The sequence below is a fragment of the Erigeron canadensis genome, chromosome 8 (genome assembly GCF_010389155.1).
Source record: "Erigeron canadensis isolate Cc75 chromosome 8, C_canadensis_v1, whole genome shotgun sequence".
In the NCBI taxonomy this organism is placed as follows: Eukaryota; Viridiplantae; Streptophyta; class Magnoliopsida; order Asterales; family Asteraceae; genus Erigeron; species Erigeron canadensis.
Window position 1 is genome coordinate 37,521,928 of NC_057768.1, and position 64,513 is coordinate 37,586,440.

The 64,513-nt window shown below is 32.6% G+C and overlaps 10 protein-coding genes and 1 non-coding gene across 11 annotated transcripts in view; 7 read left to right on the top strand and 4 right to left on the bottom strand.

Moving 5' to 3' along the window:
* The window catches only part of LOC122580196 (calcium-binding protein CML38-like), a 704-nt gene extending 15 nt beyond the window's left edge, over positions 1 to 689 (top strand). The window contains exon 1 of the mRNA XM_043752472.1: positions 1 to 689. This exon is cut by the window's left edge and continues 15 nt beyond it. Coding sequence (XP_043608407.1) covers positions 73 to 498 — 426 coding nt within the window. The 5' untranslated portion in view covers positions 1 to 72 and the 3' untranslated portion in view covers positions 499 to 689.
* Positions 690 to 2,543: 1,854 nt separating this feature from the next.
* Positions 2,544 to 3,881, bottom strand: LOC122610765 (protein LYK2-like). The gene has a single exon (XM_043783723.1). The coding sequence runs from the start codon at positions 3,879 to 3,881 to the stop codon at positions 2,544 to 2,546; it is 1,338 nt and encodes a 445-aa protein (XP_043639658.1).
* Positions 3,882 to 10,944: 7,063 nt separating this feature from the next.
* On the top strand, positions 10,945 to 13,636 carry LOC122579743. The gene is made up of 3 exons (XM_043751970.1): positions 10,945 to 11,443; positions 12,783 to 12,863; positions 13,085 to 13,636. Exons 1-3 carry the CDS (start codon positions 11,179 to 11,181, stop codon positions 13,477 to 13,479), a joined length of 741 nt encoding a protein of 246 aa, XP_043607905.1. The 5' UTR covers positions 10,945 to 11,178; the 3' UTR covers positions 13,480 to 13,636.
* An 8,617-nt stretch (positions 13,637 to 22,253) lies between these two features.
* On the bottom strand, positions 22,254 to 23,845 carry LOC122580456 (cytochrome P450 94B3-like). Its single transcript, XM_043752727.1, has one exon. The coding sequence runs from the start codon at positions 23,829 to 23,831 to the stop codon at positions 22,383 to 22,385; it is 1,449 nt and encodes a 482-aa protein (XP_043608662.1). The 5' UTR covers positions 23,832 to 23,845; the 3' UTR covers positions 22,254 to 22,382.
* A 928-nt stretch (positions 23,846 to 24,773) lies between these two features.
* On the bottom strand, positions 24,774 to 28,876 carry LOC122578496 (protease HtpX homolog). The gene is made up of 9 exons (XM_043750471.1): positions 28,506 to 28,876; positions 28,291 to 28,348; positions 27,579 to 27,646; positions 27,146 to 27,325; positions 26,924 to 27,020; positions 26,033 to 26,142; positions 25,819 to 25,952; positions 25,277 to 25,460; positions 24,774 to 25,170 (listed from the first exon to the last, which is right to left on the bottom strand). Exons 1-8 carry the CDS (start codon positions 28,764 to 28,766, stop codon positions 25,337 to 25,339), a joined length of 1,032 nt encoding a protein of 343 aa, XP_043606406.1. The 5' UTR covers positions 28,767 to 28,876; the 3' UTR covers positions 24,774 to 25,170; positions 25,277 to 25,336.
* A 3,624-nt stretch (positions 28,877 to 32,500) lies between these two features.
* LOC122580630 (mitochondrial import receptor subunit TOM20-like) lies at positions 32,501 to 38,575 on the top strand. The gene is made up of 6 exons (XM_043752898.1): positions 32,501 to 32,704; positions 32,786 to 32,864; positions 32,956 to 33,125; positions 34,271 to 34,318; positions 37,161 to 37,265; positions 38,193 to 38,575. The coding sequence occupies exons 1-6, from the start codon at positions 32,609 to 32,611 to the stop codon at positions 38,316 to 38,318; spliced, it is 624 nt and encodes a 207-aa protein (XP_043608833.1). The 5' UTR covers positions 32,501 to 32,608; the 3' UTR covers positions 38,319 to 38,575.
* An 895-nt stretch (positions 38,576 to 39,470) lies between these two features.
* On the top strand, positions 39,471 to 40,944 carry LOC122580116 (ribonucleoside-diphosphate reductase small chain-like). Its single transcript, XM_043752388.1, has 2 exons — positions 39,471 to 40,023; positions 40,314 to 40,944. The coding sequence occupies exons 1-2, from the start codon at positions 39,507 to 39,509 to the stop codon at positions 40,799 to 40,801; spliced, it is 1,005 nt and encodes a 334-aa protein (XP_043608323.1). The 5' UTR covers positions 39,471 to 39,506; the 3' UTR covers positions 40,802 to 40,944.
* A 100-nt stretch (positions 40,945 to 41,044) lies between these two features.
* LOC122579087 lies at positions 41,045 to 44,412 on the top strand. The gene is made up of 7 exons (XM_043751185.1): positions 41,045 to 41,204; positions 41,353 to 41,393; positions 42,726 to 42,783; positions 42,955 to 43,048; positions 43,698 to 43,782; positions 43,867 to 43,932; positions 44,157 to 44,412. Exons 1-7 carry the CDS (start codon positions 41,141 to 41,143, stop codon positions 44,247 to 44,249), a joined length of 501 nt encoding a protein of 166 aa, XP_043607120.1. The 5' UTR covers positions 41,045 to 41,140; the 3' UTR covers positions 44,250 to 44,412.
* A 1,677-nt stretch (positions 44,413 to 46,089) lies between these two features.
* Positions 46,090 to 46,170, top strand: TRNAL-AAG. Its single transcript has one exon. It is a non-coding gene; the product is annotated as a tRNA-Leu (tRNA).
* Positions 46,171 to 50,597: 4,427 nt separating this feature from the next.
* LOC122611166 (peroxidase 55-like) lies at positions 50,598 to 52,377 on the top strand. Its single transcript, XM_043784142.1, has 3 exons — positions 50,598 to 50,978; positions 51,052 to 51,243; positions 51,695 to 52,377. Exons 1-3 carry the CDS (start codon positions 50,763 to 50,765, stop codon positions 52,265 to 52,267), a joined length of 981 nt encoding a protein of 326 aa, XP_043640077.1. The 5' UTR covers positions 50,598 to 50,762; the 3' UTR covers positions 52,268 to 52,377.
* On the bottom strand, positions 52,366 to 56,465 carry LOC122611165 (protein NUCLEAR FUSION DEFECTIVE 4). Its single transcript, XM_043784141.1, has 3 exons — positions 56,076 to 56,465; positions 53,657 to 54,585; positions 52,366 to 52,991 (listed from the first exon to the last, which is right to left on the bottom strand). Exons 1-3 carry the CDS (start codon positions 56,409 to 56,411, stop codon positions 52,487 to 52,489), a joined length of 1,770 nt encoding a protein of 589 aa, XP_043640076.1. The 5' UTR covers positions 56,412 to 56,465; the 3' UTR covers positions 52,366 to 52,486.
* Between the last annotated feature and the right edge of the window lie 8,048 nt (positions 56,466 to 64,513).

Genomic DNA, 64,513 nt, shown 5'->3' on the forward strand with positions numbered 1-64,513 from the left:
CACTTCTATCTCAAGTTTTCTCTCCAGAGAACATATAGATACATACATACTATTTCAATTCTCTCTAAATTTATGGACAAAGAACAACAATACAAGAGCGTATTTCGACACATGGACGCGAACGGAGACGGCAAGTTATCGGCACCGGAGCTTCAAATATGCATTGGAAAGATTGGAGGCGAGTTGTCATTGGAAGAGGCAGAGATGGTAGCTGAATTAATTGATTCGGATGGAGACGGGTTATTAAGCATGGAAGATTTGGTTAAAGTGGTTGAAAGCGCAAACGAAGAAGAAAAAAATAACGACTTGAAGAAGGCGTTTAAAATGTATGAAGAAATGGAAGGCAGCGGGTGCATAACCCCGAAAAGCTTGAAAAGGATGCTTAGTAAATTGGGAGAGTCAAGAAGCGTTGATGATTGTAAGATGATGATTGCTAGGTTTGATATTAACGGGGACGGTGTGCTTAATTTCGAAGAATTCAGGCTTATGATGTCCTGATATGATATGATCCATCAGCTACTAGATATATATTCAACCGAGATTCCGGTTCACGTATATATTTTGGTCTCATTCCTTTTTTGGTATCACATATTCTTTTGTATCTGGATATTCTTTCTTTTTTTTTTTTAATTTTATTCATTGTAATTCTATGAGGGTGAATACAGAGTTCGAGATCATATCATTAAACATGTCTCATTGGAGTGATAGTTTTCACGATCGATTTCTCTTTTATGCAGATTCTTTACTGTTTGTTTTTTACTGTTATTTATCATTGTGGCAAATTAATCATATACAGAGTAGTATATATACTATACTTTTTTATGTAACTTTTCTGATATAAACTAGCTTGTTGATGATGTTTAGTTATGAATACATGTACTAGAATTGAAGTTGAGACATCGACTAAAATATTAAATGGCTTTCTATGTGACTGTATAATTTCAATACGATAAGTATGTGTTCCATATTTTACAGTAATTAGAACAAACATGTGTTAAGTAAAACCCGACGGAAAAGCAGAAAAACCTTGTCTTTCTAATAACATTAACACGAAATAAGAAGAGTAGTTAAAGCGTACGGTGAATTACGCTAAAAGACGAAACGAAAGAGTGCCAAGAAAAAGTCTAAAATTGTCCTATTTGGACATTGACCAAATTAAATAGGTCCCTATCAATGTTTTAAATACCGGTATTACCGGTATCGGAGACCACACCGGTATTTTAAGTTCGGTATTTTCACTATTCAATACCGGCCGGTATTTCCGGTATTCCCGGTATTTTCCAGTATTACCATACCGGTATTTCCGGTATTTTCAAAATATAAATTTTGATTTTTAAAAAAAATTATTTTTATGATATTTTAATGTTATTTTTTGTTATTTGTGAACTTTAAAACCTATATTTTGTTATAAAATACATATTTGGTATTATTTTTGAGTAAATTATAATTGCATTTTGACTTTTTTTTGTTAAATTGTAACAAGTTTTGTAGGATTTTTATACAAAAAAATATAATAAATTAAAAATAGTCGTACCGGCCGGTAATTCTGGTATTACCGTTAATACCGAAAAAAATTTTCACACCGATATAACTAAAATACCGCTTTTTAAAATATTGGTCCCAATTAACTGCCCATTCAAACAGGCAAAGAAAGAAAAGGTACAAGTCAAAGTATATAATACGAGTACACGATCATACATGTAACATGTGCTGATGTGCACATCGAAATGAGATCACTATAGAATAATTACTCAATAATTTTAACTTTCATACATATAAAAAAAATTAGTTTGATAAACTCTTGATCACATAATAATACAATTAAGAACGTTACAGTCGTTATAAAAAGGTACAAATTACCAAACATATGTGGATCTAAAGCTACTAAATTACTATATGATTAATGTATTCAAATATAATGAATCTTCTATCAATTATGAGTTGACATGTTTGAAGTTATTTTAGCGATTTATAGGTCTCAAATTCGAATCCCTATTCAGCTACCTTTGAGATATAAATAGTCATTTTATAAAAACTTGGGCTTGATTATACAAGTTCAAGTATGAGGGGACAGAGTTTACACATTTAATCGAAGTGCTTTCGTACGTATTAGTAAGGGTTTCCTCCCATTGGGTATTTGAAATAGGCATTTTTACTTCGAGAGTGCTCTTTATTGCGTACCTGGTTAAGACAATGTATACTAAACTTTTCGCTGTCGAATTGTGACACGAAGTTTCAAGCGAAATTCACCTTTCAAATATATATATATATATATATATATAATGAATCTTCTCTTTAATTAATTATCGTATTTGAAAAAAATATGTAAATAACTAAATATCATGTCAAGTATGTATTCATTTTATTAGCACTCTTAAAGGAATATATTCTAACCAATGCACGAACTGAATCATCAAAATGTTTAATAAGATATAAAAATTGGCCAAAAAGTATTGGTAACTATACGTACTAGAGTACATGAATTAAGTTTTTGCGACAAGCATATATAGATGACACAAATGTTATGTATGTCATTCACATTTTTAAACTGTCAACGGCTGTGCCACAAGAGGCCTGCAAGAGCTTTCCCGGACAATCACTTGCTCCTCCCTTTCCACCATTAATTCAGACAACGTAAGCACAAGTTCTCCGGCACTCGGTCTTATTGATGGATCGTCATTCACACATGCTCTTGCAAGATTCGCTAACACCATCGCTCTATCAAACGGGTAATTATCACCAAGTGCATTGTCCATCCATTCCCTCTTATCAGCAACACTACCTGAATCAAGTAAACCCTTGATTTGTTTCGATAAATGGGAACCTTCATCAATATTATATGATTTATCCCACTTAATTGGCGGTTTTCCAGATAAAATTTCAAGTAAAACAACCCCAAAAGCATAAATATCCATATTTGGAGTAACGACATCTGAAGTTAAGAATTCAGGTGCCATGTACCCTTTATCCCAAGTTGTGGGATAATTGGAATATATATATCCCGAAGAAGGTACTTCATCGGGATAAATTACATCTTTGACACATTCTTCCATGGCAAAGTTACCAACTTTGGCATGGAATTCTTCATCTAGGAATATATTCCGACTCTTAATGTTCTTATGGACATAGCCCGACTTAACTATTTGATGCATGTATTGTAAGGCGGTGGCTACATCCAAACAAATCTTGAGCCTTTGGTTCCATGTCAAGAAACATGAACATGATGCAATGAAATGGCTCTTCATTGCTAAACCACCATGAATCCAATCTTTCAAAGATCCATTTTTTGCGTATTCAAATACCAAGAATTCATCGCGTATTGTTGTGATCATTGGATCATAGGCTTCTGTACCGGTACAAACACCCAATAGTCTAATAATATTAGGGTGAAAACGAGCCGGGCCATTAAAGAGCTCAAAGTTGATCTTGGAGATAGTGTCGTGATCTGTGCATTTGATCGCCACATTTTTACCCTTGAGGCGACCATGATACACAGATCCTTCAATGAGGTTGGTGGAGGAGAATTCAGTTGTAGCTGAACTAAGTTCCTCCACCGTGTAACTCTCCACCACCATGGTCGAAAGCTTACCAGGGGTGGTGGGGAGTAGTATATGATCATCTAAAGATTCCATTTGGGAAGATGATTCAAACGAAACTTTCTTTTCACTTGCGGTTCTCACACTTAAATTCAGTTTTTGGAAGTCCAAGTCAGCATTTTTGATGCATGATGATGAACCATGATTTATCTTCTTCTTTTTCTTCCTACAAAGGATCACATAAATTGCAGAAGCTGCAACTGCAATGCATATACCAAAAGCAACTACACTGACAGTGATATAAACTCTAACTTCCTTCATTCTAGATTCGGAAAACTTCGTCATTTAGTGAATTGAATTAAGTTTATGATGAGAAATAATTAAGGGTGAAAATTTGAAACTACTTAAAGACTTAAAGATGAGCTGAGTACGTTAGATATTGAGGACAAGATTCGATCTTGAGGGTCACACTTTGCACTTTTTTGTAGTAGTATAGTGTGGCAAATTCTCCCAGGTTTTACAAGGCCAATAACCATGGGTGTCTTTTTCTATAATCATTTACGAAAGATTGAAAAAAAAGGGGGAAATAATCAAGTACATGATGAGACCAAGTGATAAAAGTAAAGAAAATTAGTAACCCCCAAGGTCGTATTTTATAGGTTTTGGGTCTTAAATATCGTTTTTAACGGGGTTGAGCTATATGTAGACAGTCTTACTCTTACCAAAGGTAGAAAAGCCGTATTTAGGTTCTACCAAAGATAAAAGAAGACCTCCAGCCTTGCTGGCCATGAGGATTGAACCCATAATCTCTGTCTCCTGAGGCAAAGACTCCAACCGTTGAACCAACCAAGTTGTTTTTTTATGAGACCAAATGATCACTTTGATAATTAAAAGGGATGAACATTCACATGCATTGTATTTCGATCAGTTGAGATTGTGGTTAAAAGTGGAATCTAGATAAAAAGTTGGAATTAAGTTAACGGTTCTTAATATGTTGTTTTGTCTTTAGGCGGACTATTGGGGGTTTTCTTTTTATTAGGTATTAAGTGAAGGGGTTCTCTAGCGTAGACTCCATTAAGATAATATAGTCTATAACTTTTGTTGTGATATTCGATTCACACATTTCAAAAATAAATAAAATAAAATAAAAAATTTATTTTGGAATTTTGGACCAAATAAGAGATACGAGTACTAGCTAGTCCTTTCAACTCAATCATTTGAAGATATAACTGATGCTAAAATTGTATTCGTATAATCTATACCCTTATAATCCAAATTAAAAATCTATTTTAAAAAATTTAAGTAATTTTTTCAATATTACCCCTAATTCACACATTACTTCTAATTCTATATCTTTAAAAAAACCAAACAAACATCATACTAAGATTTAACACACAGTCACTTTTTTCTCTCCTTCCTATTTACACACACGCATATCAATTCCTCCCTCACTGTTTTGTATTATTATCATCGTTTAACCACCGCAACGCGTGGGCACCAACCCTCGTACCTTATAAAACAAACTCAACCTCTCTTCTTACTTAATTAAGATTTTGAAATACCTGAATTACCCCCACAAATTCAACATTCTTCTCATTAACATATTGAATGTACCCAAAATACCCATAACAATTTCACCAACACAAATCTACGGTCAAACCCTAATCTAATTATTTATCTACATCATATTATATTATACTATATTATAAAGCAAATTCCAATGTCTAAATTTTAAGTTTCAACATTTACTTTTTCCAAAATGCCCCCTATCAATTCTATATTTACCTAAAATAATTATATTACTCTTTCTCTCTCCTCAAATCTCAACCAATTATTTTTTCCCTCTCCTCAATAAATCATTTATCACTCCAATTCGTTCAAAATCTTTTATCTCAAAAACCGTACATCGATAAGTTATAAAAATTATATGGGTGTTCTTAAAATTTCATGCTCTTTCATTAAAGATGTCATTAGATATACTTTCAACGAATTTTTAAATCCGAGGGCGGGCGGACGGCTAAGGCATTTGACTATCACACTCTATGACCTATCACCTCCTATGACCAATCACATTCTATGGTCTATCACCCCACTATCTCACCGCCACTAACTCGACGGCTGTCACAACGTGCATGTACCGTTCTTGTTATGTTATACTTCAAATCTCATTTTGTTGACTTTTAAGTTTTAATATTCCACAATTCATCAAAATTACATTAAATCAACAATTTACACTACTTGACGTCGCCACCATCACCACCAATCACCGCCGCCATCATCGTCGCCACCACCACACACCATTATTCGTTACTGTCACCATCGCCGCCATTACATAGTCATCACCACTGTCACCTCCACCGCCGCTACTATCGCACGCCATTACCACCCGTCACCGCCATCTCCGCTGTAAACGATAGACAGAGATGACTTTTAAAAAATTTAAATTTTGGTGTAAATTTTATTTAAAAGGTATAATTTGTAAACTTAGTTACCACTTGTAGAAAGTTGGCGCCTGGTTTTATGATTTTATCGACTGCCAACTTTAAATTATTTAACACGCGACTATATATAGTTGCATTTATAATTTATTAATTTAGTATATTGTTGTTGTAAATTAGCTATACTATTACATAAAAATTATAGTCTCATGTTAAAACTTAAAAGTTAAAAAAAAATAAAAAAAAATAATACATACGAATTGACCAAACTATCTCTGTCATTCTATGAGTCTCTTCCCTTTTGCGTATGGCATCGTCATTCCCTTTGGCAGCATCCACTAATTCAGGACTTAATTTGAAAGCCATATTTTGACCCGGACGTTTTCGGGATGCCACTAAAGAAAAGAATACGATGAAAAAATACAAAAACTTAAATTGAACTACCCTTAATGAATTAAGTCATTATTAACCCTTGATATTAAATTACATCATCAGTTTCTTATATTATATAATATCTCTAATACCATGTAAATCAAACACATTTACATCAATTACATACAATTTGACGTCGCCATCACCATCATCAGTCATCATCGCTATCACACCACCACATTGTACAGGTAACATGCTAGTATATTCTAAACTAAAAACGGCTTCATCATTGGTGGCTAATTAAAAGGCTAGCCGTCTTCATTTTCTCACAAGATTAGAATATATTCGTACATATATAAGAAAACATGTACAATTAAAAGATCAAAATATAAAACCAGTCAAAAGATACTGCGTTTAGCTGTGGAAAGTGTTTTCTGGTTTTTTATTTCCAATTTTTTAGAAAATGAAAGGAGTTTTTCATCTCCCGATAACAAATGAAAATTTTGAAAATACGTTCAAAACTAGAAAATGGAAAACAATATGAGATTCTCAAAATTTAGAAAATGAAAAATGAAAAGTGAAAAATAATAAAAAAGTGTTTTCTAATTTTCCATAGAAATGTGAAAAATAATGTTTTCTAGTTTTCATATATGAAAAACATTTTTGGAAAACTAGAGGGGAACCCGCGCGTTGCAGCGCAACACACTGCTGTAATATATCAAGGGGGGGGGGGGGGGGGGGGGGCTGTAGAAGTATGTAAATTGAAAGAGGGTATACTTGAGTGTAAAAAGTTGGGGGTTAATTTTGATAGGTTCAAGGATAGTTTAGACTATTCAAAGACAGAAATAAAAAAGAGTGGATTCTCTTTATTTATAGATTATGATTTGAATCCATATTTTTTTGAAAAACAAAAATGAAAAACAAGGTGTGTATTTCCCCACTTAAACGCAATCAAGTTCTATGTTACGATACGTAATTAATTGGTCAATAATATACGATATAGTATAGTAGTAGTGGTATTTAGTAAAGAAATTTTACCCAGTTAGCAAGTTGTGATAGATACAAGTAAGTTCAATGTCACAAGTTGCTAGTGAATGGACAAACATCCGAGGTACAGGTGAATGAATCTACACGTAATATACATTGAATCAGATTAAAGCTAACAGATCCCAAAAACTAAGTACATGGGAGAATCATAAAGCAAATTGGAATAACAATAAATAAGAATCTTGGAAGAAAGTGGTAAAATTTTTGGGGATGAATACTCATACATTTTCCAATGAAAACAACAATTTCAATTATATGATAAAATAAAATACTCGTATATTTTATATAAGAAAAGAAAAGGACATCATGAAATTGTTTGTATAGTTTTGTATGACGACATGTTGTTGAGTTATTTGATTTTAAACTGAAATTAAATTAAACCAAATTGATTACAAATTAAAAGCAAACTGAACTGGAATCAGCTTTGATCAATGATGAATCTATGATTCAATTCATTAGAGTCCAACTTTTTTAAATGAAAAATTAAAAAGCCAATGTGGATATACAAAAAGTCAAAACATGTATCTAGTTTTTACAAACACTATTTAGCACGAATGCATTTATCAATACTAAAACATTAAATATTCAATTTCAAAGGGTTTTATCAAATGATCGATGCTCTAAGACATAACTTATGGTGCATTTAAATAATCAACAAATGCATATAATATAGTTATAAATAAGGGATTTGCTAACTAATACCCCTAATGCATTAGTTAAGAAGCATTTAATGAATTTGTTATTTCCTTATTAATCAAAAAATATATTTAATGTGTATTAATTCAACCTAATAATTTCTATTTTTAAATGAATAATTAATACATATTTTCATATTTTAGGAAAGTTAGACTTTAATAAAGATTTCATTAAATATTTTTTAACTAGTGCACTAAGGGCACTAGTTATCAAATCTCTATAAATAATTCAAAGTTTCAAATGAGAAATTTTGGTCAATCCTTCAATTCATTCAAAAGTTGGTTGTTCATTTTTTATTACGTGCATATTACTAAAATTCACCATCATGAATGACCTGATTGAGACAAGATCACAAGATTAGTAAATTGGAAAAGTAAAATGCCAAACAGACGAGAGAGCGGAAGAATTATTAGTTGGGCTGGATTTTTAGTTTACCAAATGGGCTTAATCGAATTATTAACTAGGCCCTCTATACTTTAAAATAGTCCAACCTTACTATGAGTTTAGTTGGCGAGGACGCTTGAAGTTGCATATGTTCAATTCCTAAGTTGAGCATACACTTGGGCATGAATTGGACGAATTACAAAAAAAAACAAGTCCCTTATGGTTAAACCGGCTGGACCGGCCTTGTCACAACGATGAAGCCTCGTGCAATTGTTACATACAAAAATCACAAAATACAAGAACGATTTTGATAATTTGCTCATTTATTTATATATACAGATAACCAAACAATATGTAAAACAACATTACGGCCTTACGCTCGATCTTATCCACACCTCGTTTTGGTTGTTACGTACCTAACATGTCTGGTACTTTCATCAAACAAATAAGTAATGCATCAAAAAAAAAAAAAAGAGTAATGCATCAAAAATTCAAAACTAATATCACTTGAGAAAATAGGGACATGATATATTATTAAAATAAATGTTCTTATTCGTTTGGTGTTTATGTATATGATTGTAGAATATCCATCCGCTACATTATTTTTATTCTATTTTCACAAACGTGTCATGTTATAGTATAGTTAATATCAATATCAATATGGTTTTCGTTTTTATTCTGACATAGAAAACGTGTCATGCTGTATTATTATTCTGTAACTACAAAACCATCATATGTTTAAAACAGTTTTACCAACATGATTCAAACTTGAAAATTGTAAAAGAAATTGTTATTATTGAACCAACTCAAGGGCGTAGCTACATAGGGGCCGGGAGGGGCGCCCGACCCCCTGAAAATTTTTTTGCGATGTAGGGGGTATATTGTTTTCGTGTAGAAAAATTTCGATATACTCGGTTTCGACCCCCCATCTTAATTGTGAAATTTTTTTTATATACTAAGCAATAAAATTGATCCATTACATTTTACATAAGCCAACAAAATTACTTGACCCAAACTAAAACTCATTACTTAATTAAAAATTTAGCCCACTGAATTCAAGTTTCTAAAGGTCGAAAGACTGAACTCTAATTTCTTCAGTAAATCGAACCAGGTACCAACCGTTTGTCTCATTTTTAATGTTTACTTGTCTTAGACAAATGTTTATTTTTGCCGTGATTGAAACTTTTTTTTATAATAATAGTATCTAATTTTTTACCAGACCCGAATCGAATCACTGACCCGAACATATTACCTGGAAAATAGAGTTAGGAAAAAAAAATTAGATCCCAACCCCCCACTCACAAATTCCTAGCTTCGCTACTGAACCAACTTGATTTTTTACTACTACAAAAAAAACATCATTTCTTTAAAATACCCTTCCCTGTTCCCAATGCAAAAAATAGAAATTGTTATTGTTAGTTATAAATATTAGTCAATTTACATTGTAAGATGATTAATTTCTATTTAACATAGTATCTACTAATATACTAAAAGTATTGTTATTTGCAAGTCTTCTAGAACACAATCCTTAACTATAGTTTCTGTTACGGGATGGAACTTGGAAGTCATACCGCATAATGCTATGCCGGAACACCGTCCCCCTATGCAATACCGTAGTTGGAAATGAAAATGGAGGATAGTCATGGCGCTCCCCATCTCCCTTTCTTTGTAATCAGATATATTGGGTTTTAAAAGACAAAGCTTTTAGCTTTTATTTGTAATGAACGATCTTTCATTACAAAATGAAATCTATAAGCTAGCTTTGTTTTTCAAAACCCATATGACTCCCTCCATCCTTAAAATGCTCATTGAAGGCCTTTTTATCTGTTGAACATGCATGATAAGTAAAATGGTATGTGTTAGGAGTTAACCATATGCATATATCAACATATTACCCGTGCAATGAGATGACGATGACAACGTGTGATAGTGGTGGCGAGTGATGTAGGTTATTAATCTAAAGAGGATAGTGGAAATATTTTAAACGATAAAGAATTGATTGTGTAAATTAATTCATTAATGAAAATTTGGCATTTAACTCTTTTTAAATGAGTGATTCAATAAGAGTATTTTGGTCAATTCACAATTAACTTTTTATCACTTTTTTTAAAAATGAGGAATTGGATGATAATGTTATATAGTTGTAATGATATAACACACGAATTTTTTTCAATCCATCATACCGAAACTCGTTTCATAACCAATAATTTCAAAATTCAGATTTATTTGTTAATTTTTATTCCTTTTCTCTCTTTATTATTTATATTACTTTTTGCTATTCTTATAATATAGTTTATCAAATTCTTAAATAACAGATTTGTGATGCATTAGCATGCAACTACTTATATAAATTAATTTGGTGGTTCCATTTTGACTAGCTTTTGGGAATTCACAATAACTAAAAATCAAACTCAAATAAAATATCAAAAGTGAACTTTGAAGGTTACAAATATTGATCAAACCGAAAAGAACTTTCCAAATTTGGAGTCTTGATTGATAGCACATTGCGCTACAAATAATTTCCATTTCCCAAATCCTTTCGTTTGCCATCGATCTCTTCATTTTCCCGAACCTACAAGATATTTATTCTTTTATATATCTCTTCATATTTTGCTTTAAAACTGGATCCATTAATTTCAAGCATCCACTAATTAGTTCTCCACTTTTTTTTCTTTCTTTGGGTGGGAAAGAAGAATCGTTGTCGGATGGGTGCTTGTGTTTCACATCACCATCATAATAAGGCTTATAATTCTGAAATGAAGAAGAAGGTGCCATTTAATAATTCTTATTCTAATGACAATATTAAACAACATTATGATCAAAATAAGGCGGTGATCACTGATCATAATTCTAGTACTAGTAATTATAATAATAATACAAAACTAGTACTTACCTTCATGGATGGTCATGTTGCTGTTAAACCTCAACTTCCTCCTTCTCATCAGTCACCTGCTACTTTTTCTGATCATGGTATGGTTTTTCATAAATTTGTTTAATCTAGCTTGAAAGTTCATTATAATAGTATAAATATTTTAACTTGTGGCGACAAAGGTTACGACTCTTCCTGTAATTAAGTTAGTAGAGACCCCTCTCTGTTTTTAATGGTTTATGTTACTAGAGTTACCAATCGATCTTTTTGATTTATATATATATCTCGATCATGCACTTTTTTGATACTCAATCTATTAATTTATTGGGTGTCTAAAATTGATTAAATTCTGGATTCTTGAGTTTAAGTTGTTTTTTTGTATTGTTACTAGCTAAATTACTACTAATGATCTGATGATTATGTGTGTGGTCCTTGCTTGTGTTCCTGATTTGCGATATTCTATAATACTTTATGTATTTCAACAAATTTTGTCTATATTTTAAAGGTGGTTATATAGTACATATTTGCTTTAGAGTCCATCTAGAAAAGTTGGCCATGATTATAACTTTATGACGATTAAGCTTAAAATAAAACAGTTAATTAGATTAACTATATATAATACTCAATATTAGTGCTCAACTCTTGCAAACCGGTCAGTTTTTTTAATCTCAATCTTGCTTTGAAATTTATACTTGGATTTACTGTTTCAGAGACGATCAATAGCTGATCTGTAAAATCTTCTGATATAATTCATTTCGTTTAAATGATATAGATCATGTTTATTATCTACATGACATGATCACCATAAATCTCTTTCACATGGTCTTCATGTGTTTGTGTCAAATTATTTGTTTATATTGTTCATTTTTGTTTCGGTCTAGAACAAAGAATGGGTAGGTGTGTCATATTTGCTTTGCTGGTTCTGTTTGTTGGTATTGAAGTACTTGGATACCAAACAAAAATGAGAATATGATGATTGAAGATTGAAAGATCATTTGCATATTGACCCATTAATCAATTTGCATAATAATGATTATTGCTTCAAAAATAATTGCTACTTTCTATTGACTCTGTCTATGAAGAAAAAATGGCATGCGATTGCACACTTCAAAACTTTAAAAAGGCATGGTCTTGAGTGCATTAGTTTTTTATGGGCTAGTTCAAGTGGTGCATATTAATATTAATGAAAGGTGTATGCAAGCTAATATAATTTTTGATAATGGATGATTCCGTTTGGGGTTTAACTAATAACGGTTTAGTTTTCTATTATTTGTCGATCTTACTAAGTTATTTATCGTTAACTGGGCATGAGTACTACACAGTTGGAGTATAATGTCTCAATCTCTATGTACACTTAGTATGTACAAGGACTCTCAGTTTTATAAAGATCTTGATTTTATAAAAGTGAATCATTTTGTGATGTGTTATGCTACATTGCAGGTAGCAAGGAGGAGACCTTTTTTGATTCCCAAGCATGGTTAGATTCAGATTGTGAAGACGAATTTATGAGCGTTAATGGTGGTAAGCAATATCATCATTTGTGACATACAGTTTCATGATTCCTTTTAGAAAATTAAACACAAATGTAGTAGCCGTTGAAACAAGTAATCAAGGTCACAAAGCTCATGTTTTTCAACTATCATTTGCCATGAGTGTACTTTTTGATTTTCAGTACTAAACAACTAAACCTATCAAAAGATACAAGCTTAATTACGATATTTTTTAAAATTTTATCTATGCAGAGTTTACCCCGTCAAGAGGCAATACACCGGTACACCCTAGCCTGACTCTAGGAAAACCACATCAAGTCATTGGAGGAGTCACTTTTATGGAAAAGAATGACCCTTTTGTTTCCAAACCTCAGCCATCGCCGACTCCAACACAGAAGAAGTTCAGTCTTTTGGAACTTTTCAAACGAAGCATAAGAGACAACCGTGATTTAACTGAGGTGATTGCTGAACCACCCAACAAAGATGGTCATATGGAAACGGATGATGCTAATTTGAAGCAGAGTAGGGAAGCACATTTGGATTCTAGGCAATCAGGCTGTTTTTCGAGTTTGCTTTCTGTGCGTAGCACTGGAAGGCAGAAGAAGAAAAGCCTAAACGTAGCCCAAAGCGCAGTTTTTGATGAATGATTGGTCAGCCTGCAGTATGGAATTTGATCATGCACTGTGGATTGGGATGAAATTTTTATTCTTCTTCAGGCGTATAAAATGATATGTAAAGAATTAACTTCGAAAATTGAGTTTTATGTTATTGAAATGATGAGAAAAGAATTATTCCAGTGACAAATTTTTGAATGTTTAACTTGAAAGTATCGTCTTATCAGCTATTTACTTGCAAAAACTGTTTAACCAAAAGAACTCCTTATAAGTTACAATATACACTACATATTACTTTTAATTGATCATATCTAAGATGAGAGAATAAATCTACATATCACTTTCCCAAACAGATGTGATATCTTTGCTGTAATATTTGGTATCATATAAAAATCCTATCTATTGGTAGTAGAGATGGACAGATTATACATGACAATTTACCCATATATTGGTTTTATCACTTTATGTGGTATTTAGTTTGTACTACGTAATCTTTGTATATGTGTTGTTAGTCAAAGCAGAATCAACCCGAACTTGTGACTGTGCTGATGTAGAACAACCATTTGATTATGCCAAGTTTTTCTACCTCCGTCCGGTGAAGCCTGACCCTGTCCTACCCGCCCAGGCCGGCCTAGCTGATAATTGGGATTCAATAAGCAAATATCTAAACAAAATGAAGTTATACTTCTTTGACCATGGAATACTATCATGTCTTGACCCCTAAACATTGACATAGCGGTATGTCTTGAATATCTATTTTTTATTATAAAAAAAACATCCCATGAATGGTCTAAAATAACCTTTATGATTAAATTACATTCTTTTATCTTTTAAAATATCTCCATTAACCCTTTGCATCAATTACTTTTATATCGACTATCTACAGCTCTCGTAGCCACCCCAACGTACCACCACACCGTCACCACCATAACTACCGTCGTATTGCGCAGGTACCATGCTAATTCTAAACCAAAATAAAACGGGAAATGCAATTGCAATTTAAGAATCTCATGGATTCCACAATTAGACCTAGCTAATATAATCAACCCTTAGACAAATTGAATCATAAAGAGAAACCTTAATTCATAATTAAAAAAGTATGGACACTTAGATGAAGTTCAAATTATAATTAGAGCCATTAAATTAAAACGATGATGTCATATATCTTTTTTAACGTTTTTTTTAGTTTTAATTTAATAAATTAAATGATTATTTTTTTCCTTATTTAAATTTATGGACATTAAATATTTAACAATTCGTTTGATTTTTATTTGGGATTTTCTATCAAGTGCCCTTAAGGCATTGCTTAAACCTCATTAACTATCTTTAATGTTTCTAAATATAAACAATACTTACAATAAATGAATTTAGTTTATTTTTTCATACCAAGTTTACCCTTTCTTTCTTTGAAAACGTTACAGCTAACATGCATTAATATTCATATATTTAACTCTTAGTTTTGTATAATTACTTTTCAAATAAAAGGTTTGTACGATTGATCTATATTTCTCAAAATTTTATAATAATCATTAACTTTTATCACAGTTGGTTTTTTTGGCATCAAAATTGTTTAAATCATGTTTTTTATTTTTTAATTCAAATCAGACTCTATATGGATATCTAATATTTTAAATATGCAAAAAAAAGGTATAGTAGCAAAACACATATTATATAATATTAAAATAAAAATTCAAATATAATTGAGATTATATAAATAAAGTTTCAATTACACGAAATAAAAATTCAATTATTGGTTAATGATATTTAAATTTATTAAAAAATAATAATTTAAAGTAAGCTCTAAAATGTGCGAATAATAATAATTAAAAGTAAATTGTAAAATGTACAATTGAAATTAATGAAGGATTAGAAAGCCCTAAGTTTTGTAACAATTCAATAAAAAAAGGAAGGGTAAGTTTGGAATAAAAAGGATAAACTACATTCATTAAATGCAAGTATTGTTTATATTTAGAAACATTAAGATAATTAATGAGGTTTAAACAATGCCCCAAGAGCACTCAATATAAAATCCCTTTTTATTATTCTTACATATAGCTTTGTTGTGTGTAATTTCATCACTTACATAGTAACTCTACGTGTTATTTTGATTAAATGAGTATTGACTTTGTCGTTTTATATAATGTTGACGTTGTCTTTGGTTAGGAGGTTCAACGAACCTTAATTAAAAGTGGAAATAATAGTGGAAGTATGAGTGGAGATCTTAATACATGGAGTACGTGTTCGAAAGGTCAAAGTCACGTTTTACATGTTATCACATATAATAAACGTAATATCTTCAAGGGCAGTGACATACCTCGTTCCATATATATACTTCAGGTTATAATCCTTGATAAAAATCAAAAATAAAAAAGAAAGCAAAATATATGACCGAATATATACACCCGCATTCATTAATTAGTAAATGGATCGAATTAACCTACCTATTTTGATTCCATTTCAATTAGCAGTAATTATATATGTTGTACGTTGATAACGAAAGCAATTTTGTAGAGGACTAGAGGTCATGACTAAAGTGGTTTAATATATATAAATAGAATAAAACAAGCCTATACATTATCTTGTTGATGATAGCTAAATTGATGAGTACTTTAGGATGGAGTGTCCCAAATTCGAATCCGACACGTTTCAGGTCATGATAGCATGCATAAATGCCTATATTGAATAGTATTGCAAATGCAAGCAGAGAGAGAGAGAGATGGGCTCACATGCAATTAAACACTACTGAAAATGTAAGGGTTAGTTCGATTAAAGGTTGCTAGATGCAGAGTTGAGCAGGCGAGACGGGGTATATGAATATCCATATACATATGTATTTTTTAATATTATCTACCCTAATAAGGGAATAGGATGTGAACAATGGTTTTTTAGGGAATAGGATGTGAACAATGATTTTTTGTCTTTATCTGCACATTGAAGATAAATAAAAGAATTAGCAATTATTAAACATAAAATGGATTTGTTTTAGTGGTTGTTCTCCATGCATTAAGAGGTGGAGGTCATGGTTTCAACCCCTCCCACCTTTCCATTTTTTTTAAAAAGTTTGTATTTAATAGTAAAGTCTTTACAATTTGGTCTCTCCTTTGTTTTCTTTTTACTTTTCCGTCCTTCCTGTTTTTATTTTATTATTTGAACCCCTAACCTTATATAATTTGTTTTTTTTAAAACCTTTTGTAACATCTTTGTTTTTTTATACCTTTATGTTTTACTAATATTTTGTCATTTTTATATTTTTGACATTTTTAGCATTTTATTCTAATATATTTTTTGTAACTTTAAAAAAATTAGCAATTATTATACATAAAATGGATTTGGTTCAGTGGTTGTTCTTCATGCCTTAAGGGATGGAGGTCACGGGTTCAACCCCTTCCACTCTTTTTTTTTTTAAGTTTGTATTTAATAGTAAAGTCTTTACACTTTGGTCCCTTCTTTGTTTTCTTTTTACTTTTCTGTCCTTCATGTTTCTATTTTATTATTTGAACCCCTAACCTTATATAATTTGTTTTTTTTTAAAATCTTTTGTAACATCTTTGTTTTTTTTATACCTTTATGTTTTACAATTTTTTTTTTTTTTTTTTTTGTATTTTGTCATTTTTTATATTTTGACATTTTTAGCATTTTATTCTTTGTAATATATTTTTTGTAACTTTTTAAATTTTTTATAACTATATTATATGTACTTTATAATAATGACATATGTGTTGTAGGTTATGATGTTTTAACATTTAGTTTTTATTTATTTAACTTTTGTTTAATTTATTGTTTTTTTTGTCTTTGTATTATACAATAGTTTTCAACACTTTGTAAACTTTAAACTTTTATAGAATATCTTTTATAAATCTGTATTTTTTTTAATATTCCATTTGTATATTCATCATTTCTTTAAGTTTTTGGTCTTTTATAAAAATTTTTTGTAAAATCTTGTTTTACATGTATGCATGTTATCAATTTTTTTTTTGTTTTCTTTTGATTTATGCGTTTCTTTATAAAATTTTTACGAAAGAATAGTATTTGATAATGCAGACATTTTCAAAAGCCGATGCCGCCCATCGGACGGCTCGAGCTACCTAGTTACATATATAAGAATTATCTCTTCTTCATTTAGTAATTAAGTTTCACGCATTATTTGGAGATATATAGACATGGCCAAACCAGATTTTTTTTAACAACTGGAATCGGTTCTAGTCAACGCGATTAAGTATTGGGTTTGGCCAAACCAAAACCGGTTTGGAACTGGTCATGGTCAACTTTTAACAAGTTTTTTTCGGTTTGTTTGTCCAAAAACCAGTCCGATTTGAAACTGTTAAGGAACCAATTTTTAAGACCGAAAATGAAAACGGTTCCTAACCGATCGGTTCTTCAACAACTGGATTTTTTCGGTTTCAATTCTAGTAGTTATTAATTTGAGATCGGTTTTTAAGGAACCGATTTTTTTGGACATTTCTAGAGATACATACACTTGGCAGGAATTGAAATTAACCCGTTTGAGTACTTTGATTCTGATTTTGATACAAGATCGATATACAGTTACACTTCAGATTATGACGGATCTTAATGTAACAAAATTAATGACTTGCTCACGAATAAAAGACTCCCACTTGGTGTGCAGCGAGCAAACGAGTAGCTAGTCGTCATTCACACGCAATTACGAGACTTCACGACGTACTCATCTTTGATGCATGAAATTAAATGACTACAAAATATATAATTAGCTAGTAAATCGGGTTGAGTTATTATATAAACCTCTTTAATTGCTTCTATTCTATGTAATGCATTTTAGAAATCGTATGTAAATGCGCACCAACTTGAGATTAGATATACAATAATAATATATAATGTATTGTGTACTACGAGTATATATCAAATATCATGGCAGTCATACAATATTACCATGTGGTAATGCACTGATATGCGTGTTTTTCTAGTATTTAGTTTGAATCGGTTACCTAGGTAGCTACTCCCCGAATCTAAATCACTCCATTCCGTCATCTTATGTACGTATGTAGCGTACTATTCACTTAATAAACCTACACTATATATATATATATACTATAATAAAAGCTACGTGTCATCAATAACGTCTAGTTTAACTGGTCGGAGACACTCCGGTTTTACTCATGGTTTTGAATTCGATCTTTAGGCATGACAAGTTTTGGAGGTTTTCTTCTGAATATTTGTAACAGCTCATGGTCAATATCTTGTTGTCTAGGGTACGTGTAAGATTTCACCATTATACAGTGAGGTTTTCCTAATATCGTATAACGAATAAATGTTGGTAAAAAAAACCTACGTGTCTGAAAAACCTTTGTTGACATGCATATATTATATACTCCCACGTTCCTGAACTTCTGGTTTAAAAATTAATATCTAACGGATCGAAATTTGTTGATATTACTAATCATTTTTATAAGGGCTATAAAAAAAATGTAGGGTCAAAAAGAAGCGTCACCTACCTACCATATATACTACAAACATGGTAGGCTATCGTTTAATATCTAATATTTAAGGGTCAGGTATTATAAAACAAGTATTAAAGTAAAATAAATATGATAAGATATTGACCCTTAGATCATGATTAAATTGATGCATGAAGATTCACGAAGCAATTGACGTACAATGATTTTTATGATGCACGGTGATTATCACGGTAGAAAAACCTATTGTTTATTTGTTTTACATTAATACTTGTTTTATTTTACCTAAAACCCTAATATCTAATGCTATCTTATAAAACATTTTGTCCTTTTTTCAAATCTCAATTAAATAAATGAACTACCTAAATTACTCATTTTCTTTATTCACTAATTTACACATATCTACCTAATATACATATAATATCCTTAAATATCAACAATTCATATTTTTCTCTCTCCTCAAATCTCAACCACTCATATTTTCCCTTTCCTCCATAAATCATTTTATTCTCTAATTCATTCAAAATCTTTTATCTCAAAAACTGTATATGATAAATTATAAAAATTATATGGGTGTTCTTAAGATTTCATGCTTTTTTATTAGAGATGTCATTCGATATGTTTTCGACGAATTTTTAAATTTGATGACGGAGCCCATACGGTTAAGGCATTTGGCTATCATACTTTATGACTTGACCTATCACCTCCATCATTTAACCACCGCAACGCGCAATCACTAGATCTCGTATATATAGGTGTATCTCGATCATAAATTAATGGTCCTTCAATTCTTATTTGTCTTGTTACTAAATTTGTAGTTTCTATAATAGATTTATAAACCATAACCAACATAAACTTTGGATATATATGTGTTCGCGAACGTTTAGTACCATTTTTAAAAACAATTCACGCATTGTTACGTACGTATTCACACATTTGTTAAGTTTCTGATGGCTGATGTTATCAATAAACCAGTAATTTAACCACAAATTAACAGTTGTAAAATTACCTGGAATGCCGTTAGGCAATAACTACCTTCAGCAACGACCATTATATTTTTAACTAGAAAAGAAAAGTAAGTAACTGCTTAGTGTCGCTTTTCGCGGGTTTTGAGCACCAATACCTCGACGGTGTATGGGGGAGATTAAGATGTAGGCATACGTTACCTCTACCTAAGTAGAGAGGCTGCTTCCAGTTTCTACCTAAATGGTAGAAAAGACCCTCCAACCTTTGCATGGGATGAGGATCGAACCCATGACCTCTGTCTCCAGAGACAAGGATTTTACCACTGATCTAACCATGCTGACTACTGCATGTGACCATTATATTTTTAACTATTAGAACTAAATGAATTAATGAGATAGATTTTGGATTTAAATTTGGGTATAGATAAAATGCTCTTTGGGCCGGAAACAAGGCATTTTTAGGAAGTAACCGATGATTTCTAATATAATTGTAAATGTTAATTTGATAAATTAACGCTGATGAGCTTAAAGCTTATTCTTGTGATGAGATGACCAATTGACATGCATGTCATTAATATAATATCTTTGTTCTATGAAAATAAATAATCAAATTATAATTGAAATCAACCGACGACTATAACAAATAGATATGATTAGTCATTAACTAATAGAAGTGGGTGTTATGTAACTTCATTCAACCTATATTTTTCTACTCGTCATCTCTACTACTCCTGATTGAGATTAGTCACTAGTCAAGTCCATGCAGATTAACAAATAGATAATCATCTAACTCGAGACCAAACTTCATTCAAAGAAACATAAAATAATAATGTTTGAATCTGTATACATATATTATTAAAAAGAATGAGCTGCAGTTTAGATGAAGTCACTAATGTACCTTAATTATATCATTATAAAACCAAGCAGGTGACCTTCGTAATTTTTAAATGTAATTACTCATGTACTTTTAAATACTATTTTAAAAAACAGGAATATACACACATGTGCACGTTCCCAATTTCTCATCTTGAGCAGCCTCCTATGATCCTAATATCCTATCGACTCCTTTTTATTCTATCCATTTATATCTTCTTTTTTATTTTGAAAAGTTAGTTTCAATTCAAAAGTGTTGGAGACAATTTTAACTATCGATTTATTGAACCTCTAACTTTCTCTTTATGAAGAATATCTTAAGATGAAAAACTCAAGACTCAAACCTAAAACTTTGGAAAAAACTCACCTCTGAGACCCACATATATATCTAATTCGTGCTCCTTTCTTTAACTCATTAAACTCTAAATATTTTTAATTACTATACTACGTAATATTTATTTATTTCTTTATAAATACAATCACCTATCTTTCAAAAAATCATAACTTTCAATTACAATCACTTATATATTAAGTTTAATAATCACAATCACTATTACTTTATCAAATTATTAATATTGAAATATAATATGTATATATGTCTATTAAAAAAATCAACATCAAGACGAATTTCTAGATTAAAGACTGTGTGGCAAGGGGTATCTTCTGAATCCACTATGTGAGCCCCGGAGGTGAGTTTTTCCTCAAGGTCTTGGGTTCGAGTCTTGAGTTTCTCATCTCAAGGTATTTTCCATGAGGAGTAGAAGGTTGGAAGTCCAGCAAATCGCTGGTTAAAATTGCCTCTAGTACGTCTGAATCAAAACTAAAAAAAAAATAAAATTAAAGACTGCAATAGAAAAAAAGAATAAGTATAATCTATATATTAAAAAAAAAATGAATGCACTAAACATGTTAAGCCCTATTAATTTTAGGTCTATATAACAATATTCATTTGTATTTTCAATCTTATCATTTAATTTCGACATCCATTAACTATAAATCAAATAAATCACAAAATTAAACAAAACTAGCACTTAAACGTTTATTTGCTATCGACACCTAGGCGCATGCTATATATATTTTTTTTAAAAATGATAAATCCTTTTAAGTAATCCCCTTAAAAATCCACCTAATATATTCACTTATTAACACATGTAATCCATTAATTATCTTTTTTAATTTTATCTTTGATTTTCACATGTCACAATCCTATTAATTAAAAGGGTTTTTAGTTAAACGGATTGATGATTATCATTTTTTAATCTGATTTCATAAAGTAAGATGCAAGAAAATGAAGATAGGGTTGGCAACGTGTACTCTCCCCATCCATTTATTTATCCTTTTTCTTTTATTTCATAACTTGATTGATTAATGGGAACAACAGGAAAGTAAAATGAAAATTGACAACCACAATGATATTATATAACTTTGAGACATAAAGTTTGATATTAAAAAGAGATGAAAAAAAGGAAAAACACACACATATATATAATATATAATACTATATATATTTGGCATGCATGTGCATCCAAAACCCCAATAAGTATCAGAAAGACAAAATTAATAGAAGTGTTGTAAAGCATTTGACTTTGTCAACATGTTCTTTGAATCTTTTATCTTCCTATCATCAATCTTACCAAGCGGCCGCCACCACTAGTAATTGATTAAATTAACCTCTCTTTCGTAACAACACTTTAAATCCACCCTCCATATGAGCCGTCAACAATGGCAAGTACATTGCCTCCTCATCCGGTCTGACCGGTTTAACCTCAAACCGGGTCAGTATAGAAGCCACAACATAACACATTTGAACATTAGCCAACCCTTTCCCTAGACACACCCTCGGACCAGCATGAAAAACCGGATACTTATAATGCGAGACCTCTTTTAGTATCAACATCGGCTCACCCGATTCGTTATCAAACCACCGGTCCGGTCTAAACTCAAACCGGTCCACACCCCATAAACTCTCCATCCTTCCCATACCGTAAGGAAAATATGTCACCCTATCACCGGCTTTGACAGGTGTCCCATCCGGTAACACATCATCATCTATAGCATGTTTCGAGTCCCATGCAACCGGTGGATATAACCTCATAGTTTCTAAAATGCAAGCTTGCAAATACTTCATTTCTTTAAGGTTTTCAAATTGATCATCATCTTTGAATTTACACCTTATTTCCTTGACAAGCTCTCTTTCCACATGGGAATGTCGGGAGAGTACATAAAACAGCCACGTCATCGCGGCTGAAGTTGTATCTCTCCCGGCCATAATAAAACTTATAACCATATCTCTTATCATATTTTCACTCGCTTCATCTTCTATCAACTTGCTTAATAGATCTTGGTTATTTTCACAAGAATTACTACCTAAATTCACATTTTTCTTTCTTTCACGAATTATATCACCTATATATTCATGAATCCTTTTAACACTATCTTTTAACACCTTCTCTGACCCAACACAAAACACTTTTTTCATCTTCCACGTGGCGGCGAGTACCGTCGCCGCCCGTTTTGCGCTCACCTCCCCCGCGACATCAAAAGCATTCAATATCGGTACGATTTCGTTTAAAGAAACAATATCACTTCCCAGACAACAAGGATGAAACCCTAGAGACAACTTACACACAATATCAAAGCCAAGTCTTCTCAATACCTCTTGTAAGTCAACCGCCACGTCACCATCCGTCAACGAATCTAGTAAAGGTAAAAGCTTAGTTTTAACAGCTTCTTTCACAGTAGATTCCATATGTACTTTCAAAGATCTTGAACTAAACTGATGGCTAGCTAACTTACGTTGTAAATGCCATAAATCACCATCAACGTTAAAAATCCCACACCCTAAAAAATCCTTTAAAATCTCGGTAAAAGGTTTTCCTTTGGGGAAATTAATGAAGTTTGTTTTCAACATATATTCGACATTTTGTGGGTTGGCAGTAATGATGGTGTTTCGAGCACCTAAACGTTGTATAACTACCGTTTGTGTTGATGACACAGCTAGTAGATCAGTGTACCACGAAAGCAAACGGTGTCGGTTTTTGTAGAAGGAAACCAGGCAGCCAATGACCACGTATGTTGGTGGTGCATTATTGTTACCAGATCCGGGGAGTAACATTACTACTACTCCCCGGATTTTATGGTATAGAGATTCATAACAATATGTAATGATGTACATGGTAGTTGTTGTAAGAAAAATGAATAGGAAAAAGAGTTGTGTTTCCATTTTGGTAGCCAAATTTAGCATCTGGCATTGTGATATAGGAGTAGATTAATTACTATATTTAGAGGCTAGGAAAATGGTATAAGTTTGCTTAAAAGTTCTTATATATAGTTAGGTATATTATAGTAGTTTGTTAAGTTATGACTATAGATAAAATTGTTTTTATATATATTTTAAATTTCAAAGTATCTTGTTATACAAATAATTATATATCTATTATACTAATTAATTAATTAATACATTTTATAGTCATGTTATATTATTTATCAAATACTAAAAGGCACATGCTTTTTGGAAATAGTATAACATATCTACAAGACTGCATGCGCTAAGAAATAGTAATACATTTTGTAAGTATTGGAATTTTTAATGTGACATTATTTATTTTGTCATCGATTATTATTGATTAAAAATAAATACGGACCCTAAGGTCATCCCCATTCACAATCCAACCCAACGTTACTATTCATTAAAAATTTATTTTTTCTCTTATATCTATCCAACCCAAACTAAAATACATTTTCACACTCCCATAAACTCTATATTATCTAGATAACCAAAGTGATACATGGAACTAGAGGGTTTCGCTTCTCAGCCACTTCTTTTTTTAGAGAACTAGAAGGGTACTCGCGCAATGCAACGGTTATAACGAAAATGGTTGGCGGTAGCATATGGTTATTAATGTAAATGTTATTGATGTAAAAGGGTAGGATGGTTGTTTTAAAGGTTAAATGATATATGTTGTAAACAATGGTTATAATGATTTTCCAAAAGCATATATTATATCGAGCTAAGATGTGTCTGAAATAAAGTAAGATATAAAAGAAACATCGATCAAATATCAAAGTGGGGCAGTGGGGCATTCTTGGCATGATCTGCTCGTACCACTTTTTATAGGATTTTATCTTCATATACAAATTAATTGTACTATTGACATTGAATACTCGACCAAATATATAGTCATGTAAGAGTCGTACGCCATGGAAAAGCTGATCTTTAGATTACATATTTAGCTAAACCAGACTTCATAAGGAGTATAAGCCACAAGCTACCGTGTTTTGAAATATGATACTGAAACTTGTACAGATCTATATGGTCTTGTATATTTGAGTATGTATAGCCTTATAAGGTGGTGGCATTTGTCTTCAAATGAACCAGTGTAGTCGCTATATTAGTAGCAGATGAACGCTTATCCAATCAATGCCAGCATAGCAAGAGTACATAGCTTATCAAACTGTCATAATAACGAGAGCAGAACCCATACTTCAGAAACTTTAATTTCTTAATCTTGATTCTTGAAGTTAAATTGGAGTAATTGAGACTTGAGAGTGAGATTTTACCTCACACGTAAGTACGTAACTGATAAAATTTGATCTTTCCCCTATCGGCTAAACTTCCTTCTAAGGGGTCGTAATAACTGCCCGTTTCATAAGAGATTTATAATCTGGACTTCTTGACCACTCATCAATCTCACGAGCTCTTAGTACAGGAAGGGGATGTGAAAGTTGTCTAGTCTGTGCATTTCTGGAGAGAAAGAATCAGGGATCAGATATAAAAATTTTGATACATTTAACTAGAATGAATTCTGTTATGTCATATCTCTAAGGGGTTAAATGAAACAAATAACTTACAAAGGGATAAGTCAAACAAATTGAAAGTTGCCAGAGTATATATTTTAAATGTATAGATCTCCTAATTAATCATATTCAGAAAACTATAATAAAGTGTGCTTCAGGTTAACCCAATCAATTTTAACCCGTACCCACAAATTACAAGTTTTGACCAGAACCATTTGCTCAACCAACTCATTTTGCCACCTCTATTAAGTAAATCCATGTTGCAATGAGGAATTGATACTCTCTACAATAGAGATCTGATTTACCTTATGTACCATCCTACTGGGCTTGCAGATGCTTTGTCATAAGATCTGGCTTGCTCCAGAAAAGCATCCACATTCAATTGATCGGCTAAAGATGGGCATCCTCCAGCGAGTTTCATTAAAACAGAGATGACCACCTCTTGTAGGAGCACGAAAATAATTACACAAAAGAAAAGTAAACCAATAAGGTTGCAAGAAAAAACTTGCAATTGTATACCTTGGGATCTTGAACAACAAGAAGGGCAGCCCGATCACAGGTAAGCTCTGCAGCTCGGAGCCAGCGAAATAGTTGTTCTTCTAAATTCTGAGCTATCATACCTCCGATGCCTGAACATATTTTAGTTAATGTGAAGTTAAAGCTGCTACTATCGTATAGAGATTGTTGATGAGGAACATGTACAAAACCTGGGCTATTGATATATGAAAGAGCAGAAAAAAGGAATAGCTTGTGGGAAACATGTTAACTTAAAAAAAACTAAAGTTCAAAAACCAACTAGAGATGCATGGACCACGATCGGTCAATAGAAAGGTTTCAATGGTTTGTTTTTCTTCTATTTTCTGCTATAATCATATCAACATCGTGACAAATGGGTTACACCAATTTGGCTTCCTATCAGACCTAAAACCATCATTTAGGGCTGCATATTCAACGTCTAGCTCTGATTTACTAAGGATTTCCATCAACTGTTCATTATCTAAGATAGACATATCAAATTTATACACATGATTCTTTAAGTTTTTAATTCTTGGCCGGACTAAAATAGCAATAGTCTTTGTGAAGGCCTCAAAATTGTGTGCCTAGAAAGATAATTTTCACCATGCATATTCAGCCGACTTTAAAGAAAGTTCACAATATAATGGAAAATGTGAGTAACTCCTCAATTTGAGTTCTATGCATTATTGTTTCCAGTTGACTGGCCGACAATCAGGACGCCATTAGATTGCACCAAAATCAAATAATATAAACACATGAATTACTAGTTTCTCTTTCCTGCCTCAAATAGGTTGTATTGAAACGGCACTTAACTTATGATACTTATCAGATATTGTGAAATATAGTGCTTCGCAGCAATTATGTTCAGGTTTTTAAAGTATAATAGATACTTACCAGGTATAGTGTAGGCTCCAACGGTAAGAATATTTGCAACCGTCAACCATACACCATGATCACACTTAAGGTGTCCTAGCTCATGAGCCAAAACAGCCTGTGCATATATGTTAACATGTTGTATTAGTAACATTCAATCTATCTCTAACCCCACTAATAATCTATATCTATACTGATGACTATGAAGCAAAACATATGTGACGATAAGATAATAGAAATCACCTGTAATTCCTTTCTTGAAAGAAGCTCAATAAGGCTTGTATGAACAACAACAAATGGCTTTTTACCATTGATGGCTAGAGTATACGCATTAGGTACTGGACTTTGACGCACATACAGGTCAGGAGCTTCAATTTTCAGTACTTCTGCTGACTGAACCATTAACTGATGAAGTTCTGAAAGCTAAATGAAATCCAAATTTAATCCATTTAGAAATTTGTAAATCATGATGTAAGTAATCATGAAACTGAACGCCATTAGTGGGTGTAAAATTGTTTGTTAATCTACAAAAGGAACCAACTAAAATAGATAGGAGTAACATATACTAGTTTTTTTCCTTTTTGAACATATCCTAGTTAAGTAGAAGTCTAAACAAGCGGGATTATCTATACTACTAAGTGGTTGAAAGGAGACCGTTTGTTTGAAGTAAACTCACCTGATTTTCAGATACAAGAACAGAGGTTCCGATATTTTCAAGTACCATGACCTGTTCTGCAATGGTTCCTGCAATTGAATGTGACAATGAGAATGATATAAAGAAACATGTCACATTAGGTACATGTAATAAGATACATAAAGTCCAACATAAATTGCCTAAAGATGGCAAGACATCCTTGCAAGTACATTATTTCTCGGCTAAGTAAGCTGCTTTGGATATAGAGACGACTCCTTGTCCCACCTTAGCGTAACACATGAATTTGTGTTTAAGTAGTTTTTTAAAAAACAAACCGAGTTTAAACGTAATGACATAATTATGAATAAACTATAAGACCCTACAACTAAGGGAAGAAAAATGGTCATAATTTAAATTCACCTCAACCTATAAAAGGCATCTATACACATGACTAGTTCTTTGAGTTTGTTACTTTCACGATTACCAAACATTTGAGTGAAATGCGACGTGAAAGCAATTAACTTTTATAAGTCCAAGGGCATTCACCTTAACTATGCTTGATTAGGATCCATATATCCCAATTTGGCTCTATATAAACAATCCTAATGTATTGCATCAAAATCGATAAAATCACTCTTTTGGACTGAGCAAATCTGACTGATCCGCCCACCCATGTAAATGATGTGTTTTTTTTACTCCAACTCAAGTTTATGATTTGCCATATATTGAACTGTAAATTATTTTATTTATGTACCTAGCAGAGCTTTTCCAATCTCGTTCAAACCCGGAATTGCCCGCAAAAGCAGCGTGTTCTGTATCAATTAAAATAGCAGGAAATAAACTGAAATATGAACTTCGACAACAGCATCAATAAAAAAAACAGCAGTAATATATTTAGAAATAACAAGTATTACATTAAAGTACTAATATTCAAAATAAACTGAAATTTGAAAAGAATATGGTGGCAACCTGTTTGTCAAGAGGATGTCTAAAGTCATCGGCGTCAAGATCACGAAACGTCGACAACGCAAATGTACTTCCTGCTGCTGCCGATGCTTTACAAACAGATATCTGAATTCCTTTTTGCTGCTTCTTCAATGCTCCAAACTTATAACTTGTGGGATTCGTGGCGAAACAGAAGGGTGCAGAAGAATAGGAAGATGATGATGATGATGATGATTTGGTAAGGGCCAAATTCAAGGAAGGTAGGGAATTAGCCATAGCTGCCATTATTATTAATTAACTGTAGAAGATTATTACTCGTAGTCGTACAATACTACTGTATTTAGGTTTGATTGGTGTTGTGTTTGTATGTGTGTCTTGTTCACAACCGTACCTATGATTAGGCATTTGCCGCCACTTGTTTCTTTTCCGTTGACAATTCTTCCTTGTATTTTTGTATTTTGCCTTAATCATTCGATAAATAAAACTACCAACAAATTCTATTTTAGGTTTAATAAATTTTGTTCGCCAGGTGATCGTAAAGTATTGATATAAAATAAATAAAAGAAGGTTTGGACCCTAGCTATGTTTTTGAGTTCTTTAAAGAGGATAAAGGAAAAAAAAATCAATGATCTTAAAACACTTTGTGTTTTTGAGTTTTTCTTTAACGATGAAGAAAAATAAAATAATCTATATAAAAAAAAAGGTAATGCTAATAAGAGCCCCTTTAAGCTCTAAATAACAATCTTAATTATGTAAAGTTTAATTAAGTACAAATAAAAGAAGTCATTCACAATAAATCTATTTGTTTCTAATTTTGAATTCTATTTTTCTGTAGATTTTAAGCTAACCCCCTAAATGGTTTTTTTTTTTTTCCAACTTGTGCTAGTTTACAATCATACATCACAAGGCCGACTGACTTCTTTTACAAACTTGCAAAATCATTTATAAACTAGCATAACTACAAAAGATTAAAAAGACAACCTCTAATAAATGATTAGTAGTATACGTGTACATTACTGCATAAAACCTTGGATATGCTATTGGTGTTATCCTAATCAAGAATAGACAATCGAATGCTTACGAAACCTATAATGATAAACATATTCGAATAAACATCTAGCCAAAAAAATACTAAAGCTTCGTCAAATAAACATCTGGTCAGCAAACAAAAAATGATTCATGGCATACTAGAAATCACTCCAGAGGAATCAAAGTTTTAACACGTAACAAATGTATAAACCAAGGTATAAACCATACTAGCTTGCAATATTGTTAGTAACAATTAATAATTAATATATACAAAAGAAAAAAAAGTATGATCACATACGCAGTCGAATGGAGATAAAACTAATAAGAGCAAAATTAAAACAATTAGTTATAATGTATTATTTACATTCAGTTGTAGAGATAGCAAGTAGCGAAACACAAAAAATAGGTTTTGAATGAAATAAAATGTTAGAAAAAAAATAATGTATATTAGTTGTGTTAGGATTTTTAGTTATTTGACTTGATAATGGAATGAAACGTTGGAGTAAAAATAGGAGTTAATTGTAGACGGATTACTGGCAATTAATCAATGGAATCTTTCATTTGTATGTATAATTAGGATTCTTATCAGATCCCAAAGGGCTTCCATTGGCATTACCTTAAAAAAAAAAAGGAATGAAAGAACTGCTGAGCCATGGGAAATCCTTCTCTATACAAGCTCTCAGACGAGGTTTTTCTAAATGCGCAATGGAAAGGGATGCTAGTCGGCTCGGAGAAGTTGTAGGCCTGCGCCGGGGGAGCATTGGGAAAAAAGGGAGCCCAGACAGTGGAAGGGGACTCCCATGGGCTCGGGTCTGGGGGGAGGCGGTGCCTCGTGAAGAGGAAGAGAGGTCCCCGACGACAACAGAGGAAGCAACCCACCTACTGTGGCGATTAACTGTTGCTGTAATAATAACCATCGGAATCGGGCTTGTGAAGGAGAGGCACAAACCCATTTTTTACCTATTGGCCTAGTATCATAGGCGACCAAACGGCCGCCCCCTAATTACTATTCATTCATAAACTCACTTAAACGTGACACCAGGAGTTCTAGCTTATGGTTAAATAATGCACAAGGCCACAACCATGATTTAAACGTTAACCTATTTACTTTAGTGATAGCAATGGGACGAGTATAATTGAGAATCAATCCATGTTTTCATTTGCAATTTTCATCCTCGTCTCCATCCTCATTGAGGTATTAAGTTACATCCCCTACCCGCGAATTCCCGCCAGATAATCCGAATTTTTTTCAAAACATCAATCATTGAAGTCTAATATACTTGTAACTAGGAGAATGTGTAATTCCACTTTTTTTTTAATATATATAAACTAATATTTATGGTAAGTACTTGATAAATATAGTGTCAATGTGCTGGTGACTTATTGTTAAGGTCTTAAACCTTGTGAAAATCCATCAGGGTTTTAATCCAACTTTCTAAATTTGTATAACCAGATTGTTGGGGTTGGGGTTGGGGTTGGGGGGGGGGGGGGTTCGAGAGTCATGGGTTTTATCCCAGCCATGTGGTTCGAGCTATATATTTTACCCAATTGGATGTCAATGTGATGTCTTAAATACTAACTACTAACTCGCTGTTATATAAATTGATAAACAAAGTATATATACTTGTCATAACGGCCTTATAAAGCAACTGATCTTTTTATTTTCTCAAAAAAGAACTTGTTTCACCCAAACTACCCCTCTTAATTATTCATTAATTTAAATATCTACACCTAATATACCTATAATATTTTTAATAAAATTATTTAAAACATACATCCCTTAAATCCTAAATAACTATAATACTCCGTATCTTTTTGTATATCAATTACTTTTGTATTAATAACCACGTCACACCGCCGCCGCCGCCACCACCACCACCACCACCCGTTGTCGCCGCCATCACCACCGCACCGCCGTATTGTGCGGGCATATGACCAGTATATAATAAATCAAATAGGGTTTTCAACTTTCAACCATCAACAATATACACATGCTAATGCATGACGTACAATAAATCTAAACCACATTAAATCAATAACCTACATTACTCGCCGCCATCAGCACCACCAATTGCCGCCACCACATCCTCGCGCCACCACCACCTGTCACACGCCACCACCACCACCCTTGTCACACGCCACCATCACCCATCACCAGCACCATTACCACCATTATACCAGTGCATCGCGCGGTTACCGTTTTAGTAATATATAATATTTGTAAATAAAAAGTTTTAATCTAGTATACTAAGGCTATCCCCATTTCGTAACCTAATAACACTATTCATAAGAAAAAAAAAACTTTTTCTCTCTTATTTTACTCAGCTCAACTAAAATATATTAATTTTTATACTTTCATTAACGACCAAACCAAGCTATTAATTTAATAAATATTAATGTTTTACAAATTAAAACTTAAAACTAAATAGTTATTTGGATCTATCTTTTTTTTTTTATCATGAAAGTAAGAAAGAAGAGAATTGATTTACTAATTATAAGTTAAATTAAAACAAAGCAAATGTACATTTCTCTTCTAGCATTAATGCTATTCAACTTACATGGATCACATTAATATATTTTATCATCAAACGTTATTTGGTGTATTCAACAAGTCAGTTGGATAGAAATAAATATATTACTGTATTATTTTAAGAAAAATGCTTAATGTACCTTTTAATATATTTGGCGCGTATAAAAAATTATATATTTTTATATTAAAACCACCATTTAAATTTTACAATAAACATTTAATTAATGCATCTTAACGAACGTCAGCCTTTGCTTAATCACACCCTTATTTGAGTATCAAATTATCGCACCCTTATTTCAAGCGGATGGTCCGATAAAAAGTGTTTAGTTCGCAAAAGAACCAATGCGGTTAGGACCTAACATGAACGTGTCAACCGCAGAGATCAACAACGTGTCAAAATACTTTCAATGAAACTCCTACAAAACGAAAACCAGCCGCACACCCCACGCGTATTCTATACTCGCTCATCATTGGCCCACTAGAAAACCGCGCAGGTCCCCCTTTTTTCTATCTCTTGATCAAAACTCAAAGCCCTAAAATTATTATTCCACCAGCAACAAAACAGAAAATGGAAATGCAAAGCGACTTTGATCGTCTTCTTTACTTCGAACACGCTCGCCGTAACGCTGAAACCACCTACGCCAAAAATCCTCTTGATGCCGAGGTCACTTTTACTTATATCTCTATTTCTATATCCATTTATACATACTCACAGTTATTATTGATTCGATTTGATTTGTAACAGAATTTAACTAGATGGGGAGGTGCGTTACTTGAGCTATCCACTTTCCAGAATGTTCAGGATTCTAAAGTTATGATTAAAGGTAAATATATATATATATATATAATGAAGCTAAACTCCTCTATATTCTTTTATTATTAGATAAACAATAATATATGTATGTATGTATGTAGATGCTATATCGAAACTGGATGAAGCGTTAGCGATTGATCCGAAGAAACATGAAGCATTATGGTGTATAGGGAATGCAAAAACATCTTATGCTTTTTTGACTCCTGATAAAGATGAAGCTAAGCCTTACTTTGATTCCGCTTATACTTACTTTCAGCAAGCTGTTAATGAGGTACGGTATCCCGTCTTTCAAATGTTTCGTTACTAATTACTGCAACTTGCCTGTTAGTGTTTTTTATTTTTTGGCAAAATGTGAAAAATATATTTACAGAACTAAATTTTCTTACAATCTAGGACAAATCCCAGTAGTAGTATACACAAATTACATCAGCATTTACCCAAACTAAATTTAAATCAAACTACATTCCTGCAAGAAAATCACATACACCTCACTGTTTTTTATACCAAAAGTCACCAAGGAGCCTCATCTTTCACGGCTCTCTATTCCTAATCGCAAGCACCCACCCCTTATATCCAAACACCCAGACCTTTTGCAGTCCTTTACTCACAATCTTTGGCTTAATTCGCCATTTCTCATATATCTTAATGACATGTTCAGTTCTGCGTACTTTAAGACTTATCATTCTTAATCTTATAGTGTCAGTTATGTTCTTGATAAGAACTTCCCCAGTCCCTAATTCTTGGGTAAAGATTCTCTTATTTCTTTTTCTTTTTTTTGCCAAATGTAATACACGCACCCTGAATTAGCTTTTCTACCACAATACTCACTGAATTGTTAGTGCCAGTAGTTGCCAATGTGCTAAAAATATTCTGTGAATCAAAGCAAACCCTCTGATAGAGCTCTTTTTATGCATTTCTCCCCAAACTGCTTTAGAGTAACTGCAGTTAAAGAAAAAATGATCATGGGAATCATTACATACTCTGCACAGGGAACACTTCAGATTAGGGTCACATCATAACTCTGTCATGAGTTTGCAGTTTCTCTTATCCAAAAAATAAACATCTGACTTGGTATTACTTGTGAGAACCAGACCATCTTGCTCCACTGAACCTCTGCCTGTTAGTGTTTGGGATTGCGCATTTTAAACTACATTTTCATTATAAATTTCAAGTAGGTAATTAGTTTGTCATTGGAAAGGGGTTGTCTTTTGTTATATGCTGTAAAATTGAGTGATAAACGCTTAAATAAGCAAATCCAAAGGCATGTGTCAAGGTTCATATATGTATGCTATGTAATGTTTGGGATGAGTTTAAGCTGGTAGGGGCTTTGACCTGATAAATGTGTAAATATGCTATTTTTCTCTGTGTTAGATGTATATTGGATTTTATATATGTACCTTTATTTGGCTATTTCAGGAACCAGGGAACGAACTTTACCGCAAGTCATATGAAGTGGCTCCAAAGGTACATTTTTATTCTTTACTTTAGCCAAGTTTTGTAGTTTTATTCTAGATCTGAAAGTTGTCATCAAATATGTCACATTTAGGGAAGTTAGCTAAACAATTGTGACTTGTGTATATGCATCTATATGTATGCTAATCACATGTTAATGTGTCTGCACTGATATGGTTGTTAGTAAAATATTTCAATCAATTTAGGGTACAAGCAGCTGATCTGTCTTCATAGCTTTATCAATGTGATAACTATGAAGTTAGAATTTATGGCAGTTAGAAGTTAAAAAGCATGGCAACCCATATAGCCAATGAAATGCACGGTATCCTTGACACTCGTGCTTATTAAGAAATATGCATGTTGTAAGATATAGATAAATATGTATTCGTGATGATTATGCCTGTGCAGTAGAATTTGTTGACGGTGATTACTCATAAGGAAAGGTAGTAATATTACCCAAAGACTAAACTTCTGTTAGGCAAACTCAGTTTTTTTATGGAACGTTACATGATGGATGAAGAGTTAATTATGCACTTATGAAAATTGATATTTGGTAGATGTGGTTATTTTTATCCTCCATGACCCACTATAACACTTCAGGATTAAAAAAAGCGAAAGTCGTGCCAGATGTTCTTACATTCTTTATTCTCTTGAATAATTCTGGCAATGGAAAATTATCGGAAAACATGATTGACAGTTCTTCACGTCTTGCAATTCTGATCTATGCTTCTTGAGCCACTTAATCAGGGAACACAATATTGTGTGGTAGTTTGTAGTAGTAAACAAAGGTATCAAACTCTATGTAGTTTGATCAAGTAAGAAGGACAAACTTTCATTCAAATGTCATCAGGTAACTGGAGCGACCATCACAAGAGCACTGTAATGACATCTTTCAATGGTTTTCTGTTCCAGCTTTGAATGTACTATTGACCGTCGCCTTCTTGAAGAGATTAACAGCATATGGTTTTCCCTTAATCTTTGTATTAGTGTATTGCAAGTAGTTCCAGGTCATTGTAGATCGGCTAAACCTGTTTTAAGGATGTCTTTTTGTTTAATGCTTAATTATGAGACGATTCCTCCGATTTTCATTATAAATTTAGGTTTTGCTATGTATGCACATAACTAGTATTAAATAACCATAAAATTGTTGTTAACCATAGTCCTTGGGGACATGTTTATATATGACCCTCATCATCCGAGAAGTATTGTTGACCTTCAGTTTTCTCTCACTAAGTCAAATCCCTGTACTATAAGTAGTTACTGACAATTTATAACCACAACCCTGTTTTAATGACTTTTTTTTTTCTTTCTAGTGTTCAATATATGAGATTATGCCATTGATTATTGTTTTAATACGAGGGTTTTGCCATGTGTTACGTGCTAGTTGATTATAGCCCTAAAGGCCATGTGTGCTTTTTTATATCAATTACTTACTAACTTACAGAGGTTACCTGTAGCTACTATCATTGATTAGGCCCCATTCCCTGAAGAATTCACATGATGGGAGCCAAACTAAACCGGCTCGCTCTACAATAATGGTGACACAATAATAGCGAAAGATTTTTAGGCCATGAAGTAGATGTGTGCTATCCATTTTAGGATATATCAATCGTGTTTTGGGCATGTGGGAAAACATGTACTGTGTATATATTTGGTCTGAACCGTGGGATCATTATTATACTAGGTGATGCCAGTGAAAGTGAAGGAACTAAAAGAAAGGACTGTTAACGAAGTATATCTTCACTTTAGGAGTACACTTCTAGCATTTTCATGGAATATATTTTTTGTTTTACCAATTTTAACATTTTTTTATGCTTGTAGGTGTGCAGTGCCACCTTTTGTTTCTAATTAGGAATTTCACATCTCTAAATCTTTTAATTTTCGAATTTTATGTATTGGGAAGGACACACAGTCTGGCCCTATTCCCAGTAAGTCGTAGCAGATGCCCCAACAGTATGTGTACAATTATTGTTGCTTCTGATAAGTTATTTTGGTTTCTTTTATCTGGTGAAAGCTAATCTTTTACTGTTAAGATAGGTGTGTGTAGTTAAACTCTTATTGTCTGTCAGTTCCTGAAATCGACGCGATCTGTGTTCCAGGTTGTATAAGATGGTGTATGTGTAATGAAGTTTTGGTTCTTACTATACCTCACTCCTATTGACAAGGGATGATAACCATGAAGAGTCATGAGCTTAATTTTTATGCATACATAAACTAGTTTTAATCATGTTAACCGTTGTTTGGATGCTTGATGGATTAGTGTTGTCTTGTCCACTCCATGACTTGTAGCAACTACGAGTTGTTACGTAAGTTATGTTAATTCTGTTTGGTAGGTACTTATTTAAACTGTTCCTTTCTTTTTAAGAAGTTACAACTGTATGTTGCACTTGATCAAGTACATAGTAGCCACCCTATTTTCAGCAATCTTAGTTAACTGTAGATTTGAAATTATGTAGGGTATGTATTAAGTTTCTGTGACTTTAAAAAAAAAAATATTAAGTTTCCATGTGTCCTTGCAATCAAATACAGTTGCTAATAAGTAAAGGTGTAAAATATCACAGCATTGGTAAAGTAATCCTTACTGTCAGGTTTTCAGCCCGGCGACTTGTAACTTGTTTATGATTTCGTTGTTATGTATCTATTGTTGTTGGGTACATCATGTTTAGTTAGTGTTTAGACCCGTCGATTCATTATTTTCCACTTACGATAGTTGATACAGAAGCTGCACATTTTATTTATTTTTTTACACTTACACCAGAAAGCATTCTTGTGAGCAGGGCATACTTGCATCGCCTTATTCTAAACTAAATTAATCATAGTTTTCGAACTAACTGAGTGATTACTGTAATTACAGGCTCCTGAATTACACTCAGAGCTCCATAAACAGGGGTTTAGTCCAGAAGTTATGGGGCCAGCGCCAGGTATCATAACAGGTCCTTCAACTTCGTCTAGTGTCAAGGTATTTACTTTCTTTTCTTCTTTAGTCTTTTACATGCAAGCAGATCCTTTATTTTTTTTGGTTATTGGTTGTGTACTTGTGGGACAACCTATGTTCATCATCATTATGTTTCCTGGTCTCTGTCTCCTGTCTGTTTCATCCGTTTGAATTTTGAAAATATAGCTCCAACTAAATGGTGGCTTCTGTACATGTGAATTGGTGGATTCAGGTTATATCTGTACTCTAATTGGTCAGTGGGTAACATAAAAGATAAAATAGCTGAAAAGATGGTTTGTCAAATACTCAAATGGTTAAAAAGATGTAGTGTGTTTTAAAAAAGCATAAAACCTTTTAAATAAATCATTTTGTATATCTTAGATTGTTTTTGGAGTAATATAGTTCTGTAACCATGTGTGACAATCTATGTCTGTAAGAAATTAGGACAAACTATTTTCATATTTTGTATATCATTTTGTATATCATGTGTGACAATCTATGTCTGTAAGAAATTAGGACAAACTATTTTCATATTTTGAGACTATCCTATCTGTTTATGACTCGTTACCTGAACATTGTTTGACTTGATAACTAACCTTTCGCGAGGTTACACTTGGGTGAAGGCGAAGGTTATACTCAATGGTTAAGGCCATTCTTTTCATCTTCCTCTTCTTTTTTGTTTATTTTCTTTCTATGATGATGGGCGCCCCCCACATCTTAAAAAGCGCCGTTGCCAAAGCGGCCCTCTCTCTCTCGGGGACGGGATGTCTCTTTCTTTGCTGTTAGATCTGGACATCAACTTTTGCCACATCTGTTACAAACCATTATCCCCACTCCCTGTAGTATGGTTTAAGACCACATTTCTTTCATGTTAAACATTAACTGTCAACAATATGATACCAGTACATGATTTTTCCTTTCAGAAATTATTATTATGCATGTTGGCTGCAGGGTCCCAAGACGCAAAAGAGCAGCGATCTGAAGTATGATATCATGGGATGGGTTATTCTTGCTGCTACTATTGTGGTTTGGGTTGGATTTGCTAAAGCAAATATACCTTCACCACCTCCCCAATAAGCTCGTCTGACGATATCCAATGGCTTTATATGGTAGATATGGTGTACCCGTGGTGGCAAGAATAGGAGCTTGGAAGTTGCTTGTTTTGGTGAATTTTATTAAATTTTGACCTCAATAGTGAGTTTAAATTACATGAAGGTTGATTAAAGATATTTCATGTCTTATAAATAGATATTACTATTACATTTTTGTTGTGTTTTCAATGAAGAACCTGTTTTATCGTTATGATTAATTGAGTTGGAGCATTGATTTTCAAAGGGCTTCCTGTCTGAATCTATCCTGTTGTATGACCAATATACAATGATGGTGGCTAGATCTGCCATTCTAGCATCATTGCACGTCATTCTGAGGGTTCTCCGCTTCTAGATTTCGTCTTGCTCTAAATTTTATCTTGTGAACTGCTTTCAGGTCTATGTTAAGTTTCAAACTTCTAAATACTAGCGTCATTCTGTGGTTTGAGTTTGGGTGTCATTTTGATGTCTCAATGTCTCGAATATTTAACTATTACGGAGTAACTACTAAGTCGTTAAAATAAAAGAAAAATTCAGTTAGATGCTACATTTTATTGGGGGGAAAATGTCAGGGAAAAAATTGCAGCTAAAGAGGTTTTTCTTATCCAAAAGCTTCCAGCTCAAGCTTTATCACGTGTAAGTGTGACCACCTGGTTTTCAAATTCAAACATCAAAACTGCCACCAAAACTTCAACCATAGAGCTGCTTTCAAATTAATGCAAACATTTGACATGTAAACTTGTAACCATAAACTTTTTGATATCCTTCATAGTTTGTTAGCATTTACTGTACTCATACGAACACATGGCCATCATACCACCTTTTCATCTTTATAGATGTTTGGAGTATTTAGTTTTACCGCTTATATGCTGATGATGGATTCATGAAGGACCACTCCAAAGTCCAAATATTTTCGAATAGATAGATAGATAAAAATTAAAAACCATATCTCAAGGAAAAGTCAAAACAAGAAATAAATCGACCAATAAGACAAGTTTATCATAATATCGTGTGAAAAAAAATAAGTAGACGGTGTAAAGATTCTCAAGGAAGCTTTTGCCCTCTCGAATTTCAAATTTGAATCCATCCACCCTTATATAAACCCATCTATCATTCTCATATTTGAATCACCAACAAACAAAACAAACACTCTCTTAATTACTAGAAGTAAAAAAAAATGCCTTCAATACACGAAGAAGAAAAATTAGAGCCACTTTTAACACCAAATCCAGACAGATTCTGCATGTTTCCAATCCAATACCCACAAATTTGGGAAATGTACAAAAAAGCCGAAGCCTCATTTTGGACAGCAGAAGAAGTCGATTTATCGCAAGACCAACGTCATTACGAGTCGTTAACAGACGGCGAACGTCACTTCGTGACTCACGTTCTCGCATTTTTCGCCGCATCAGATGGAATTGTTTTGGAAAATTTGGCTTCAAGGTTTATGAAAGAGATACAGATCGCCGAGGCACGTGCTTTTTACGGGTTTCAGATTGCCATTGAGAATATCCATTCGGAAATGTATAGTTTGCTTTTGGAATCTTATATTAAGGATTCTAGTGAAAAGAGCAGGCTGTTTCGTGCTATTGAAACTATTCCGTGTGTTCAAAAGAAGGCCAATTGGGCGCTTAAGTGGATCGATGGGTCCGAATCCTTTGCAGAACGGATCATCGCTTTTGCCTGTGTTGAAGGTACACATATACACAAAATATTATACTTATATATATTCAATTGATCCAATATGAACACTACTCATAAATATATATAATAATTTTGTTACATTCACTAACTGCATATCGTATATATGCATTTAGTGAATGTAACAATATTAAATTGAAATAGTATTATTTCAATCTATTTGATATTTGTGAAGTTTGTACGTATTTTTTTGTAGATACAAATCATCTATAGTTTGGTCTATATATATAATAAACTGTATGTAAGTAATACGGAGTATAAATGTATATGTTGTATGCAACAGGGATATTTTTTTCAGGAAGCTTTTGCGCGATATTTTGGTTAAAAAAGCGCGGATTGATGCCAGGCCTAACATTCTCAAACGAATTGATCTCACGAGACGAAGGACTACATTGCGACTTTGCGTGTCTGCTATACAAATTACTAAACAGCAAACTAACGGAAGAAGGCGTAAAAGGCATCGTTTCTGATGCAGTTGAGATCGAGAGAGAGTTTGTTTGCGACGCGTTACCTTGCGCGCTTGTTGGAATGAACGGTGGTCTTATGAGTCAATACATTGAGTTTGTAGCGGATAGATTGTTGGGAGAATTGGGATGTGGCAAAATGTATGGTACTCAGAACCCGTTTGATTGGATGGAATTGATTTCGTTACGAGGGAAGACTAATTTTTTCGAGAAGAGAGTCGGGGAGTATCAGAAGGCGTCTGTGATGTCGAGTTTGAATGGGTATGGAAGTGATTCGCATGTTTTTAAAATGGATGAAGATTTTTAATGGGCTCATTTTGTAACGTTTCTTTTTTATCAATGTTATTGTATTATTAGTTGCTAGTAGTGAGTTTATGTTTATGTTTTTGTTACCTTGTGTTTGTCTTTTGACAAATTACATGAATGAAATTTATGTTTGTATTTGATTGATATTTTTTGTTACAAAAAAGTGTGGATGCTTCATGCTTGTGAATTGTGATAAAAAGAAAAGGACAGAAAATAGTTAAGCTGAAATATGAACCAGTAGTCAAGTGAAACGGTGTCGTTTTCTTGTATAGTACCCTCTTCATATGAAAAAGAGGTTTTACTTTAAGGACTAAAAAATAAGTGTCAGAAATAAGAAGAAATGTTATCCAGAGAAGAATTGATTCATCTTTTTGATAGATTCTCTACTCTTACCTCCCAGCCTGGTATCAATTTCTTTCTCTTCTTCAATTCTGTTTCTTTGGATAACATAAACTCCCAGATTATATTATTATTATATTATGAATATTATTTAGGGTAGAAAATTTGGTTGAGATTTGATAGTACGTGAATATTGATTGTTTCATACAACAGATGTCAAGAAACGGATTGCAGATGCTGTCAAAGATAATCAGGTATGTGAATGAATATCTGATAATTTGTTGCTAACTAGTTCAACTTAACTGTCACCCAGATACTGTTTAATTCTGTGACCTTTTCCAATTAGATTAGAATAACGATTTACTCCTAAGATACTACTACTATGTATTAGGCTAATTCAATCATGTGTGTATCCACACCTTTTCCCAGCATTTATCATAGGTGATTAATCTTTGTGCTAACCCTCCTTCCTCTTGCCGGCGTGCGACCTTAGTATAGGGAACACTTCACCTTTCATGAAATGGTAAAAACAAAGGGGAACTAAAACATCATGGTATCAAACATCAAAAAAGCATATGTAAACTAAAGGGTGTCTCGAGGGGGACACTGGGGTTGCGCTTTTTGCCCCGATTTTTCAAGACATCACTTTTGTACTGATATATCTATATAGAAGCCTGTTTTGAACCCCAAAAGAAGTATTGAGTCTCTAAGCTTTAGTATAGTATGTCAAAATTTCTAATCGATACTGCCCCATTTCAGAAGGTGGAGACTATGTAAACTTAGTCACAGTGTTTTTTTGAAAGGCATCCTTTGTGCTAAATTCTTGGCCAACACATCTTAGAGTTTCTTTTTCCAGCAATGCTACCGAATCCAGGTTAACATCGAGACTATAAGTAATAGCAATACAACAATGAAGTATAATAATTATTAATCATGAGTGATAACTAATCTAGGTTAACTATTAGATACAGTTAATCATAGAACATGTTGACTGTAACTGATCACAGTAGAACAAGGTTATAATGGCTAATCCATGTGAAAAATAGGAAATTGGTTCTTTGGCGGCCTCACCAATAGGTCAACTATGTTGGTCCCACGGCCAGCTCGTGCGATACTATGACTGAAGGGACACGTGGACAAAATCTTAACCCATGACCTCCACTTTTATGTTGCAAGTCCCTCGCGAATAGTCTACCATCACGAGTACAACAGCCTATTTATGTAAATACTTAGAAAGGCCAATCATTAATGATGGCTAACTATGTTAACGTGCCTAACGGCCAGATTATAGTAACCAGCCAATCGCCATTGAGCATTTTTTATGTATTGAGTATAAATGTTATAGTCATCCCTACAAGCAGATAATGCATCATCTTTAGGTACATTGCATTGGTATTGCTTTGGTATTAATCTTATGGAGTTTAAGTACACTATTATTAAAAGGGCATGTGAAGTTGGTTATGGAAACATTAATTCTTGGAGATGACATGCAACCTGCCATAGTTTAGTGATATCAGCTCCTGCGTGTCATGCGAATGATGTATGTCTTGAATTGCGAGTTTTAAATGTAATGCTAATAAATACAGGAAGCTGTAGCTGTGACTACTGCTATCCAGGAGGAAATACTTAAGGAGATGGGAGTTGGTAAGGCATATTCTTCGATAATTGTATGAAGACTTTTGCATCTATGTTCATCTTACTTGAGATTTTACTGTTTGACCATATAAGGCTGTCTTGTTACAAAAGTTTTAATACACTGTGAAGTTATAGTAGCATATTCAACATGTTGACATCACATGTGATGAATCATTACAGATCCATCTTACGGTCTTGCTTGCTTGGGGAAAGTTAACGCGGAATATGAAAATGACCAGGATTTAATGGTTCGCTTCTATGGATTTGTAGCAAGGTAATCTCCCTTTCTCGGTCTTTCTCTCTCTCTCTCTCTCTCTATATATATATATATATATATATATATATATTTCACACACACACATGACATTTACACACTTGCCATCCGTTTTAGACAATTTGATTTTATTTCTATCCTGAAATGAAGTAGTAAATAGTAATCTTGGAGAACATAGCTTACGTGCAAGTTTTATTTACATGGGAGGTGATTTGTATTCATTAAGCGCTTGTTTTGTGTTGTACTAATTGTTGTTTGTAGATGTTGTGTACATAGTAAAGTTGTTGCGTAAAAGTCAGCTCTACTTTTGCATATCCAATATACACCACTTAGCAGACTTGTGTTCATAATCTGAGCTCTTGAATAGTCATTGATGAATTTCTTAAATGATCGTAAATGTATTGGTTACATTTTTTCAATCTCGAGAAAATTGCAACAAATTTAAATATTGTCCCCCTTCATAGATTGTTTGGTTCGGCTTTTGAATCTTATCATCTTGGTGTCTTCATACTATATTTTGTATCACTTGTGTTGTGAAAGGTAAACCCACATGGGTTCACATTTAATAATTTGGTGCCTTCTAAATTGTAAAGCAAAAATTTGATATGATTGGTCGATAGAGTAATTGTTTTAGTAAACTGACTTGAAGGGAAGAGATAGCATGTGAAGAAGCAGAGCTTGGACCGGATGAATATTCCGAGAGATTGCAAATGCAACAAAAATTACACGAACAGGTAGAGTGATTTTTTGGTTTTTTCACTTTATGTTAAGCTACCCTGTCATCATTTTAGTTGGAACATGCTGCTCTCTTATTGCAGCAACTGGAAATGTTAAAACACATGCGTAATTATGGCGTAGATGACCAGTCTGCTATCTTAGAGAAGGTACACGTACACCCCTTAAGCTTTCAAAGTATTGGATCCTAGTTGTGTGCATAGTTCACCTTTGTTTTCCATTTGTGTTTTTTAATGTTCCAAATGAATAAGATGTGCAGTCATGTTCAAATTCTTTTGGGACCATGTTGCTAAAGTTAGTGTCTTGGTGAACTGCAGATATCTTTTGTGTGTTTTCATCATTTCATCTATAGCTGGTGTTGTTTTATTTGCAGATACGGCAGCAGATGGAGAAAGAAGATTTTGAAAGCGAATCATCGTTGTTGTCTGTGGCCGAAATCCAGGACATTATTTCGAATAGATCATAGAGGCCTTGTATTAACTCAGTTGTTCGAAAGCAGTAGCCTGAATCCCTAATCAATAACTGGTGCAAGACAACTTCATTTGTATTACGTGTAACCCTATCTTCAAACTTAACAGTTTACATTACTGTATAAACTTTTGATTCTAATTCATTTTTCTTTTATCTCTTGGAATTGGCCATAAGAAAAGCTGTTAATTAACAAGGGATAGTTATCGAGATGTCATGACTGGGATTTGAACCCACGTGGCCAGAACAGTAATCTGGCGCCTTACATCTACAGACTACTGTGCGCTATTGATTAGATAAAAACTGTCTCCAGAAATGTCAAGATTATCCAGGACCCAAGAATAGTTATAATTGTATATGCAGGTGTGCTATAACCTCTGTCTTTTATATCATTTGGTGTTCTCTTAGTTTTGGAAATAAGCAGTAATCCGTAGAGAAATTGCAGCAACAGAAGATGCAGTACATGCAACCCATTCTTTATTTTAAGATTTGATGCTACTTGCATACATCATTCAGTTAAACTTTTGTTTCTCAATGCAATGCAAGATCAAACTTCTGTTTCCTTTCAAAGTACCGATTAAATAAGACATTAATCATATTCTAACTTGTCTTGAGACCATGTTGCTATAAACTTGATGAGCTGCAATAGGACATGCGTACGATATTTGTCTTTTGTCTTTAGTGTCTATAAACTCATAGTTGGGTGTTGCGATATATGAAGCTGCGGTAGAAAACGACGAATGAACATTTTGAAAACCAAGCGTCACTTAAATGTGTCAACTTTTTTTCATATGTTACTATTCAACAGATACTTGTAGCATAATTTTTGGATGTTAAATTATCATTCTCCACTACATTTATTCACGTATCAAATACACGGATTATTGATAACATTTTCAAGATAAGATGATTGTTAATATGTAAATTTAAATGTAAAATATGTAAGTAAAATAATATTAAAAGAATATAATTGTAAATCATTGAATGCATAGTTGTATACTTGTATTTCATCTTTTGTAATACCTTTTTATAGATAATATTTGTTTATATTTTTTGAGTTGACATTTGTTGCTAATAATCACTTTACGCTAATTTTCGATTTAACTCGAGATATTGCCACATACAATTGTTCATGCCTAAAAACAGGATATTTTAACAAAAAGTCAAAAACTAACTTTTGTTAAAAATAATTAATAACAATTAATGAGCACTATACCCTTTATGTTTAATTAAAACACTATCATTTTGCTGAAAACATTAATGAACTCTTATCCAAAATTCTAAAAAATAAATATATTGAGTGAAAAACAACATTTAAAATTCAAGAGGTACAAATAAATGAAAATCGATATCAATTAGTGAATTATAAGTTAATAAAAATTAAAACAAAATTATATATTTTTTTAAAAACTACATAATGTAAAAGGTTGTCGTCGACTTTTGCTAATTATGTTTAATATTGAGTCTAAGATTTGAATTATTTAGTAAAATCAAAATATTTATAAATTAAGTAGCTAGTAAGGTTAAGGAGTTTAAGTTATCAATGAAAAAAAAATTAGAAAGATTTTTTCTACAAATACTAATGTAATTACTAATATACTAATAAATTTGGATAATAATTATTAGAATTTTTAATTTATTAATAAATTACTAATGATATAATTAATATTCAATTTAAAAACTAAAGAGCTGTGATCAGTCAATATGTTGTTGGATAAGTTCTCTTTTAATATATATATAAAAAAAAAAAATTTAACTTGGGTCTATATTGAGATATTTATTTATAGTTTCATATAGTTACTTATTTAAATTCAACCTACGATACATAAAAAACAAAAGTCGAGATGGCCGAGTTGGTCTAAGGCGCCAGATTAAGGTTCTGGTCCGAAAGGGCGTGGGTTCAAATCCCACTCTCGACAACAAGTTTTAATTTCTTTTTTCCAGATTTTCTTTGCATTGTTTAAGACCAGTACTATTGGGCACCAAATCCTATTATCTCTTTTAACAGTTTTTCTTAACGAATAACGGCTTAATCAAATCCTGGTTTTTTCGTGTTATCTTTGTAATTGGGAATCCAGAGGTAGGTTCTGTTTTATGACATCTATCATTTATCAAGTTGACTAGCTTATATCTCATTATAAAACTCCTGATTTGATCGCTGATCGTTAGTACATAAATAATCGACATAACATAACTTCTTCCTGGAAATTTTCTTGTCTTTTGTTTATCGTAAGTCATTGATGGTACACCGTTATTACTAAGTAGCAAATCGCAGCACCTCCCTTAGACCTTAGCAAGATTTACTACATCATTGAACATAATTCTCTCTTTAACCACCATTAGCTTTCTAAATTGTTAACTTAAACTATTAATTTTTAGTAAAGCCAGATTACCTAAAGCTGTCAACTAGTTAATTTCTTACAAGAAACTTTTAAGATCTAACTAAACTTTATATTATAATGTTATATATGTATTTTACGCGACTACACAGTTTTCAAAGATTATGACATGTTAACTTCTTTTTTAAGTGTGCTATTTAATTTCTAAACTTAAATATTCGGCCTGACCCAAATGCGACCTTTGATAAAGAAATTTAAAAGTTTTTTAATGTATTATTTTTATTGAGTTAGTTTCTTGTGTTGATAAATAACAGGATAAACAAAATTGATGCTACATGTGTATTATGTTATCAAAACGGATACTCGGACAAGCTTTCCCTGTTTAGGGTATTTGGGAACGACGAATGTTTGTCCCAAATCTGGTTATCAGAAGAAGACGAATATTTGATTAAAATGTACATCTCTTAACCAAGTTACCTCATGATCGCTTTTAAATTATTTCTCTAGTCACCCCCAAAGATTTAGCTAAAAAGATTCGTACCTAGAAACTTTAGTGAAGACATCAAGACATATGAATGTTATGCCATCTTGATTGCGTCTCTATATATTATGCCATCAAAATTTACCAAATAAAGAAGGGTGGCCAATAACGTGTGTTACCAAAAACGATTTTATGACTAGATATATGAAAGATCATATCTGGGGAGGGGCACTTGGCAATGAAGATTGTTTGGTTGTTTTATTTAATTGACACGTTTAGAACCCTTCCATTTTGGCACGCGTGATAGTGAAGGCGTAACAACCTTCTCTTGAGTACATTTCCTGATTCATTTATTTTGCTAATGTATGTACGACACTCATGGGCCATCTACCATAAAAGATAAAAATAATATGTTCATTTCTTACTTCCCATTTGGTTACGAACATTAGCAAACTATATCATATTAACTCAAATTAAAATAGCTGTCATTAATCCATCTTTTTCTTATATAACCATATACGATATTAAAAAAGTCACTTTAGTTGATGAAATGTCATGGTTTTAATTAAAAAAGTTATGTCGGTTAAGTCGTACGTTTACATGAGATGATACCATATACTATTGCAAAGTCAATAGTCCCTTCAAAACTCCCTCTTCAAAGGATCATAACAACGGCCCTAATCATCCAATTGAGATCTCTCAACAGCATCCATAGCTAGAAACTATATTAATTACTTTATTGTTAACAAACGTTATAAGATTCATATATCTAGCTTCATCGGATACGTACAAAGTGAATCATATATACCAAACGAGAAGTAACGATATATATATAGCAAGAAAAAAAACATGAAAGATCTTATATGATAAGTACACTAGCATGATACACGCATATAGCAGCGGGTGAACATGTCGTGGATAAATATTATTTGTTGCGATATATGAAGGATATATACTTAAGTATTATATATATGTCGTCTTTGACAACTTGAAAAACCATAAATGCTTTACATTCAATCAAAAATAAACTAGTAAAGAAACTATCCAAAAAGAAAAATAGAAATTTAATGGTAACCATTTTAATAGAACTTAGCAACTTTTCTGTCTAAATTTTACATGTTAACGACTTTTTTATTGATACCCATCTCTTTTTCCTCCACACCCAACACACTCATCTGCAAACAAATCATATGTCATATGGGTTTGTATCAAATGACCAAGTTGTCATTTATATAGGATGATAATGAATGCTTTTGATTTATTATACTCGTATTGAGGATGAATGGCTTGGATTACCGTCGCTTGAATGAAGACACCCGATCGACCCGACTTTACCAAATGCCCACCACTGTTATTTTAAAGTCTTAAATTTTTAAATAGGAGTCGTGAAAGTACTTATATCAAAGCAATGTGGTTTGGATAAATGCCCTTACATTTGGAAACAAGGTCAAGGGTTTGATCCTCATTCCATACAAAGACAGGAAGTTTTTTTCTACCATTTAGATAGAACTTAAAAGCAGTATCTCTACTTAGATAGAAGTAAAATTTGTTTACCTAGATAAAGGTATTGAAGCTCAAAGGCCACAAAAAGCAACAGTGAGCAGTACCTTCTTCATCTTCTATATCCTAAACAAATAAGAAGTGATATTTGTATCACCATTTTTTTTATTAATTTACCGCAATATACAAATTGTACAGTTGACTGTACAAGCCAGTTATGCACAGTTGTGGTACATTAATCAAAAGAAATCGTACGAATATCACTTCCCTAAACAAATAGACACATAACTATGATAACCTAATGTAAATGACATAAATACAACTTCAATTATTTTAATAATTTAATCTAAAAAATCTTAATACACGTAGTTATTTAAATAACCTCACCATGAATAAACAAAATGGTGTACATTAACATTTGGATTGCATGTTTATCCAAATATACTAAACTAAAACTTGAAAACGTTTTTTATTTGGATAATCCAAAACCCGACCAAATAACCCGAACTTTATTTGGGTGGTTAATTTGGATTGGGTGCCCACATATATGGATTGGGTAATGGACGGTTTACTAATTAATAAAAAACCGAATAACCCAAACCGAATAACTTTATTCCCCCAAAACCCGACCAAATGAACACCGCTAATCATGCTTTAGTATATAAACAGTCAACTTTTTCGTGTTACATACAACTTTGTACAAATTGACCTATATTTATGTTGAGATTAGTGTATGAAAGTATAATAATTATATATATTTTTTTTGTAGGTATCAAATTTTATAAAGAATTATTATATGGATCAAATACTTGAATTTTTAAGATTGGTGTATCCAACCTGTTAAAACAAGTATAAATATATGAACGGTAAGGGTGAGGCGTCGTTAATTTAGCATATAATGACCTTTGCACATAATACTATTGTATGTATCAAAGTCTTCTCGTTTTGTTAATGTAGATACTAAATATTACCTTGTCTATTTTTGTTATTGTATGTATCAAATTTTGAGTTTTATTTTTCTTTCTTTTTCGGTTATTGTAGTGTGTAACTATGTATCTCTTTGTAGTAGATAATCGGTTACTAACTATCAAAGGTGACCAAGTACGTACCTATGTAGCACCGAAACGGATACGACAAAGAGGTACGGGACGGGGAACGACAAAACTAAAAAGTTTAGGATACGGGTACGGCAAAGATACGGAAATAAAAAAAATAAAATAAAAGTATATTGATTTTATATAGATAGAGACTTAAGACTTGAGAGATTATGTATAATTATTTTATAATATATGGTGACTGGTAATCACGGATTTTTTTACTAATTAATTTTGGAATAGAAAAAGCTTGATGACGATCTCAATTGTATAATGTAGTTGGTTTGTGTTTGGGGCTATGCATAGTCGCAAGATGACATTCGTTTTTAGAATTGAAAAGGTTAATTGAAACCCTGATATTAATTGGATACAGTATGGAAGCTTCACAAACGTTTCGGTATATATGAAAAATTCAAGGAAACGTTTCGTACGCATTTCGTACGAGTTTCTGTTCCCATGGAGTTTCTGAAACGAGTATGTCTAACTGTTTAGAGTTTCGGTGTTTTGCAGGTACGTACATCAATCTTGGAAAAATAACAGTTAAATATATACAATTGACATAATAGAATTGGATATACATTAAAAATGTATCTGAATACAAAATTGTCTATATGGTATAAGCTCAACTATAATCGTGTTTATGATGATATGTATTTAATTTTTGAGTTTTTAACATTACATGTATCTGAGCAATTAAAATTTACAAATTGGCAATGGTACTCAATGTGGCAACTAACCCATTTAAATATGATGCTAATTAAAAGTTTGAAAGTTAATTGCTTAAAATAAATACGATTACAATCAGATACAAAAACTATATATATTCATTTTTAAGTGATTAACCCTATTTAAATTTATGACTACTATATGAAATGCTCATATATTAGCATGTCATGGTTAGGTTTCTCATTGCGTCATTTTGTTATAAACATTTAACAATTAGAAAAACTTGGCTTTATAACTTTGTCAACTCTGTACCCCTTATAACAACGACCCCAAGTATGTTTCAAATGACAAGTAACCAATTGTATACTTTATCTATTACACTTTGTTGATCACTTCAAGTTTGTGGCACGTACATATAGCTAGTGTAAGAGATGGAGGTGGCATCACCGAAAACCTTACTATACTGGTCAATGGTTGTGGTGGTTCTTACCACAAAAGGCAAAGGTCAACTGGTTGAGAATTTTTATGGCTCCACGTGTCCAATGGTTGAAGCAGTCGTAAAACAGGCAGTTGACACGAAGGTCAGCCAGACGTTTACAACGATTCCTGCCACCCTACGTCTGTTTTTTCATGACTGCTTTGTTGAGGTCTGCATCTTTAGAGCTTTTGCGTTTATTGTATTTTTGATTTAACGCCTTTATTAAGTTATTTTCCATGCAGGGATGTGATGCTTCAGTGATGATTGCATCGCCAAATGGAGATGCTGAAAAGGATGCACCAGACAATCTATCACTAGCCGGTGATGGCTTTGATACTGTTATAAAAGCTAAACAAGCGGTTGAGGCTGTTTGCCCTGGTGTCGTCTCATGTGCTGATATTTTAGCCATCGCTGCCCGTGATGTTGTGTTTGCGGTAAGGACCTAATGACACGTAGCTCTGTAATAGGTTTAAAAAAAAATGAGTAGCTCATGATCTATATTATGGCAGTTTCAACAATTATGGGTCAACTTGGGTTATGTTAGTCTCAAACAAAGACTTATGCATATTTAGAGCAGTAGTTGTTCAGTAATGGAGTTGGAAAAAAATATTGGCCCGACCCAGTCCTATTTTTTCTTTTGAATTGTAGTCCTTTTTGTTTTGACAAATTACCCAACTCATGTGACCCGTCCAACTTAAATCGTATGACCTGCTCTAATCTTAGCTAATCTTTTCTTTCTTCACCAGTCTGAGTCGTTGGGCGTAACATATATCAAAAACAGATGTTTTTTTTATTACAAATTGATCAATATTGATAAGTTCAAAATTGCTCTTTTCATAGAAATTTTTTTTTGCAATAGTTAGTAAGTAGCGTCTTTTTGTGCAGGCTGGGGGTCCTTCGTTTAATGTACAGTTAGGCAGGCGAGATGGACTCATTTCACAGGCTTCACGGGTTGCCGGAAATCTGCCCCAACCCACCTTCAATGTCGTTCAACTTAACACCATGTTTGCAAGGCACAACCTCACAGAGCTTGACATGATTGCACTTTCAGGAGCCCACACACTCGGTTTTTCTCATTGCAATCGTTTTGCAAACCGTCTGTACTCATTTTCACCAACCTCCCAAGTTGACCCAGTCCTGAATCCCTCCTACGCTCAGCAATTGATGGCTGCTTGCCCTCAAAATGTGGATCCTAGTATAGCCATAAATATGGATCCCGAAACTCCAAACACCTTTGACAATGTTTATTATCAGAACTTGTTAGCAGGCAAGGGTTTGTTTACATCAGATCAGGTGCTATTCACGGATTCATCAGCTCAGCCAATGGTTAATGATTTTGCCAACAACCCAGGGAACTTCAATGCTGCTTTTATAACCGCAATGAGGAAGCTTGGGAAGACCGGTGTTAAGATTGGCAACCAAGGAGAAATAAGAAAGGATTGTACAGCTTTTAATTAACAACTAAATGATGAATGTATTTATTGTCCATGCAGAGTGTTATAGAACATAGATTCTTGAAATATTACAATAAAACTGAATTGAATAAAGATCAAAACTTCAATCCAAAACATTGTTTTGAATAAAACCGGCAATTAACAATATACAAACAGAATTCATGATTACAAAATCAAACATTTTGAAATATGAGAAACAAGTACGTGGAAGTGATTTAAAGATTTACCGAGATTTACCGTACAAGTGCTGGTAGACAACTTTAGTACGGCGCACAAGTATCAAACTTAGTATAACTGCAACGATACAGAGTCCCGACATTATCATGCAAGTCAAAAAGAAGCATATTGAGCCTGAGCACTTAAGTGTATCATCTGTTTCAAACAGCTTTGTCAAAAATGAAGCTGAATTTGTGATGTGTCGATGGTGTAGCTGAGCTTGTTTTTCAGCTTCAGAGTCATATATATGGCTAGCTAGGATCCCAGATAAGACTAGTGAGCCAGCAGGGTTCGCCAGGGTGAGGAAATTGTATAAAGCTCCAAACTTTTTTAGTCCAAATAACTCGGAGGCTGTAGCTGGTATGATAGCCCAATGAGCCCCATATCCTAGTCCAATCAAAAGGGTACCGATGTACATTTCAGCAGGCCAACCCATGGCAAAGAACAAATGCCCGATTGCCATTAAGCCCTGGGCAACAGCCAGAGCTACTGGCCTTGGGTAGGCGTAGTCCCTGTGAAGCAAAAAAACAATATTATTGAAGAAATCAACATTTCAAAAAATCATGTTCATACACAACATATGGAGAGGTGGCCCTTGAATCCATTTATCTTTATATATTAGTTGATTTTGCAAAAAATTTAGTATCACCAAATCAACTTAAGCTAAAACTGAAACTTGAAATGTGCCAAAACAATAGAAATTTTCCTGAAGTGTATGTGAGTTCTTATAACCTACTATACTTATTTACTTCCAATAACATGTTTTTTGTAATCATATAATGCATTATTTATAAAGAAAAAGTAGTAAACGGGTCAACCTGACCTGACCCATGTAAACTGATAGAAAAGATAGACGTGACGATTTTGACCCATTATTTCTGAATATGTCTTGTCAGGTTAAGTTTTCTGGCAGTTCAAATGAATAACATAATATAGCTAAAGGAAACGGGACAAACATCAAAAGTTGCTTGAAACCTCATGAACATTTTATCAAAATAAACTTTTCATAGGAAAATTCTTGTTGGGAAAAAAGACTGGCCCGCATAAATATTAACTATTTTCGACCCAAACCAGATTTCACCACACCCCACCTGACGCAGCCATTTTCACGCATCTAATTTAAAGTTACCCACGTTATCCAACCCATTTATTTTGCCATCTTCAGTAAAATGTATACCTGACAACAATTTCAGAGACATAGCCTCCGCCAACACGGCCCAAAAAGTTCCAAATGCTGATCATGGAAACAAAAATGTGTGTATTGTCGTATCCCAAAGACTCGCTCATCTGCCCCAAATTGTCGATAATTGTCAAACCTGAACCGGATCCTAATAAAAGGGTCCAAAAAAGGAGCCAAAAATCAGCCTTGATCAATGCTTGTGTGAGGTCAAAATCCTCGCCTCTGTGTGGGCCTCTTCTCCTCTTAATCCTCACAGCCCCTTCTGCAGCTGCTTGTGCCAATTTAGATTGTAGTTGTGCTATTCTTTTTTGCCTTTCTGAAGTTGGAAGCAAGTCTACTTCACTCGACTTCTCATCTTCCAACTCACTGAATATAATCTCGTGTGGATCATGTGACGTTTCAGGTTCTTTATTTTGTGGCTCAGATAGAAGAGCTTCTTCTTCAGGAGATCTTGGGTCAGATGAAAAAGTTAACCATAAAGGGATCCCAATTGGGATCACCAAGAGCACGAACAAAATTGCTGTGAAAATTTGGACTATGGTCTGGTTCAGATCAATCAAGTCTTCCACAAGCATAACCCCCATTAAATAAGCAGCCAAAATGAGACATACACAGTAAATCAACGAGAAACTTGATCCATCAGAGAGTCTAAGTTGTCTGTGTCCTCTGACTGGCCTAACAATGAACATCAGGGAAATGACCACCATCGTAGGCCCAACAGCAACCATGAATATAATTGAGGCTTTATCTGGTGAATTGATTAATGCATATATCTGTGTCAAGATTGCACCACCTAGCCCTGCAAATCCCTTTAGAATGCCTACAACAGGCCCACGGCTTTTGGGAAAGTTTTGAACACATGAAACTAAAGCTGCTGTGTTGAAGTATGTTTCACCATTGGTTCCAACGAATATGAGAACACACATCTGCAAATCAGTATCACCAAATAATTTAGTACATACAAAAGTGCCACATTGCTTTCAATCTAAATCAAAGTAGTTTCAGGATATTAGTTTAGCTCCAACAATTGGTGGTATGTAAAGAGGTTTAACCAATAATATCAACTCTAATAGAACATATCTACAAACTCCATGGGGTTCAAAACAATATTGTTATGATCATTCTACAGTCTAAACGGGTAATTGAATGAGGTTCTCCCGGTTCAGGTTACAGGGATGTTGAGTCTTTTTTACTCAGATGTAAGCGGGTGTGCCTTGACTTTATACACACAAAGATTACTGCCACACCAAAGACATGTTGGTCACAGAACTGCTAAACTTGTTGGTGCTGCCGGTAATCAGCTGAACCACATTAATCATGATCATGACTCTATCCTTTACTCTGGCCCAACATCTATATGAACACACGAAGATAAAACACAATAACAATACTATTTATTTCTGATAGTGAAACGTCTTTACATGAATTGTATATACTAATATACAGTATAGCCACTGAGTTGGTGGTGGTGACTGTTGCGAAGAGTCACAACCCTAGCATAGCACCCGTTCAAGAATCGGTTTATTAACACATATGGAGGTCATCCACTTTAAGGTTTGACACTGTACACTCTTGTATATTTCATAAATACATACTAGACTCTAAACTAAACTTTAACCCTTCACTATTTGCATAAGTGATCCTTAACTTTAACACACATGGATGAGTAAATGAAACTCCAATCTACATTCCTAAAACTGTTTTTTATATGATGTTTGTATGTCAATAACTCAACAATAACTTAACTAATCAAGGTTTAAGGACACCAAGATATATCCAACTTATCATGTTTTACTACCGTGTGTATCCATATCACAAACCATATATTGTTTGTACTAAACTTTTAGTTCTTTGTTATTCTTTGTATCTCTCTTTTTTTTTAACATGCGTCGGTTTTGATGACGTGGCCAAAAAAAAAAAGAAAAAAAAAAAACAATTTAAGATAAAAAGGTGAGCAGACACATACACAACATCAACAATACTCAATACTACTTATGTACAAAGTATGGGTGAAGAGGCTGCTTTCAGACAGACATCAAGCTTAAGCTTAATTGTAACCAGATACATATAATACCAAATTTAATCAAAGTTTAACATACACAAAGTATCAATTTCCAAAACTTATACACACAATAACAGAACATGACAAGTTGGAGACATTTTGGTACAAATGCAACTAACCCTTAATTAGTTTAACTAAACTCATATTCAATAACACACACACACCTTACCTTAGATCAAAAAACTAAAATACTACATCAATCATCATGATAAAGTCAAACTATCAACACGAAACTTGTGGCCATAAAAGATTGATATCTTCCAAAATAATTAAAAAATAATCATCATTCAAAACACGTTTCCGTTGACTATTTAAAAAAAAAAGAAAAAAAAAAGGGGGGAGATGGAGACTTACAACCCACAATGGCAACATAGGAGCTTTACCAGTAACAACAAGCCAAACCCAACCATAACCAACAAGATTCTGAATAGCACCAACAAGTAACAAAGCCCATAATGGTAATAATTCAGACATGCTTCCAGCCAAAAAACCAACACTGTCTCCAAGATCTTTAGCTACACCTAATCTTGCTACTTGTTTTTGATTATATTTTAATGAGCTTTTTATAACTGGTGATATACTTCCAAATAAGTATCCCACTCCTGCACATGATTGTATCCACATTGCTGCTACAAATACTAGCCATCTGTTGTTCAAAAATGTTATGATCACTTCTTTGATCCTCCCCATTTTTATATATATTTTTTTGTACAAAAGGTAATAAAAATGGGGTTGAGTTTTTTGGTGTGTGTTTTTGTTTTGTTATATATATATATATATATATAAGATGAAGATGAAGATCTCTCTGTGTGTGTTTTTGTTTGTATGATGAAAACAAACTTTTTAGTGGTATGGTTTTTCAGGATGTAGAGATTGATTTGCTGTCTATGATGTCTTTTTCTAGTTTTTTTTATTTAAGTCATGCTTATTTGTTTGGATTTGGATGTGTGTATATTTTATATCTATTTTCCTTATTAAAAAAGAGATACGCAAACCTTTTTCCTAAGATAAAAATCAACATTGGGTTCTATTTATATATTCTTCATTTCCAAAATAAGCCTTTGATAAAAATATTTTAAAATCTTAGAAAATGGTTAATTATTGTATTGATCAAACCCGGGTTCATTCGACCCGGGTCATCTAATAAAAGCTTTACAAACAAAAATATATAATACCTTAAATTGATACAAAAAGTAATATCAAATTAATCCTTTGTTTAAAATACTTCAACGATAACACTTTGTTTAGATATTCGAGTTAAAAGAGTAACATGTAAAAACATAAATTTAGTGTAACCTTATTAATAGAAAAATGACATCACATTAACAAAATTAGTATCTATCAAGGATTTATATAAATATATTGTGGAGCCATGTAATCTATTTTTAAAAAAATATGATGTCATAACAATTTTACTTTATTGATATAAGAAATAGTAATTATTCGTACATTTTATACACACTTTTAAGAGTAGAAAAAACCGATGTCACATGTCGGATTTCAACAAGATGTCTCTGTGATGGTATCTATCACTATAAGGTAAGGTTTACAAAAAAGTGCTTGATAGAAGAAAATTTACAAAAAAATGAAAATATAACAAAAAAATGAGAATGCTAAAAAGAAAATGAGTATTAAATAAATGGTAAATAAATTTCATTAGATTATACAAACGAAGATGGATATAAAGAAAATACAAAAATTAACAAAATAAAAAGAAAACAACATAAACAAAACAAGCATAAGTTACTAAGTTAGTAACTTTATTATCTGACAATTAGTTAAACTTAATACAAAAAAAAAAAGTAATATTAAAAAAACTAAATTCAATTCTCATTCATTATCTCCCATATATAAATAATGAAAAGAATGAAAGTCATTTCTATTTTTTTTTTAATTTTCATTATCTAGTCCAACAAAACAAATTAACGGTAGTCAATGTTGGCACACTTACCGATATTATCGGTATTGAAGGGTACTCAATTATTTGTGAACTTTAAATTTTCTGAAACATAATTATGTGTTTATAAATTTTTTATTATTTGTGAACTTTAAAACTTATATTTTGTTATATAATATCAATTTGGTATTATTTTCTAGTGCATTGTAATTATATTTTGACTATTTTCGTTAAATTATAAGATGTTTTATAAGATTTTTGTGAGAAAAATGAATTAAACTAAATATAGTTGTATTGGACGGTATTTTCGATAATACCGATAATAACGGTGATATTGGAAAAATTTTCCAAACGAGTATTACTAAAATATTGGTTTATAAAATGTTGCTCACATGTCAAATATATTTGTAAAAGTTAGTTTGCAAAATGTTTAGTACTCCGTAATATAGTATTGCTAACAAAACAAAATGTTGATAAATTAACCCTGGTCATTAAATGGTTGATTGAGCCTATTTTATACCTACCACAAATTTCATAGAAATATCTAACATTCTAACACATGTTCAATTTACTGCTAACTGATAACACGTTATGGCCAAACTGAGAATTGTACTTATTTTTTATTATTTTTTTAACGACCGAACTAAGAATTCTATTTTGAATGTTCCTATTTACTTTGTAGCTATGGTAGTTAGGCCTCAGTTAGGCCTTAGCCAACCATCTAACTAGTTTGTGCTCTTCCTCACTGCTATATCAGTTTTTTTCTCTCCTAAGACACTTCTTTTTCACTCGCTACCAACCTCACCTCTTCTGCACTCTTCCTCAAATACAAAACAAAATAAAACAAAAAAAGGAGTTGGCCCCACTTTTTTCCCCTTTTCCCCGTCGTCCAAGTTCGTCCCATCGAAGGGGACCTCACGAACTAGCTCACGAACAACCCCCTGCCAATGGAGTCCTCATCGATGAAGCTGAGAAGGAGCCCACGAAGGGGGCGTTGGCAAAGGCCTTAGGAATCAGACTCTAGTTATACAGCATAAATCCAAAGTTCTGCAATTTTTTTGGATCTTGAGAGACCAGAGTTCGAGTCTGAACATGCGAGGGTTTACTTCTAATTAAACGTTGTGCCTTCTGTAGCGGTTAAATTTGTGGGTTTTCCCTCCTATGTGGTCCCTGACTTCGTGGATCGATCGCTAGTTACTGTCTACCCGTATGGATGTAACGGCTAGTCGTCCCATGACACGAACGGTCAAAAAAAAATATCTCTAATATCTATATTTCTTTATAATAATTATTATCATCTCCATATTTGTAGAAAGAGTTAGAAAATAGTTAGATACAAAAATATTAAATTAGCCTTAATAAATACCCACTATGAAAAAAGTTTTCATAAACTACCAAATTTGCTTTTAATGAATTAATTTACATTTTACACCCTTGACACCGCCATCACCAATAATACTGTCACCGACAGAACTAAACCGTCACCTTCACTACCGTCGTCGCATTGCACGGGTATCATGCTAGTATTATATATTGTTTCCTCTTTCTTTCTCAAACAAGTTTTTGGTTTCTATCAAGTTAATTATGTTGTAACAATTTGATTGTTTCAATTACTCAATTTAACAAACTTAATTAAAACCAATTTGAAAGGATCTTCATATCTAAAATACATAGACTAACCTCTTTACATTAATTATTTATATTACTCGTCGTCATCTTCATCACCACCATATAATGATACCAACCGGCTTCCATCTACGTCTTATAACATATTCTAATAAAGCTATAACTCAATTATTTACATCAAAGTTGGCAAAAACAAATTAGATTTTCCATATTAGGCCTAATAACTTGTTTAAATTTCGCTTTTCATAGTATCCATATTAAAATTTCTTGATTTACCATTGTATGCATTGCGCATAAAGAGAAAGTTAAGATTATTATTATGTAAAATTTACATTAATCGAATAAATATTAACACATGTCTAGTTCCTACCCGTTCCTTTTAAAAAAGAAAACGATCCGATCAAAACATAAATGAGATATAACTAAGTCAAATCCATGTTTGGTAAGACGCTTTTGAGTAGAGGTGCAAATACCAGTTAACCGGTTCCGGTTATTTTTTTTAGTAACCGAAACCGGTTTTTTTTTATAAAAAATAACCGGTTTCAGTTAAGCTATACCAATTAATAACCGGTTTCTATATGAAAAAACCCCAACCGATGAAACCGATTTCGGTTAATAAAAACTGCTTAACCGGTAGTGGTTAACCTATTTTCGGTTTTTTTTAACCGGCCACTATAAACTCCTCCGACTCTTCCCTTTATCACTAATCAATCTCATCCCTCATTTATCCAACCACAAAACCTGACTTCCACTTCTTATCCTCTGGCTCATCCAAATAAGTCCTCTACTTCTTATCATACTCAATTGTACATCAAATCTACTATATCTATTATTATACATATTATTTTTTATCATTATTAATATATCTATCTCTATCAGAATCATCATCATCATCAGATGAAATAAGTAAGGCTTCTTTACCTTGCGATATGATCTTCGACGCCGTTTTGATTACGGAGGTTCCGACGTCCGGCAGCAAGTATTGATGACGGCGGTAAGCATTGATCTGAATTCCTTCAAATCACGACGGCAAGTATTGATCTAAAGAAATTCATAAAAATCTTTTATATATACGAGTATTATATATATATATATATATATATATATATATATATATATATATATATATATATATATATTTTTGTTGTTGGGTGCATCATCTGGACTTTTCTAGTTTTCTTTTACTTTTTTATATATTATATATAGGTTAACCGGTCAAAGATCGGTTTTTGTTTTGAAAGTAAGGATCGGTTAGGAACCGACGGTTAATGGTAACCTATAACCGATTTGTACGGATTCGGTCCCTAACCGGTTAGGCTTCGGTTCGGTTAAGTTAACCGGTTTTTTTGTGCATCTCTACTTTTGAGGGCTTTTAGGAGCTTAAAAGCCTAAAGCTTTTAAATAAGCCCTTTTTAAAATCATAATCATGTTTGGATAAGTATTTGAAATCAGAAGCCCCAGACTCAAAAAACTCTTAAACCCCTAAAAAGTCTTTAAAATAAAAGTTTGTATAAGAATGGTTGAAATAGATGTCCCAGATCCTAACCGGCTAGCCCCATTTCTAAACTTCAGCTTCAAGCCTCTAACCACAACCTCAACTTGAAGCTTCTGTACCAAACATACCTAGTCATCTAACATATATACCCGTGTTTATAAAATTATAATGTTAGCAAAATTAATAATCAAATATCTATAACAGTGAATGTTGATTTATATATACATTTTTATCAAAAACAAGATGCGTCGTTCTTTCTTATGCAGTTTAACAATTGGAGTGAATATCTTCCTATTGATCTTAACATTTGAAGGATAACTGCTCCCGAAAAAGAAAGCAATTAATTACACAGTGCTTTAAAGAGGCAAGCAACGAGTTTGAAATATTCGAATGTCGGTTCTTTGCATTTGTGGCATGAGCAACGCGTATTCGGGCTAGTTCATGGATGGTCGTTTTCTTTTCATTAAGATATCCTTTCTTTGCATTTGTATTTTGGTTGAGAACGTGTACTTGTATCGCTAGTTTTTTACTAGTAATTTTTTAAATATATATATATATATATATATATATATATTGAAAATTTATTTTGAGAATTTTTTTTTGCGAGAACTTTTGAGAACTTCTCAAATCAAGCCCAATCGATGATTATTCTTTACATGAAAATTGTTTTTTGATTGTTTTCTAAATAACTTATGTGTAATTTTGAAGTTTATAATTGTTTGGAGGCATGTATTATCATCCGTTATACAATTATGTGGAGATTTGGATTCTTGATCACATGTGCACGAATATTGCTATGATTACATCTGATCGACTTGCATACATGTGATCATAGCAATATTCGTGCACGTGTGATCAAGAATCCAAATATCCACATAATTGTATAACGGATGATAATCCATGCCTCCATACAATTATAAACTTCAAAATTATACATAAGTTATTCGGAAAACAATCAAAAAACAATTTTCATGTAAAGAATAATCATTGGTTGGGCTTGATTTGAAAAGTTCTCAAAGGTTCTCGCAAAAAAAGAGTTCTCAAAATAACTTTATAAGATATTCTAATAAACATTTATTTATATACTTTTTCTTTTATTCTTTTCTATTTTTAGTTTATCCTTTTATTTTTTTCATCTTCATTACTCCACTATTTTCCACTCAAAGATCAAAATTATAAGACTCGAGTCCTTCATCACCTTTAATATTTCATATTTTGTGAGTATAAAACACAATATAATTGTAACTTTATTAGTGTTTTTATTAATAATATTAAGATTATAGTGTTCGTTATATTTATTTGAGTAATAAAAGAAAGAAAAAATATATATATACGGAATATATATGCATAAAATTATTTGGGGATAAAAATGAAAAAAAAATAATCACGAGACCGTTGAACCGGTCAAACCGGACCGGCTTACATAGTTTGGTTCGGTTCGGTTTGACAACACACCTGGTCCGGTTTGGTTTGAAATAAGTTGAAACCGCAAATCCTGGTTTGGTTTGAGATTTAGTCAAAACCGGACCACGAACACCCCTAATTTTAAGATTCAATGTAAATGTTTTAGAGGGAAACTCAGGGTCCAAAATTAACAGGTTTTTAATCTAGTTATAAACATGGGTAGATAAACATGGTACGTACTTTTTGTAGTATGTACACTAGGATTATGGTAACTAGGAAGTTCGAAGGAGGGTGCAGTGTTAGGCTTCAAGCTTACTAGTAATTGGTTATGAAACAATTGTAGGGCGCGTTTGGTTTGCGGAATGTTTTTGGAGGGAATGGAATCTTTCAAAGGAATTGAAATATGAAGGAATGGAATTTGACGGAATGTTTTTGATTTTTTGAAGATTTAAGTGAGGGACGGAATGAAATTCCTTCCCCCATCCCCAAGGAATAGAGATTCCATCAAATGAGGGAATGTTAACATTCCAACGGAATGTGATTCCTCCATCTTTAACCAACCAAACACACTAAGGAATGGAATTCAATTCCAATTTCACCAGATTCCATCAAATTTTGTGAACCAAACGCGACCTAAAGGTTATCAGTTTTTTATTTTCTAACATTCTTATAAAAAAAAGTTCTAAATTTTGTTTAATCTTAATTATTGTTTTGTTTATGTATATGCATCAGTCACAACTACAACTCTTCGAAAATGTCTTTATACAAATATTGCACACAACCTGTGGGCAGAGGTGAGAGGACTAAACTTATCATTTTAACGATCAATTATCAATCACAACAAGTATTTAATCTCATTGTTCGCCATGGATACTATGCTAGTTTTCTTTTTGCTAAGAAAAATGTTGATCGACGTGGTATTTTGGACCAAACATAAGTTGAACCTTTAGTTTGCTTTTTTTCTGAATTCGACTCAAAATAATATGTATTTAATCTAACCGAGAAGAAAATGAAATATATAAAGTTGGATATTATTCGTTGTTTTTTTCAATTACAAGAAATATATTGTACTTGTACAAGCATTAGTGGATTGACCTTGTGGCAGTCGGCCACCTCCACGACTCACCGTCCCACGGTCCCACCGTCTTTGTTCCCATGTCAATGGACAAACAAAATGTTTGCCGCTATCTTTATTTCCGAATAACTAACGAAAAAAAATATTCCTTTAAAGCCTCTACTTTTTTGTTCTAAAAAGATATCTTCAGTCATTAATTTATAAATTTTAGTGATCTTCTAAATTTTTTTCACTATCTATATAAGTTTACTTCTTTTAAATTTTCTTTCCTAATTACAAAAGACCAAATAAGTTTTTGATCTCCTATTTGCAATACTTAGAGACCAATGACTTTAAAAAAAAGGTACTAAATACAGTTTTAGAGAATGTAGTTGAGATGCAAAAAAAAAATTATACATCTATCACAAAGTTCAAAAAACGTGTTTAATTTTGATATAAAAAGTATATTTTTTTTATACATGTTAATTACAACTTATAAAAATGTATTAAGCATTTTCTTTATAAAAAAAAATCCACTAGAGTTGTTCGTAAGAGATTGATCTTGAAAGTGTTGTTGTGTTTGTGATGTGAAATAAGAAATTATAACTATTTTGTTTAGAAAGAGATCATTTTACAAAAAGTATATCCATCCTTTTAAAAATCAATCTAAAATTATAAAATTGTGACATGAAATATTAATTTTATTGTCCATGAACTCTCTTAATCAATTCATGTGTTTTAGAAATCTTTTAGACAATGAGTCAAAGAGCAAATATATATATATATATATTTGTTTCATCTTAAATAAATAGATTAGTGTGATGAAAAGCTTTGGCGTTGTATATAATATAATTAATATATATGTAAAATTAAGTTTTAGGTAAAATAAAACAAGTATTAAAGTAAAACATGTAAAACAATAGGTTTTTTCTTCACACAAAAATCACCGTGCATCATGAAAATCATCGAGCATCAACATATATGTGAATCTCCGTGCATCAATTTTATCATGATCTAAGTGTCAAGATGTTGTTTTATTTATATTACTTTAATATTTGTTTTACAATAGCTAACCCTTATAAAAACATACGCTATAAACTTTTAAGTCATACCGTTTGAACTTAATCATATCATTAGTGACCACTCAATGACTACTAATTAAATTAAACTTGCTATAATATTTTATGCAACTAGTATCGACAATAAGACTTAAATCGATAAGCAAATAGTTGGAAGAGGACGTGTTGGCAACAAGTCACACAACATATAGCCGTACGTGTCAATTATGTCATTTGCTTTTACTTTGTCTTAATAAT

Coding starts and splice junctions, on each gene's coding strand:
- LOC122610765 (XM_043783723.1), bottom strand. CDS start 3,881: ATGACGAAGTTTTCCGAATCTAGAATGAAGGAAGTTAGAGTTTATATC.
- LOC122579743 (XM_043751970.1), top strand. CDS start 11,179: ATGGGTGCTTGTGTTTCACATCACCATCATAATAAGGCTTATAATTCT. Junction 11,444..12,782: donor TGCTACTTTTTCTGATCATG/GTATGGTTTTTC, acceptor GCTACATTGCAG/GTAGCAAGGAGGAGACCTTT. Junction 12,864..13,084: donor ATTTATGAGCGTTAATGGTG/GTAAGCAATATC, acceptor TTATCTATGCAG/AGTTTACCCCGTCAAGAGGC.
- LOC122580456 (XM_043752727.1), bottom strand. CDS start 23,831: ATGTTACTCCCCGGATCTGGTAACAATAATGCACCACCAACATACGTG.
- LOC122578496 (XM_043750471.1), bottom strand. CDS start 28,766: ATGGCAGCTATGGCTAATTCCCTACCTTCCTTGAATTTGGCCCTTACC. Junction 26,143..26,923: donor TGGAGCCTACACTATACCTG/GTAAGTATCTAT, acceptor AAATATGTTCAG/GCATCGGAGGTATGATAGCT. Junction 25,461..25,818: donor CCAGTAGGATGGTACATAAG/GTAAATCAGATC, acceptor CTTTCTCTCCAG/AAATGCACAGACTAGACAAC.
- LOC122580630 (XM_043752898.1), top strand. CDS start 32,609: ATGGAAATGCAAAGCGACTTTGATCGTCTTCTTTACTTCGAACACGCT. Junction 32,705..32,785: donor AAAATCCTCTTGATGCCGAG/GTCACTTTTACT, acceptor GATTTGTAACAG/AATTTAACTAGATGGGGAGG. Junction 34,319..37,160: donor CATATGAAGTGGCTCCAAAG/GTACATTTTTAT, acceptor CTGTAATTACAG/GCTCCTGAATTACACTCAGA.
- LOC122580116 (XM_043752388.1), top strand. CDS start 39,507: ATGCCTTCAATACACGAAGAAGAAAAATTAGAGCCACTTTTAACACCA. Junction 40,024..40,313: donor CGCTTTTGCCTGTGTTGAAG/GTACACATATAC, acceptor TGTATGCAACAG/GGATATTTTTTTCAGGAAGC.
- LOC122579087 (XM_043751185.1), top strand. CDS start 41,141: ATGTTATCCAGAGAAGAATTGATTCATCTTTTTGATAGATTCTCTACT. Junction 41,205..41,352: donor TACTCTTACCTCCCAGCCTG/GTATCAATTTCT, acceptor TTCATACAACAG/ATGTCAAGAAACGGATTGCA. Junction 41,394..42,725: donor ATGCTGTCAAAGATAATCAG/GTATGTGAATGA, acceptor TAATAAATACAG/GAAGCTGTAGCTGTGACTAC.
- LOC122611166 (XM_043784142.1), top strand. CDS start 50,763: ATGGAGGTGGCATCACCGAAAACCTTACTATACTGGTCAATGGTTGTG. Junction 50,979..51,051: donor TTCATGACTGCTTTGTTGAG/GTCTGCATCTTT, acceptor TTTTCCATGCAG/GGATGTGATGCTTCAGTGAT. Junction 51,244..51,694: donor CCCGTGATGTTGTGTTTGCG/GTAAGGACCTAA, acceptor CTTTTTGTGCAG/GCTGGGGGTCCTTCGTTTAA.
- LOC122611165 (XM_043784141.1), bottom strand. CDS start 56,411: ATGGGGAGGATCAAAGAAGTGATCATAACATTTTTGAACAACAGATGG. Junction 54,586..56,075: donor CTATGTTGCCATTGTGGGTT/GTAAGTCTCCAT, acceptor ACTGATTTGCAG/ATGTGTGTTCTCATATTCGT. Junction 52,992..53,656: donor GTCTCTGAAATTGTTGTCAG/GTATACATTTTA, acceptor TTTGCTTCACAG/GGACTACGCCTACCCAAGGC.